Consider the following 71,818-nt stretch of genomic DNA (forward strand, 5'->3'; position numbering starts at 1 on the left):
AAAAATTGATATCAAGTTACCATTATCAATGATGAAGTTTACACATACAAGTAACGTAGATATTTAGATATTAATCTATAGTTGACAACTTCTCTAGTTTAGTTTCTAGATACCAATTAGTGAATCAACAAAAACTTATTCAAAAAAATTAAATTGTAAAAACTATTCAATTCAAAATTACTTATTCAAAAAATTTAAACAATAAAAGTATCCAATCGAAATATATATCAATAAAAATTTAAAAATCGAAATATATATCAATAAAAATATTGAAAGATAGAAAAAAAAAAAAAAAAATATATATATATATATATATAAAATCATTGATGCGTTTCGGGTACCAATTAGTAAAAAAAAATTTATTAAAAAAATTGAAAACTAAAAAAAGTGTCAAATGCAAAAAAAAAAAAAAAAAAAAAAAAATCAATACAAAATAGTAGAAAAATGAACAAAGATATTGGGTCTTATATACCAATTAGTAGAAGAAAAAAAATCATCTAAATAATTAATGTGCGTTAGTACTTATAGTGTTGTAGAACATATAAAATGCCTTTTGGTATCACATAGCAAAATATATCATTTATTAGTTAATTATATATAATAATATGATATCATGTAATTTTGGATTGCTCTAAGATATTTTTGTTATCACGTTGTAAAATAAACCATTCAATAGTTAATTATATATAATTATATGATATCATGTAGTTTTAAATTACATAGTATACACAATAACAATAAGATATCAATTAGTACATAATAAGATATCAATTAGTAAATAATTGCATATAATACCAATATATAAATATGAGATGGTAGGATATTGAGAATAAGGAGTAAAATATAGTTGCACACATTTTTAGATAATATAAGATAGTAAATAGTAATATGTATTATAAGATACATACTTATAGTATACTATATACTATCATATTTATTAATTATGTAGTGGTATACTATTACCAAAAGTGAGTGGCAGTAGAACAACAATAATTTTGATACCATTTGGTAGGAGATATAATTTTTTAGGGGCTAAAATAATAAATGATAAAAATATAAAAAAAAAGATACAAAATAGTATCCAAATAAATCAATAATTCTGCATATTAGAGTAAATATACAAATATTGTTTTTGGAGTTCTCAATAAAAATAAATTATTTAATTTTTAATTTATGTAACGAAAGTTTTCTTTTTGAATTATGGAATTGACAATTTCTCTATAAAATAGTGACTTTCACAAATAAAACCAATCTAAATAATGCAATAAAACAGGTTTAAATTGATTGTAAAAATGATATGTAAGAGAATTGCATTCTAAGTAAAACATAATAAGTATAACTAAATAGAAAATAAATTAATAATGTTTGTTATTTATGTTATATAATACTAACATTTTGGTATATTAAAATTTGTCTAACAAATTGATAATTATTTTCTAGATAATGTGTGTACGTGTAAATTTTTCTTTTTTTTATTCCTAAAATTTCTATAGTACAACTATGCACCAATAGGTTAGGATTACTAATTACTCGCATTTAAATAGTTGCAACGAAACAAAAAATAAAGACAAGAGCATGAGCATCATCGTTCTTAAGCTTAACTTCACATCTTTCAGTACTTAAATTACTGTTGTATCTAGTATTTTTTAGCTTGGCATTTTCACAAACATGTAACCTACATCCTGAAGAACATCCAACCTACAATGATGAATTCTGCAAAGATATCTTAAGTTTGCGATCAAGCAAAATGTATACGATGTGGAGCAATTCAACACACATTTCATGGTTTAATTCATTATGGATATATATATGATTGCACAAACAAATGTTTTGAACAGAAAAATGACGATTTTCTTTTAAAAACGACACTAAGTCACTATCAACTTATGTTGTTTTCTTATATTATAGTACTGTTGTTTTTTCCTAATTGTGTTGTTTTTTTTCCATTTGTCATATTTCATTATTGTCGTTTTTTGTTTTTGTTGTCACGTATGCCGTATTTTGCTTACTGCGTCGTGTATGTCGTTTTTGTTTCATTGTGCCATTTATGTCGTTTCCTTGTTGTGTCGTTTAAGTTGTTATTCTGATATTATTGTTGTTTTGTCTAATTGTGTATTTTTGTTAATTACGTCGTTATTTTTGTAGTTTTTAAATTGTATTGTTGCTTTTTGTTAGCTGTGTCATTTATGTTTTTTTTTCACTGATTGTGTTGTTTTTCATTAATTGTATTGTTTTTGTTAATTGTGTTGTTTATGTTGTTTTTCGTTGTTTGTGTTGTTTTTTGTCATTTGTGTCATTTTTTTTGTTATCTGTTTCGTTTATGTCCTATTTTGGTTTTGGTTATTTTTGTCGTTTTCTGGTTAGATATAATAGCATGTACTTTATCTCTTTTTTTTTTTTTTTGCTCAGGAATTAGTTCGTCTCTTTTATGGTTATGTATTTGTTCTTTTAAACAGGAGGCATGTGTGGGTGAATTTTTTGAGTGTCTCGTATTTTTTACTAGAACGAGAAGCAATTGTATGACAATGACAAACTTCAGGGTTTCTATACTCCAAACAATTCAAAGGTTTATCTTTTATAGTGTCATCTGTTTTCAAAGGGAAAATTTTGAAACATGTTTGACTATGTCTATGTAAAAAAAATATGTTTGTATGTTGAGTGAGTTAGTTGAATCTGTTAGAGTTGTTAGTGTAACTGCCCGAGATGTTTAGGGTGTTGTTAGAAAACAGTTGTACTCAACCCTTATATAATTTCTTCTATAAATAATACTCAACTCGTATCTCTGTTCACAATTTGAGAGAGAGCTTTCATTCAGCACATTTATTATATTCGAATTCGGTATTAGAGCTTTAGACGTCGACAATGGCTTCTCCTACTTCATCTTCTTCTACTCTGACTACTCTTATCGGTGGCTCTTCTGCTGCTACACTCCTGGTGAATTCTTCCTTCGCTTCATCTCTGAGCTATGTGATCTCGGTGAAGCTCAATCGAACTAACTACATTGTGTGGCAAACACAAGCAATTCCGGCGATCCGTGGCTATGATCTCAAAGGTTACGTCTTCGGCACCAAGACCACACCAGTCGAGATGGTGAAGATCACCGATGAGAAAGGCTAAACGCAGACAATCGAGAATCTTGTGTATTCTTTGTGGATCCGAGAAGACCAATTGTTGTTGAGTTGGCTCCTTTCATCCCTGTCGCCTCCGATCTTGTCGCAAGTGGTACGATGTCAATCGAGCAATACGATCTAGTTTGCGTTGGAGCAATTATTCTCGTCTTGATCCAAGATGCAGATAATGCAGCTAAAAACGCATCTTTAAACACTGAAAAAAGGTGTGATGACGATCTTGGAGTATGTTGCTCAACTGGAGAATGTCTCAGACACTCTTGCTCTTGCTGGCCACACGGTCTCTGAAGATGATCTCATCATGCATCTTCTCCAAGGCTTACCTGCAGAGTACGATGCTACCATATCTAGTACCCAAACCACTAGAGCTTTCAACCTTCAAGAGGTTCAGTCTCTCCTACTCAGTCAAGAAAATCGTTTGGAGATGTGGTCTACTGCTTAGACATTGCAGATCACTAACCCCTTAGCCAATTTTGCTCAGACAAATCAGCACTTCAAAGGAGGCAACACCAACAGAGGTCGTGGTTCTGGACGTGGCAATGGTGGTCGTTACAACAGCCGTGGTCGAGGTTCCAACTCAGGGTACTCAAAACCAATCTGTCAGACATGCTTCAAGGCAGTATACACCTCAGTTGTGTGTTGGTATCAGAACGAAGATGACAATCAGGAGGAGGCATCTTCGTCAGTTCATGCACCTCAGACCAAGGCTTCTTTCTTGGCCACTCCAGAGGTTGTGGCAGATCCAACTTAGTATGCTGATAGTGGAGCAACTAACCACATAACAACTAATGTACAGAATTTGAGGATCACCAATGACTACCAAGGACTTGACAAACTCATAGTTAGCAATGGTAAGCCAATTCCTATAACACACTGCTTCGACTACATTTAACTCTATAGTTAGCAGTAGGCCTTTACATTTAAGAAAAGTTTTGTGTACGTGTTCCTCATATAAAGAAGAATTTGATAAGTATTTCTAGACTCACCTCTAACAATATTGTTCTTGTGGAATTTCAATCCACAAACTGTTATGTGAAGGATCGAACAATCAAAGCTCTACTTCTGATATGAAGGCTTGAAGATGGAATGCAAACTACATCAACCAGTAACCTTCCAAAGTTCCTTGTTTCCAGGTTGTTCACATGTGTCAAACCAAAGCACAACCAATTGTAATAAAAGAAATTCACTGTGTCTTACATCTGTCAAAACCAATACTTGTATTTGGCATAGACGTTTAGGACATCCTACTGCTAAATTCTTAGGTCTATTGTCATCTCAGTTGTATGGATGTATCACAAATAAAATCAATAAAAGTGAATTTTGTCATTTTTGTCAATCAGGCAAAAGTCATTCGTTACCATTTCCTCTGTCACATACCAACAATACACAACCCTTACAGCCCATATGGGGGGTGAGTTTAGGCCCTTTGCATCTTTCTTAGCTGACCATGGTATTCAATTTAGAAAATCATGCCCTTATATTTGTTAGGAAAATATGTATTGCCTCAATGGAAATAGGTAAGATAATTACAACTCTAAACTAAATATTACAAATAAATATTATTGATTAAAAAGTGTTACAACTCTATGACAAAAATTACATGTAAATATAGAGAAAGAGGTAGAAGATGATAGAAATAAAAGATACAACTCTAAGACAAAAATATACAAATAAACTAGAAGTAGTAGAATGAAAGATATAGATGAGATTACAACTCTAAAACAAAAGATACATATAAAAGAGTAAATATAGAATAATAGAATAAATGAAAAGCAATAGAATAAAAGAACAAGAATAAGAACAATGAACTAAGAACTCTCACTCACACAGCCAAAGTGAAGAGTGTTGGGGATCACCAACTTGAACAAGGTTTGAAACCTTTGTTCAAAAGCTTATTTCCCCCTAACTCAAGCACTAAGGGATCTCTCACAGATATTGGAAATGCTTTTATGGAATAATCAAGCCTCAAGGTGAATCTAGCCAAGTGCTCTAATGGATAGAAATGTTGTGTCTTACAAGTAAGTTATAGGCTCCTATTTATAGAGTTTAGAGACACCCTTTGAATTTCAAATTTCACCAACCCCCATGGCTGTTACCAATGTTTAATTGTATTAATATGGAATTAAAAATGAGATTTGGGAGTTATTTGAGTTTTTTGAGCCGTTCAACAAAGATTGAAAAAATTGACAAATTGGTCAGTTATTGGCCTGTGGCCGCGGCCAGAGACATCAGTGGCTGCGGCCACTAGTCTCTGTTCCACAGGCCGCGGCCACCGACCAATTTCAGCACTTAAAAATGTGTTGCTTTTCCAAACGGTTCCAAACCCTCCCAAATGATTTTGTAACTCACAAAATACATTATTGGGGTTAAATTCTTATCTCTAACAGCCATTTCACATATGGCTTTATGAAATTCATCTCAATATAGTGTAACAACAAATTTACACAATAAAGGTTAATATTTGGAAGTTACAAATTTGTAACACCAAATATGTTATATTATTTGGATATATCTCAAATATCTAAATATTGTAACCTCTATTATATGTTACAATATGTAACACTCTTTGTCACATTTATTTAATCTAAAACATTATATTATAATATAATATTACATTATATTATATTATAAAATAATATAACATTCCTCCACTAGATTAAATAGTTATCTATTATAACACTTATTTAATCAATCATTATATTTTGAAATATAACATACCCCCCACTTGATTAAATAATAACTATCTCTTATAGGAGTCATTGCATTAATGCATAAAGCAAAATGTTTTTCAACTTGAACTTTAGTATAGTGTAATTATCACAAAATTTGTCGAAAATTTGGTTGCACTTTGGCATTGAACCATCTTTTCATGATAACAAATCGGTGATAACACACACACCTTTGCGATGTTCACTTGAGACCTCTATGTCTCGCTTTGCACCGTTAATGGTCATGTGCACTTTCCATTCATGGATGTTCTTGAGAATTCTCCCAATTCTCATGAGAGGCGGCACCACCCCTAGGTCCATATAGGTAGAATTCTTACAGTATTTTGTTACCAAAAATACTTGTCTTTATAAGACTGAATTCTATTAAAAAAACCTTTCGGTTTTAACCCTCCACTTGGTAACACACAAGTACTCAATATCTCAGATGGGACTTGTTTTGAGTACAACTAATATTCACTTGATTGACTTGTTGTTACCTATTGAACCTAACACTAGTTGAATAACTAGTGTTAAGATAGGTTACCATCAATCGTGAACCTCTTTAGGGAGTTTAAGTCCCAACCCTCGAGATGATGCAGCCACTAAATCCCTCGTTAGTGGCTTAGTGAAAGGATCTGCCAGATTTTCACTTGTTCTCACATAGGATATTGAGATGACTCATCTTTGAATCAATTTTCTTACATATCCATGTCTTAGAATAATGTGTCTAGACTTCCCATTATACACTCCGCTATATGCTCTAGCCAATGTTGCTTGGCTACCACAATGTATCAATATAGTAGATACATTATCTTTGATTAGGGGAATCTCTATCAACAGATCCCTTAACCATTCGGCCTCTTTGCCGCTAGCAGCTAGAGCTATGAACTCTGCTTCCATAGTGGAATGAGATATATAGGTTTGTTTCTTGGAACCCCAAGAAATTGCACCTCCACCAAGTGTAAATACCCAACCAGTTGTGGACAAGTTGTCCCCAAGATTGGATATCCAACTTGCATCTGTATATCCTTCTAAAATCGAAGGAAATTTGGAGTAGTGAAGGCTTAGTCATTTGGTTTTCTTGAGATAACCTAGGACTCTTCCAATTGCCTTCCAATGATCCACACTTGGATTACTTGTAAACCTACTAAGTTTACTTACCGCAAACCTATATTAGGTCTAGTACATTAGACTCCCTATAGCACTAGCGTACTCCAATTGAGCCACCGCTCTTCCTTCATTCTTCTCTAGTTTTACACTATGATCGAATGGAGTATTGACATTTTTAACCTTGAGATGGTTAAATTTGTTCAATACTTTCTCAACATAGTGGGTTTGCCCTAACACAAAACCCTCACTATGTTTCTTTACTTTGATACCAAGTATGGTGTCAATTTCTCCAAGATCTTTCATCTTGAAGGTTGATGATAGAAACATCTTCGTTTCTTCTATCCCTTTCATGCTATTACTTAGAATAAGCATGTCATCCACATATAAGCAAACGATGATCACATATCCCTTACAAGTTTTGGAATACAAACACTTGTCTCCATTATTATGTCTAAACCCATTAGACATGATGGCTTGATCAAATTTCTCATGCCATTGCTTAGGAGCTTGTTTCAATCCATATAAGGATTTTACAAGTCTACAAACTTTATGTTCATATTTTGGTAAGACAACCCTTCGGGTTGTTCCATATAGACCTCCTCATTGAGGTCACCATTAAGGAATGTCGTTTTGACATCCATTTGATGAACATACAAGTTGTGTATAGTAGCTAAAGCGAACAAAATTCTTATAGAAGTTGTTCTTGCAACAGGCGCATAAGTATCGAAATAATCGATGCCCTCTTTTTTGCCTAAACCATTTAGCTACTAATCTAGCTTTAAAGGTTTGGATAGTGCCGTCAGTGTGGTATTTTCTCCTAAATACCCACTTACACCCAATTGGCTTAGACCCCGGTGGGAGGTCTACCAATTCCCAAGTGTTATTGGAAATAATGGAATCCTTCTCATCATTGATGGCTTCTTTCCAAAATGCATTATCTCTCGATTGCATAGCTTCTCTATAAGTTTTAGGATCATCCTCAACGAGAAGTACAATAGGAATTTTCCTAATAACTTCCTCTCTATTTCCTTCTACCATGTAGAATGAAATTCGTTGAGAATCTATCTCATCCACTACTAGATTTTTATGATTTTTAAGCCTTTGACTTCTTCTAGGTTCAAAGGGTTGCTTTACATCCTTTTGAGAACTCTCCTCTTGAGAATCAACGTTGGATGTAGAAGCTTGAGAATTGTTCTCATATAACAAATTCTCCTTTAGAGATGTTGAAGCTTGAGAATTGTTGTCACATAACATATTCTCAAAGAATTCAACTTCTCTAAATTCAATCACAACATTAGACTCTAAGTATAATAGCCTATAAGCCTTACTATTGTTGGCATAACCAACAAAAACACACTTTATGGCTCTTGAACCTAACTTTGTTCTATTAGGTTTGTTTTTCTTGCAATATGCAAGACACCCCCACACTTTGAAGTACCATATGTTGGGTTTTCTCATTTCCATAACTCATATGGAGATATCTCATTTTTCTTCATCGGTATTCAATTAAGAATGTGACAAGCGGTTAAAAGCGCTTCACCCAATAAGTTGAAGTTCAACTTAGAAAACACCAACATAGAATTTATCATCTCTAGATAAGTCCTATTTTTCCTTTCGACAACACCATTGTATTGTGGTGTATAAGGTGCAGTGCACTTATGAATTATACAATTTTCTTCACAAAATGTATTGAATTCATTAGAGAAGTACTCTCCTCCTCTATCCCTTCTTAGCACCTTAATCTTTTTATTTAGTTGATTTTCAACTTCTAATTTATACAATTTAAAAGCATCAAAAGTTTCATCTTTATGCTTTAAAAGGAACACATAGGTATATCTACTGAAATCATCTATAAAAGTAAGAAAATACATTTTACCACCTCTAGTTAAAATATCATTTAATTCACAAAGATCACTATGGATTAAATCTAGTAAATTAGATGATCTTTCTACACTAGGAAATGGTTTCTTAATCATTTTTGCCTTAACACATGTTTCACATTTACCATAGTTTTTAATATTGCATGCAATCATACCACTTTTACTACTCTTTTCATGGTTGAAAAATCTATATGCGATAGTCTAAGATGCCACAAAAATAAAGAATCATACTCAACAATATAGGCGAAATTAGCATTTTTATTGATAACATTGAAAGTTACATCATTGGTGCACAATTTAACCATTCCCTCACAAGAGTACCCTTTTCTCAGAATACATTTGATTTGGTAAGTATAAGTTTACCGGACTCAAAAATGGCTTTAATGCCGAGCTTGCCAAGAAAATCACCACTTACCAAGTTTCTACTCATTTCGGGAACATAAAGTACATTCACTAATGTAACTTTCTTGCCAGAGGTGAAGTAGACTTCAATAGTACCTTTGCTAAGTACCTTGGATTTGCCCTCATTGCCCATTTGTATCTCATGGTTGCCCTTTGACTCTTCAAAGGTCTTGAACAATGATTTGTCATAGGTGACATGGACGGTGGTACATGTATCTGTTGGGGTTTTATGCCTTAATTAAAACTCAAATTCTTTGTAATCTCATTTTATTATCAATAAAAGAATAGAAATCATTTTTTGACTTGGTCAATCACTTTGCTCACATGTTTTATTTTCATGATTATTTGTTTAATATAAACTTCTATTAAATCCCGAGCATATAGCTAATCTTATTTATAGTGACGTAATCACAGTGGAATATAATATATGATTATATGTTCAAAAATAAGTTAGTCCTAAGATTAGTCAATGCACCAGATTTACACTGACTTGCCAATCTACGATATGATCTACTTACACATTACAGTGTTATGTTCTTTCCAGAACATTAGCAAAGTAGATAAGATCAGATGTATTTGTTACATCGGACAGGACCGATATTGACAGTTGATAAGATAAGTAAACATACCGTTTTTATCTATTCTAGTCATATCATATAGTTGACCATAGGTCAATTCAATCTCAATTCTGAGTGGTTAGTATTCTAACTGATTGTATTATTTGAGTTCTTTGACTTGTTCGTTACCAGCTTACCCTACGGACTAGCCCATACTTACATCTTGGGAACTCGGTAGTATAATTTAGTGGGAGTGTTAATCATAGATATGAACATCTATAGCTTCTGACGAAAAAGTGAAACGATGGTTTCCTTTTAGTTTGGTTCAAGGTGATAAATGATAGAGATCTCATTTCAGTAATTAAATTAGTTTACTGAAATATCATTTACAAGGAACTAAGTGTTTTAAGGATAAAATACAATGAGGGATAAAACAGTATTTTAGTCCTATCTCATTGTAGACCGTCTATAGATGATTGAGTGACAATTATGGTTGTAATAATGGATAATTAATAGCGTATCTATATTTGTTATAGAGCGTTCTATGAATTCAAGAGTGCAATTCCAAGTCTATAATGGAGTCACGAGGAATTAATAAGTTAGTAAATTTATTTGTTAGATTTATGATAACTTATTGGAGCTTGATTTCATAGGCCCATGGTCCCCATTGTATCTTGGATAAAATCATCTAGATAGTCTCAATTAATTGATTTAATTATCAATTAGAATTATCAAAGTTGACCAGGTCAATTTTGGATAGTTTCACAGAGTTGTGTAATTTTGAGAAGAAAAGAGAAATTATGGCAGATTTATTAATTAAGATAAATTGGTATCTAAATTAATAAATAAATTTAAATCAAGGTTCAAATTATAAATAATTAATTTGATAAAGGATTTAAATAATTATTTAATTAATTAAATCAATAGAAAATAATACAGGCATTGATTTTAAGTCCAATGGGCTTATAATCAAATGGGAAATTTCACGGGCCTATAGCCCATGATAATTTCGACCTAGGGCTTCAAAATGGCTGTTATTTTATTGATTTTTTAATTAAATTAAATGACCTAATTGAGTCTATAAAAGAAGTGCTTAGAGAGAAGATTTGAGAGACGACAGATAAGTCACAAGTCAGATTTTCTGATAGTTTTATATTCTCTCTAAATACATTGGAAGATCGTGAAGAAAATAGAAGATCGGTTCAATTTCTTGATAATACTCTGCGACAGAAAGGATACAAGAGTTAGAGAAACTGAATGAATGACTCTTAATTCCGCTACGTATACTGTAAGTATTATATTATTTATTTCTCTTTGAATTCAATTTTAGAAACATGTTTTAGGATATCTCGTATTAATTTGTTTAATATTAGATATACATGAAAATAAATAAAGATCTTGTATAAGCTTTTTCCAACAGTATCATACCACCACCCTTTCACCTCGCCTTGGACCGCATTCACCTCACTAAGGGTAGCAACTATGTTTTCCTCTTAAGTTGCGTTCACCTTAGGTCCTTGTTGGTCTTTTCTATGCCTACACTCTCTAGCATAGTGGCCCTTTTTCCCACACACAAAGCAAGGACCTTTCTCGCCCTTAAACTTGTTTGGGTTGGTTTTTGGACCCAAAGGTTTCTCGTTACCCTTTTTCCCTTTGTTTTTTGGGATGTTTTGGTTGTGACACCGCATTTGCTTTGGAAGTCTCTCCATTAGACCCATCCACAAGTTTATCCCTACATATCGATTCCTCTTCAATTCGAATATGCTTTTGGATCTCCTCCAAAGAATAATCCTCATTTTTATGAAGGTCTCTTTTCCTATAGCTCTTCCAGGTTGGTGGTAATTTAGCCACTATAGCACCAACTTGAAAGGCATCGGGAAGCTCAATCTTTAAAACTTTCAGTTTGTTAACAATTATTTGCAATTCATGAATTTAAGGAAGAATAGGTTTATCACAAAAAAATTTGAAATCGAAGTATTGAGATATCAAGAACTTTTTGGTACCTTCCTCTTCCGCCTTAAACTTTTTCTCAAGTGCATCCCATATCTCCTTGGCCGATTTGGTCTTGGTGTAGAGGTCATAGAGCCTATTGGATAGGGCGTTGAGGATATGACCCCTACAGAAGAGATTGTCCTCCTCCCTCTTCCTTCTTTTCTCCACCTCCTCGGGAGTGTCCTTGTCGGATGGCGTTGGGAGAGGTTCTAGAGTGGATTCTAGAATGTAGGCGATTTTGAGAGTGGTCAAAAGGAATCTCACCTTATCTTGCCACCTAGTGAAATTGGATCCATCAAACCTATCCAACCTCACTAGGTCTTGATTCATGATTTTGATGGTCTCACCTTCCATTGAAACAAACAAAGAAATAAGCTTTTGAATGTTAGGAAAATATGTATTGCCTCAATGGAAATAGGTAAGATAATTACAACTCTAAACTAAATATTACAAATAAATATTATTGATTAAAAAGTGTTACAACTCTATGACAAAAATTACATGTAAATATAGAGAAAGATGTAGAAGATGATAGATGATAGAAATAGAAGATACAACTCTAAGACAAAAATATACAAATAAACTAGAAGTAGTAGAATGAAAGATATAGATGAGATTACAACTCTAAAACAAAAGATACATATAAAAGAGTAAATATAGAATAATAGAATAAATGAAAAGCAATAGAATAAAAGAACAAGAATAAGAACAATGAACTAAGAACTCTCACTCACACAACCAAAGTGAAGAGTGTTGGGGATCACCAACTTGAACAAGGTTTGAAACCTTTGTCCAAAAGCTTATTTCCCCTTAACTCAAGCACTAAGGGATCTCTCACAGATATTGGAAATGCTTTCTGGAATAATCAAGCCTCAAGGTGTTTCTAGCCAAGTGCTCTAATGGATAAAAATGTTGTGTCTTACAAGTGAGCTATAGACTCTAATTTATAGAGTTTAGAGACACCCTTTGAATTTCAAATTCCACCAACCCCCATGGCTGTTACCAATATTTAATTGGATTAATATGGAATTAAAAATGAGATTTGAGAGTTATTTGGGTTTTTTGAGCCATTCAACAAAGATTGAAAAAATTGAAAAATTGGTCAGTTTTTGGCTTGTGGCTGCGGCCACTAGTCTCTGTCCCACAGGCCGCGGCCACCAACATTCAGTGGCCGCGGCCACCGACCAATTTCAGCACTTAAAAATGTGTTATTTTTCCAAACGGTTCCAAACCCTCCCAAATGATTTTGTAACTCCCAAAACACATTATTGGGGTTAAAATCATATCTCTAACAGCCATTTCACATACGACTTTATGAAATTCATCTCAATATTGTGTAACAACAAATTTACACAATAAAGGGTAATATTTGGAAGTTACAAATTTGTAACACCAAATATGTTACATTATTTAGATATATCTCATATATTTAAATATTGTAACGCTCTATTATATGTTACAATATGTGACACTCTTTGTCACATCTATTTAATCTAAAACATTATATTATAATATAATATAATATTACATTATATTATAAAATAATATAACAATATTCATCAACAAAATGGGAGATTGGAGAGAAAGAATAGGCATATTGTGGAGTCAGGCCTTTCAAACAACAGTCTATTTGATAAATAGACTACCCACTCCAGTTATCAATGGTCAGTGCCCATTTTATAGGTTGTTTAAGAAGCAACCAGACTATAGGTTTCTTACGCTGTTTGGCACACCATGTTATCCATGCCTAAGGCCATATAATTGATACAAACTTGAGTTTCGGTCATCCATGTGCTTGTTTTTGTTGGGTATAACAAAGATCATAAGAGCTATAGATGCTTGCATCCCTCTGGTCGGGTCTATATAACTAGAAATTGTGTCTTTGATGAACACACTTTTTCCTCCTAATCATACTCACACCAAAACAGACACCACAAATGCAAATCCCACCATTAAATTCACTCTGCCTACCACTCAACAAAAATGGTCAACTCCCACTTCTTCTACTAGTGTACAATCCATCTAGACTAGATTGGAAGTAACTCCACCATAACCAAGGACACCACCTGCTTCTCCCACACGCGGTGATGAGGAATCCTTGTGAGCTTCTACCAACACTATTCATGCTGATATAGCAGGCTTTGACACACCTTTGGAGGCTCAACAAGTCACCATTAGCAGCCCCGCTACTTTGATGCCCATTGCTATTGCTCGTATAGCGTGTCCTACACACTATCGACCTGCTGCTACCTCCACTGGTACCATGTAGACCAGAATACGAAAAGGTATTGTAAAACCAAAAGCTCTTGTGACTACAAAACATCCTTTGAGTGTAGAAGTTGGTCCCACTGAGCCCAACTCTGGTCAAGAAGCTCTTCGCAATCCAATATGGTTAGAGGCTATGCAAGTTAAGTATACCGCCCTCATGAAGAATCAGACTTGGTCCTTAGTGCCTCTTCCTCCTAATCAAGAAGCTTTGGTAATAAGTGGGTGTTCAAGACAAAGTTCAATCCGGATGGTACAATTCAAAAGTACAAGGCCCGTTTAGTGACCAAAGGGTTTCATCAGACCTCGGGTGTTAATTTTTATAAGACATATAGCCTAGTCATCAAGCCAACAACCATTTGTATTGTTCATACTGCTGCTATTCATTTTGGCTGGGATATCAAACAACTTGATGTGAATAACGCATTTCTGAATGGTTATTTGAAGGAAACAATCTTTATGGACCAACTTCAAGGTTTCGTTAGCAGGACAAATCCTCACTATGTTTGCAAGTTGAACAAAGCTCTCTACGAGCTTAAACAAGCTTCGTGAGCTTGGTTTGATAGGTTGCGGTCATCTTTGTTAGAGTGGGGTTTCAAAAATTCAAAATCTTATGTGTCTCTCTTTATATACAATCATCAATCTCAACTTTTGTTTCTTTTAGTCTATGTTGATGACTTACTGATCATAGGCACAACCTCAACATTAATTCAGCAGCTGGTTGATGATTTGAATGATACTTTTGCCTTGAAACAACTTGGTTCCATTCACTACTTCTTGGGGATTGAAGTCTATCGTGACTCTACTAGCTTGTATTTGTCTCAATCAAAGTATATTTCAGATCTTCTCACCCGAGTGAAGATGACTGGTGCAAAAGGATACTCAACTTCTGCTGCTCCTAGACACACCCTGTTTCGGAGTGAAGGGGAATTATTGGAGGAACCAGAACTATATCAAAGTACAATTGGAGCCCTGCAGTATTTGACCATCACTCGCCCAGATATAGCTTATATTGTGTCTAAGCTGAGTCAATTCTTGCAGACACCCACTGTGACTCATTGGCAGACGTGTAAGAGGGTTCTTAGGTATCTCAAACATACCATAACACATGGTATTAATTTCAAACCTAGTTCCACAAAGACACTCACGCTACAGGGCTTTACCGTTCCTGACTAGGCTAGCTGCCTAGATGATCGCAAGTCCACAGGAGGGTATTGCGTGTTTTTAGGCTCTTGCTTAGTTTCTTGGAGCTCGAAGAAGCAACATGTCATTGCACGGTCGAGCACTAAGTTAGAATACCGAGCCTTAGAAAATGCAGCAGCTGAAGTGCCCTGGCGTCGAGCTTTGTTGAAAGAGATGTACATACAAATTCAGCAGCCTCCTGTGATTTGGTGTGACAACATTGGTGTTGTCTCGTTAACTGCCAATCCTGTGTACCATGCCTGGACAAAGCACGTTGAAATAGATGTGCACTTTGTGAAGGATATGGTACTGTGTAAGGAATTGGGTGTTCGATATATGCCAACTCAAGATCAAGTTGATGATGTACTTACAAAGGGTCTGAGTGTTGACAGGTTCCTTAAGTTTAGGGACAAGCTCAAGGTTGTAAAGTCTCCCTTTTGCTTGAGGGGGAATGTTGAGTGAGTTAGTTGAATGTGTTAGGATTCTATTAGAGTTGTTAGTGTAACTACCAAGATGTTCAGGGCATTGTTAGAACACAGCTGTACTCGGCCCTTATATGACTTCTTCTATAAATAATACTCAGTCCTTCTCTCTGTTCACGATCTGAGAGAGAGCTTTCATTCATTCAGCTCAGTTTTTATATTCAAATTTTGTACATTAAAAGAGGAAGAAGCACCGTTTCTTTCATTGGCCTTAACTAGCGTGCTAACCTAATGATACTAGTGTTTAATGTTCTGTATATTTATTTGATATACCAAAACCAAAAATTTTGCGTCTGTCTTTGATATAATCAAGGTCTTTTACTCCAAAATCAAAAGCTTAATGACTCTAAATCATCATGATGATGTCCTTAGCTCATAGCTATCCAAGTAAAAAATGAAACCACAAAAAAAAAAGATGTAATGATGTTATTTACAGGTGAAAAAAGAGTAATAAAGTTGTCTTTATCTTTTTTATATAGACCATATTCATCTCCTCCAACTAAACACAACCACCAAATTCAAAGGATCCATCTCATCTACTAGGGACCTTCCATTGACTAAACTGCATAATGAAAACTTCGAAACCCCAAAAAGGATTTGGTTAAGTAAGTGCCCTTTGGAATTGAGCTTTGATTTTACCAAGTTAGAACCTCTACTACCAAAAGTGTACATCTCAAAACAGAGTAGTCCATATATTCTTTATATGAATTCTCTTTTATACAGTTCAAGACCTACACTACACATCAAATATTCTCTTCCATTGTCTGCTGCCTCAGTTTCATGCTCTCTTTATATTCTTTCAACTCCCTCCTGTATCTTTCTTTGTCTTTCAACCCAATATTCTGATAAACCTACACATCAACAACAAGCAGCAAAACAGTAAATAATAATAATAATAAGCTTTCTAAATGGTACAAACAAACATGTCATTACCGTCCTCTCTTCTGGGCTGAGATTGGTCCAAGACTCCCCAATCATCTTAGTGAACTCACGCTCTCTGTTTGGGTAGAGGGATTTGAGCTTGTAATGCTTTTCAGCGAAGAAGAAGTTGTATCCACTCCTATTGGGTTTTGGATAATTGGGGTCTCCTCTTCTTTTACTCTTCCTTCTACGACGAGAATGGCGAGGTTTCCCGGTGTAAGGTACTATGGCATTGTTTGGATCAGCAACTGGGCTAGCAGAGCCTTCTTCTTCTGGATGATACAGTACTCCAGTCAGTACCTCCGACCCCAGCTTCACAGTCACCAAATAACCACAGTCAAATTTTCCATCAATAGTTCCTATACCTGAAAAAACACAAGCCAATAATCTTACATTATTAATATCAGGCCTTTGGATATCTTAGTTTTTTACGTACTTAGATTTAGATGAGTGGACCCCTTAACTAGAACAGAACAGCAAACACAACAAAAAGTTGGATGATATCAAGCATGCTATGATGAAAATAACAACACTCACAAAAAGGCTTTTGACTAGACACTAGCATGGACCTATCTATATAAATACAAATGTGTATGTATGTTTTATGCATATATGAAGTGTTCTTTTACCTTCTATATCCTGGTTTAAGGGAAAATCGTTCATGGGTTTGGGAGAGTATTGCACTATAGCCAATTCTGATTTGCAGGGGCGGGTGCAGACGGGAAATGTAACTGCAAAGCAAGAATAATAATAAGAAGTAGAAAATGAAAGACTTTTTCTTTCTTTCTTTCTTTTTAATGAAAGGAGAGCAAGTTAAGAACAAACAATAGTGAAAATTTACCTGAAGGGCTGCACAGAGAACCTTGCATGTTAAAGAAGTGAACTTGTTCATAGTGATAAAGAAGACTTATGTAGTGTTTTCTTAACACAAAAGAAGCACTTGTTGTTGTTGGAGAGAACATGAATATAGTACCCACTTCCCTCCATTTCTTCTCTGCTACAACCTACATAAACAAAATTTTGTTTTTCTAATTTAGAACAGAGACTTAGTAGTATTCTTATTCTTACTATATTAGTTAAAAGTTGGGGAGCCATGACAAACCTTCTCAAAACCACCTCTTCTTGTTACCTCAACGTATAATATATGCAAATCCAGCTCTTTCCCTCCAATCACAGGAATCCTTCAAATAATTGCAAAAATTAATAAAGAAAGATATAACTTAACAACAGAACAGTAAAAAAAAAACCCAACATCACAAAAAAAAAAAAAGAATCTTTGTACCACACTATCTATGAAAAGTACCATCCTATACCATTTGAGAGTTCTAAGCTACATAGTATTATTAAAATAGTGGGAAAATCCCAAAAATAAAGATAGATTAGAAAAAGAAGGAAAAAGATGAAGCTTTTTCTCACATAAACTTGGTATTCATCAGAAAATGAAAACGCCTTAGAGTATCCCAAAACACAATAGGGTCGTTAGCAACATCCTCATGGGAAGCAAGTGGCGCGGGATAGTTCATATCCTGCACACCATTCCAGCCCTTGTTGGTATCCACCGGCGACATGGTTTTTTTTCCGGTGGCCGGAGATTACATTAAGAGAAAAACCAAACAAACCCAAAAGACTAAAAATGAAATATTAATAAAGTGTAATAATAATAACGAAAGGGAAGTACATGTATATGAATGTGAATATATGATATGGCCTAGTTCCAAAGATAGGACAGTAATTAAAGAAGAGGAGTAAATTTTAGTCTGACCAAAGCTGAGAACAAAAGAAATAGGGATTGGACGCGTGGGATGTAACGGTCAATACATAATTAACTTTTTCTGCAAAAACTTTTAAATCTATATACTGAGTACTGAAAATACTGACCCCCCTCAAAGCCAAGAAAGTCCTAATAATAATGCTTTATTAGCACAAGTCCTCCTCATAGTAATTAATTATACACCCCAACACAGTCTACACTCTTTTCCTTTGGCGTGTCACACTGACATTTTTCTTTTGTAATCTCTGAGTTTTGAGCTTGGTTCTCTACTATTACTAATAATAATAATAATAATAATAATATCACTTACTCACTCACTCTTGTCTCTTTCTTTCTATCCTTACTAAATGAAACTTTCTTCTTCTTCTTGTTCTTTTCTTATTTATGAGTCTCTAAAAAGTCTCTCTGAAACAAATCTTTAGCGTACATCTGCAAGTAGATATCTGATATTATAGGTCTTTTGGGACTTGGAATCCTGTGCATGCGAGTGTATGTTTTAGCGTTAGCTTAAACCTATCATCATTGACTATTCGAACCGTTGACTTGGTGAGACTTGTTTTGTCGTTTAGTGTGTTGATTGTGGTGCGGGGCCCTTCTTTTTATCCGATGAAAACTCCCATGACGTGTTTCGTCCTTCCATATGTAACCCTTACTTGGTGGTTTAAGATTGCTGACTTGGAATATCCTTTTTCTTTTTCCGATAAACCTAAATAAATAAAACTTTATTTTAAATCAAATTTTAGAGAATAGCTAAGGTGATGTCTAAACACTACAAGAGGGGTATATCGCTATTGTTAAAATTTAATATCGAGTTTTATATATTTTAATTTAATAATTATTATAAAGCACCGTTAACTAATTATAGGGTGTTACATCTTATGGTGTTAGACACATTAATACTCAAAATAACAACATTCTAAATTTTAGATGATAGCTTAAATGAAAATATAGGTATATCAACAATTCTATATATGTAGGCGAAATTGATATATAGATTGAACATATACAAAGAGAGGATCGAATATTATATACCTCCAGTCATTGCAATTGATAATCTCGATCTACTTTTAGATCTACAAAAGAAACAGAAACAAAAATTAGAACAAGTACACAAGCTTTCAAGCTCTCACTAACTCTTTTAGATGAATTTACTGAAAATCAGAAAATGAGCAGTGAGCTTAGGACTGATGCTCTATATTTATAGAGTGAGACCTACCATCAGAGTCTCTGTCACAGATTGAAATATTCTCTCAATCAGTTGAGATATGCAAAATCGGGTAACAAACAAAATCAGATACCAAATAATATTGACAATTAATTATAATATTTAGTCAATAAATAAAATATTAACTTTGATATATTAAATCAATTAGTTATAATAAATTAATTTTATATACCATATAAATAAACATTTAACATTAAGTTTATTTAAATATATTCCAGAGGTAGGAGATTAATATCATTTGGAGTTGAGTAATGAGATTTAACATCTTAACGTGACTATCAGTTTGCTCGGAATTTTAAGAAGAAAAGTGAGAAAAAAGAGTCCATGAGTTAACAGTACTATTTTTTTTACCAAAGTACAAAATATAAGATTATGTGAAAACGAAAGTACAAACTCGTATTAAAATTAAAAGAAGATGAACTACTTTGATTTAACATTTTCTCATAGAAAAAAAGATTGCTATCATAAAAATATATATTCCACTTATTTTTACATTCTCATAATTTATTATTTATTCATATATTTTATTAATAGGGTGTTGGACACCACAGGGTGACTTATAAAAATGCTCTTTTCTTAATATATTTTTATAAATATATGTGGGAGTAAAGGCTGCTATGATAATGAGTAAAATGAAAATTAATATTATGAGGTTGTCAATTTTTGCAATATATATCCTTATCTAGTTTAAAAAAACACTAAAAATATTTGCTTTGTTGATTATTTTCTACAAATTTTGTCCTTGCACTCCAAATAATGAATTTGATTGTAAACTTGTTTGAGATGTTTCTTCCAAATTTAAAGCAAAATCAAAATTTTAACCTATCAACAAAAAAATAATAATAATAATAATAATACTAATTAAATCCAAAATAGTTATTAGTAACCAATGATGTTGTGTTGAGTTGGTACGTTTCAACCCATATTGACAAACTTGAATAAACGAATGGACATAGTTTCTTTGTTCCATATACATATATTTATATTTAAAATTTATGTGTTATTTTATTTAATGAATTAATGTAAAACAACGTCGTTTCAAATTACTAATTGTTTGGTGCCAATGAAAAGAATCATCACAAATTTAAGCTCTAAATATATAATAAGCTCAGCAACAAAAGCTTCTAGCTTGAGCTAAAACTCTTCATTACTCATGGTTTTTCCTAGGAACAACTAGTCAAAATAATTATTCCAAGTGGTCAATTGATAAAAATCTTAAACGGTCGAGAAAAATTTATTGGTAATTTTAAAAAATTCAACAAAATTGTTGTAAAATTGTAAACTTAAGAAAACATTGTTAGAATTGAATATTTAGCTCCCATATTAACGAGCCCAAAATGGGCTAGATATACCAAGCCCAAGAAGGAATTAAAGTGGGCCATTGCTACGTCAAAAGTCCATACAAAGTGTACATTTTCCCGCGTCGATGCTATTACTTTACCAAAAGAAGCATCGAACATGGTCGAGTTCTCTCACCATTGATGGAAGAACATGGTTATGTATTATCAGAGTCGGTAAGTGTGTACTCCCTACTTCGTATTTGACTTCAAAGCTCTGGATGGTTCTTTTAGCTAACTCAAAACGAACAAGGTATTCTCAAAATTGTTTGGATTGGTCTTTCAATGATGGGAAATTATGACTCTACCTTCTTCATCATGCCAGTTAATCCCTTTCTCCTATTTGTGCGTCAAAACCAAGACTTTCATACGTTTCCAATGCCGTCAATACCCAGTATTTTCAGCTCCTTACAAATTCTTTTCCATGAAAAGATTTCACAGTGCCTTTATCCAACAGTCTTCTCTTCAATGCAACCCACGGTCAAGTCCGGAAACTATCGTCTCAGCTCTGATTCTTGCTGTAAACTCCTGTTATTCCGTCTCCTATTGTCATTCCATTCATGCCCATGTTATCAAATCTGTTGACTATAGTGATGGGTTTATTGGTGATCGACTGGTGTCTTGTTATACGAAATTGGGATGTGCTGATAATGCGCAACAGTTGTTTGATGAAATGCCCAACAAGGATTTGGTCTCCTGGAACAATTTGATTACTGGGTTTGCAAGAAAAGGTCTGGTTGATAAGTGCACAACTGCATTTTTCAGAATGAAGTTTGAATTGGATATGGAACCCAATGAGGTTACGCTTATTGCCTTTATCTCAGCTTGTATTGATTATGGTGCTGTTGATGTGGGAAAGTACATTCATGGGATTGCGCTTAAATTGGGTTTGTTATTGGAAGTGAAAGTTGTTAATTCTCTTATTAACATGTACGGAAAGTTTGGTTCTCCAGACGTTGCTTGTCAATTGTTTGAGGCAATGCCGGTACAGAATTTTGTGTCATGGAATTTGATGGTTTCAGTTCCTTCGCAAAATGGTTTTCCAGAGGTTGGAATTGGTAACTTTAATATGATGCGAAGGACTGGACTTAGGCCTGATGATGGCACTATGGTAGCGTTGCTTCAAGCTTGTGGAAATTTAGGGGTAGGAAAACTAGCAGAGGCAGTTCATGGTTTAATCGTTAACTGTGGCCTCAATGCAAATGTAACTGTTGCAACTTCACTTTTGGATTTGTATGCAAAGCTAGGGAGGTTAAAGGATTCACGTAAGGCTTTTGGAGAGCTAATTGATCCTGATAGAGTTTCTTGGACTGCCATGCTGGCAGGCTATGCTGTGCATGGCCATGGAAAAGAAGCTGTGGAGTTATTTGAGTGCATGCTTATGAAAGGCATGGAGCCTGATCATGTTACGTTTGTTCATTTGCTGAATGCTTGTAGCCATTCAGGGCTTGTCAATGAAGGGAAAAACTACTTCAAGATTATGTCTCAAGTATACGGAATTCAGCCCAGATTGGATCACTATTCATGCATGGTTGATCTTCTTGGTCGCTCTGGACTTCTAAATGATGCTTATGAGCTTATTACAAGTATGTCAATGGAGCCAAATTCTGGTGTTTGGGGGGCTTTATTTGGAGCTTGTAGAGTCTATGGTAACATTGAACTTGGGAAAGAAGTTGCCGAGCGGTTGTTTGATTTGGAGCCCTCAGATTCCAGAAACTATATAATGTTATCGAATATGTACTCTGCAGCTGGCTTATGGAAGGATGCTTCAAAGGTCAGGGCTTTGATGAAGGATAGAGGTCTCATCAGAAACCCCAAACCAGGGTGCAGTTATATAGAACATGAAAACAAAATTTATAGCTTCGTGGCAGATGATCAATCTCACCCCGAATCAGAGAAGATACATAAGAAATTGGAAGAATTGATTCAAAAGATCAGGAAGGCTGGATTTGTGTCTAAAACAGAGTATGTTCTACATGATGTTGAAGAGGAAGTGAAAGAAGAGATGATCAGCAAGCACAGTGAAAAGTTAGCCATTGCCTTTGGGATTTTGGTAACTCATGTTGGCATGCCAATAATCATAACAAAGAACCTTAGAATTTGCGGTGACTGTCATGGCACTGCCAAGTTCATATCACTCGTCGAAAAGAGAGCCATTATAATTAGAGATGCTAAGCGGTTTCACCACTTTGCTGATGGATCGTGTTCTTGTGGAGATTTTTGGTAATCATGTGGATCCATTCAATTATATTCATGTTTCAGGATATTTTTTTATACGGTTGTTATGTAGAAAATGGATATTTTCACATGAAATCAGGGGAGCATCAATCTATGGTTAGTCTTTATAAATATCTATTATTAGTCCTCACTCATAAGGAGACATGAGAAACAATACAAAAATTTCTTTATATATTTTATTGTTTATTCTCTCAAAAACTTAATAGTTTTATTTAAACGTACCTTATTGATCAATGTGGGCATTTGGTCTAGTGGTATGATTCTCGCTTTGGGTGCGAGAGGTCCCGAGTTCGATTCTCGGAATGCCCCTTTCTCAATCTCCTTAGTTTTGGCTCATTAAACTTCTCAATTTCTTTATTAAAGTGTATTTCCTACATAAATATTATCCTTTAATCATGTCCATAGGATAAGAGTACCTAGGTAGAGTTTCTTAATATTAATCACCCATATGAGATATTTGGAACGAGTTAAACACAAACGTCTTAGCCATAAAATTAAATTTATAGCTAGATTTAACATTTTCACCAAACCAAACACTATCAAGTATTCTTAATGTGATGTCTATTATTAGGAAAAAAAATATTTAGAACCAATTCAAACAAACATTAAAAATATTTTTTTTTTTATAAAGTATTGCCACGTAAGACATTATTGATAAGTATTGGAAAAATTTTCTTTTACTCAACCCAATAAATCTCATATTTTTGTGTCTGTTTATCAAGAACTTAATGTTGCTTGTTTGTATGTATATAATTATAATTGGAAGTTTATAAAGCGTAAAAGCAAACCACTTTGGATAGGGCATTGACATTTATGTGGCTCTCTTGGACAGCCGTTGTAAATATATACATTAATATCGGTTACTTAAATCAATTATATAGATATAGGTAGATAGATAATATCTGGTGAACGGTTGAACCTCCTCAACATCTAGAGTTATCTCTACAATATTCAATATAAGCTTTCTCTCACTCTTATTCTTTTTTACAACAATATATGCATATTCCTCTTAGTATATGGTCCCCACTCACCATCACAGTACAGTACAGCATTAAATTTGTTTGGATTTCTTGATAACAAGCTAAATAAATGTGAAGATGAAAGACAATCATGTATATCTAATTTTTTCCCTTTAATAAATGTGAGATGAAAGATTAGTGAATAAATTCAACCACAAGACCAATTATCTTGCCTTCTATGTTTTTATTATTTGAAGGGAAAATATTAATTTGGTCCATGTGTTTTTCCTGAATACACGATCAACTATTGTGTTTTGTTAAATAACAATTCAGGCCATATGCGTTTACAAAATTGATCAAAATAATACCTTACACTCAATTTTAGTTAAAATAATTTCAATTTTAAGATCAATTTTCAGGTCGTTAGTGATGTGATGGATTCAGAGAAGCAGAGAAAGTTGTCGAGGAGCTGAGAATGAATAATTATATTTGAATTTTTTTTACCAAAATTGGATATAAGGTATCATTTTGATCCATTTTGTAAAACACAGGGTTCAAATTGTCATTTAACAAAACATAAGGGCCGATCGCATATTTAGAAAAAACACAGAGATCAAACTGGTATTTTCCTTTATTTTAACTTTCTGCGTATTATATTCTTTTTTTGTACGATCTCCTATGTTTGGTAGAAGAAAAAATGAAAGGGAAATTTTTTTAAAGAGAAGAAAAAAAAGTTGTTAGGTTGGGAAGAAAAGTTAATGGAAAAGAAAAAAATAATTATACAAAAAAATATATATTAGTAGGTCCTAACAACATTTTTCTCTCTCAAATTGGATAAAAGAGCATAAAAAAGAATGCAAAAGAGAATTTTAAAAACTTAAGTTTTTGTCATTCAAGCATTTAAATATCTAAGATTTTTTTTGACAAAAATAATACCTAACTTCAACAATGCCATACTCTGAAAGTACCTGACGTTAACTTTTTCGTTAATTGATAATGTGATATTGATGGCTAAAATACCTAAATTTTTGTCAATGAAGCACTTAAATAATTAATTTTTTTACGGAAAAAATATATAACTTCAACAATTTCGTAAGCGGTAAGTACATGACGTTAAATTTTCTATTAAATTTAGCACATGCACCATGTTAGCATAGTATTGGTTAAAATTAATAAATTTTTATTTATTATTTAAAAATTAATTAAACACTTAAAGAAAGTATAAATAAAAAAATACTAATTTTAATCGAAATAATATAAATAAAAGCTTAATATATATATATATATATATAAATTCAAATTTGAGTTGGCTAAGATGATGAACAATGGTGGTAATGGTGTTAGTAAAAAATAACATTGTTGAGGAAGATGAACTGTGGTTGTCTATAAAGATGAACAGTGGTTGGTGTGGTGTTATTTAATTTTTGTTAACTTTGTATTAAATTTCAATAAATTATCTATTAAGCTTTTATTTATATTATTTTAATTAAAATTAGGGTTTTTAATTTTGTATATTTTAAATTAAATTTTGTTCAAGCTTTTTTTCAAGTGTTTTTTACATTAAAAAAAAACTTAAGTATTTAAAAGCTTGAATGACAACAACTTAAGTATTTTAGACGTGAATATCTCATTTAATTACTATCGCATCAATAATTAACAGAAAATTTAACGTCAAGTGTTTACGAAATACGAAATTGTTAAAGTTGGATATTTTTTTCATAAAAAAAATTAGATGTTTAAGTGCTTAAATGAATGTAACTTCTCCTTTGATTTAATTATTTTAGCTGACAATATCTCTAATATCTATGTACTGAAAAACATTTTTGCTTAGTTTATTGTTGATGGAAAAACACAATTAACAAATACTATCTCACTGCTGGCAGCAATGTCAAGAGCTTAGCAATGAAACCTTACCTTATTATTGCAACAATGAATAATTCATTGATAAAAATTATAGTGTAATACATCATGAATAAAAGGATGGTACTTTTCTATCTAAGCAAGTTCATCGTGTGTGTGCGGCTAATTCATGAGCATGTTTATCAGTCAAACGACATATATGGATAGATTAAGAACACTCTAAAAAACTAGATAACAAACTTGCAATGTCATCTAATAAAAAACAGGGGTCATTAAAAAATTTGGTACACTTAGAGAAAACAGATACTAATAACAAACAATCTAACTCTATAACAGATAAAGAAAGACTGTAATGCCCAATCCAAAGCAGTCTCATACTTTTATAGGTGAGAAATTGAAATTGAAGAAATTTGCATAACGTTTTCTAACATATTTTTTGTGTGTGTAATACTTAGCTTAGCATATTTATTTTGTTGAGAGGATCAGAATGTGTATCATCCTGTACAGCCTAGTGCTGAGTCAATCTCATCTCAGCTCAATCTACAAAGAAAGATTCTTCAGGCCCAACCCCCAATCACCACCCTGCAACCATGGTCTACCTAACTAGAAAATTTTAAAAACAATTCAATTTCAAACAAATAATGCTTTGCCTTTTTTCTTTCTTTTTAGTTTTAACAAATAAGGAAATTGTTAAGGGGCACCCCTGTTAATAAGTGTAATTTAATATCAGTGAAATTTAATATCTATTATGATATATCACAATCGTCCATAATGTAACATTTCATATGATAATGGATAAATTAAAATAAGAACAAACAACATCAACATCAACAGATAATGACATGTAATATCATAGTTGGTTTTTGCACTATGTAATATTTCAATATATTGTCCCACCTGACCTGACCATTTACAATCTTTTATTTTCTCGTTTTAAACCCATTTTTAATAAATAGAAAAATAAATAAATAAAATAATTATTTACGTGTTATAAATATACTAATTCCTGTAGAGAAAGCATCTACACATTGTTCAATCCAAAGCTTTGAGTCTAGAAAACCATGAATTCCTCTCCTTCTTCTTCTCTAGAAGATCAGCTCAACCTCATCGAGAAACTTCTAGTGTTCGAGATCCAGGGCCGTGACAAACATGGCCACAAGATTCTTCGAATCATCGGAAAGTTCTTCCCTGGTAATAAACTCATCTTTCTTCTTTTTCTTCTCTCTTCTCTCTTCTAACGATTGTATGTTTTAGTGTCTGATTTTGGTTGTGGTGTTTATTTTATCATCAGCTCGACTTGTGAGCAGTGATGCTCTGAACAAGTATCTAGAAGACAGAGTTTTCCCAAACTTAGATGATGAGAAACCATTCTCAATGGTCTACATCCACACGGATGTTAACCGGACCGAAAACTTTCCCGGAATCTCAACTCTCCGATCGATCTACGAGGCTATTCCGGCTAAAGTTAAGGATAACCTAGAATCGGTTTATTTCGTTCATCCAGGGATACAGTCCAGGCTTTTCTTAGCCACCTTTGGTCGGTTCCTTTTCAGCGGAGGGTAAGATAATCGATTTATGAGAATTGATTCATTACAAAATTTTATGAAAAAAAAAAAAAAAAACTTACTAATACTTTGGATTTTTTTTTTCATTACAGTTTGTACCAGAAGCTAAACTACGTGATCAGGTTGGAGTTTCTTTGGGATTATATGAAGAGGAGTGAGATTGAAGTGCCCGAATTCGTGTGCGAACACGACGAGGAGCTCGAGTACCGTCCGATGATGGATTATGGGATCGAGAGTGATCACCCCACTGCCATCACCATGGTTGATTCTCCTATCTCCATGTACTCCATGCGCTGCATCGCTTAGAAAATGGCTTAAACAAGATATTTATATATATATGTGTATATTTCTGTTTTCTGATGATGGTTTATGGTGTTTTTTAGTATCAGTTTGTGATTAATTCTATCTGTAATATATTATATTATTCTTCTAGGAAGATAAAACAGAGCCCTTGATCTGTCTTGAGGACCGTTTATCTAGTGTTGTTTAATGAATTTTCCTTTTTATCTATGATCTGAGTCGATTTCCATCACAGCAAAAGGATTTTGTTAACAACACATAAAATAGCTAGCACTCAGTCCAAGTACTAAAAATAATTGCCAACACTTGAAATAAAGGGTAAATAGCACATGGATGCCTTATTCTTTTACCGATTGTATCACTTAGGTCACTTAGGTCTCAAATCGATTGTATCACTTAGGTCTCATCGTTTATTTTGTAGCAATTAAACACCGAACTGTTGCTATATAGCTCACATAAGTTCCTAAAGTGATATTTTATTAAATAATAAGTCTTATAATTTATAAGGATAAAAAAATAACAACTATTTTTTTCTCTTTAAACCTTTCTTTATTACCAAATATTTTACTTTTTATTTTGTAATTGATCTAGATATTCTATTGAAATATTATGAAATAATATAAAAAATATGTTTTATCATACCTCTAAAATATTTAATATATTACTTATATATTAATTAGTTTAATATTATTAATACAAACATTTATATACTTTAAATTTTACAAAATAATATGAAATTTATTAAAAGTGTCTTTATCTATATTTTAATTTTTTCTTGCCACATACATTTCTATTTAAATTCCTCATATATTGTTCAAAATTATTTCCGCCTTTATAATTTATTGCATAATTTTTTTTATATGTGTGGAAAGAATTTTGTTAATTTTCTTTTAAAGTGTGGATATAATTTTTAACAATTTATAAGGAATTTAAATATGTATTTAATGAGAAAAAAATAATGTTATAGATAAAAACACCTTTAATAAATTTCATGCTTCTAAATTTAAAGTATATAATTTTTTTATATTAAAAATGATAAACTAATTAATATATTATATATTTTAGAGGTATAACAGAATATATATTTTTTTTATTAGTATTTCTTAATATTCCAAAATAATATTTAGTTCAATTACCAAAAGTAATATAGTTTATAATAACTAATTAATAAAGAAGGGTTTGAAGAGAAAAAGAATAGGTTTTTTTGTTAAAATCTTATTTTATCCTTATAAATTAAGATTTATTTAATAAAATATAATTTTGGGGACCTAACTGAGTCAAAAAGTAAAGATTGAGGATCCAATTGTTATAAAATAAAAATTAAGGACCTAAGTGATACAACTAGTAAAGTTTAGAGACCCCAATTACTATTTACCATAAAATAAAACTTGAAGAATGTAAAAACATTGAAAATTATAATTATTTCAATTATTGAGATAGTTGTTACAAATGTTGAATTGACTAGCTAATAAATAAACTTGTCACAATATTAGTGGTAAAATCTATATAAAGTTTTATTAATGTATAAAGCGTTTTGAATTGAATAATTGTTTAACATAGTGGCATTATCATGCGTTTATTGCTTGCTAAATTAAGCATATTGCAAAACTCTAAGAAGATAACGTAATTGATATAGCAAACACACTCCCTTGAGATTAAAGAGGTTGTTCTTGCAAGTTGAATATCTTTAAACATCTTAGGAATCCAAATTTTGAATTGCACTATGTTGTTCTCACTAGTTGAGATAAAAAAAATACCTCATAAAAGTAAGAAAATTAAGATTATTAGTACAATACTATTTTATAAAAGTGACTAAGGGTGCGTTTGGAAAGCCACCCTATAATTAGAATTTAGTGTAATTCAGAGTAATTACTCAATTTGGCATGTTTGTCTGACCATGTAATTATACAGTAACTATGTAAGGGTCCCATAGCCGCATGATAAATATGTAACGTCTCAAATTCCCTAATATGGCTTAGTGCCTAGATTATGGGATCAGAATGGTCATAATTGATTTAATGTGTTATTATGTGATTATATGCATGATTGTGTGGTTGTATTATTATATGGCTATATTTGTGCATGTATGTGATATATGGATGAGACCACATTATTATGTTGATATATTTGAGTTATTTGGCATGAGATCATCTTAGGAAGCAAGTTAGTGGTTTAGTCATAACGATGTTAATTACTGGGCTCGGGGTGAGTCTAGGGGTAATTTGGTGCTTAGTACATTACCGGGAATGAGCGGGTAATGAGAAATGATTTGGTAATTATTTGAGGATATTGGGAATGACGAGAATTGTGAGATTTTAATTATGATTAACGGGGTAGGTGGAAATGAAAAATTGCCCTTAGGTGGCTTTGAGGGATTAGATTGGCCCTAGGGGCATTTTAGTCATTTTAGGCTTTAGATAGGCTTGTCCAAGGGAAGGTTGGCTGTAGAATGAGCCAAGGAAAAACAAGGGCTTTCTCTCTCTTCTCTCTCGATCATACTCTCTGTAACGCCCTACTACCTTAGAGCCGTTACTAAGTGAGTTTAAATCGTACAATTAACTCGCTAATCGAGGTTTTAAGACAAAAGTGTAATTAAACTATAATCAGAGTCATAAACTTTGAAAATAAACCTTTTACTGAAAATCATAAAGCGTTTAACATTTGGGATCCCAAAATTCTGTTTAAAAATATTTACAACTCAAAAGTATAATCAGAGTCGGCTAAACGACAAAATAGAATTTGGTACAAAGCATCTCCCAAAAATATCCCTGGCCGTGGCAGCCAGACAGACCAGACATGTACGCGTCGCTCATCACGCTCTCCATACTCAAGGTTGATCGACTTTTCCCTTGCCCTTACTTGCACCATAGAGCACTCGTGAGCCGAAGCCCAGCAAGAAAACCCTCACAATCAGATAACATATGTATATTAAACACTTAACATATAAACAAGCCACCACCAGGCTAAACGCTTACGGCCATGCCATCCCAGACGCTTTACCAGGCCCTAGGTACGCGGTCCACACCATAAGGATATCCCAGGTATCCTTTAGGGTCTCGCTCTGGCAACTCGCACTCTGCGTGCTAAACGTTGCCCCCGGTCCCTTGTTGTTCTCGGTCTTCGCCGTTCCCGGCCCTCGCCGTTCAATCATTTATATGTACACATAATATAACTAAACAGATACTTAAACACATATAAACTTAATCAAAGGGCTATGCCCTGCAACACAGTCAGATAGGGCTGAGCCCTGCAACACAATTATATAGGATCGTGCCCTGCAACACAAGCTCTATGGGAACAGTAGTTTTCTTACCTGTGTCCCGAGCTTTCCAAGCACCAATGTCTCGAGCACAGTCCCCTAGTCTGAGCCTCGTCGAAACCCTAGTCACAACGCATTAACGATATCCACCCATCAAGTTCTAATCCATTAAATAGCTTTGGGTCATAATTCTAGTCTCCAGGACCTTGAATTCTATCAATCCGAGTGATAAAATCCGTCCCGAGCCTTAACAAGTAAGTTCCCAAGTCAAAACCCACAAGACACCCTGCCTCTTGAACTAGGGTCGCGGCCCAATCCCTTAAGGGTCGTTTCTTGCCTCAAAACAGAGGCCAAGCACCTCCCTGGAAAAACACACGGGCCGCGGCATGCTTGGCCAAGCGCCGCGGCGCGCCTCGAGTTCAATGGCCTCCCCAGGTCTCGCGTGCACACGGGCTGCGGCATGTCCCTCCTAGGGTCGCGGCTCTACCTGCAAGCCCAGAAAAACCCAGCCTTTCCTTCAAGTTTTCCCCGAGCTTAACCCCACATATCTCATCCAAAATTACCCCCAACCTCAGGATTAAGCCCAGAATTCATACTCATGTAACCTAAACATACCAACAAACTCAAGAACTAATTCCTACATCCATCAAGCAATCAAAACCAATCCTAGAAACCAAACCATGCATGTCTAAGCCCTAACACCCAACATCAGCAGAATTCAGCTTGTTTAACAAGTTTAACACTTACCTTTGAGCTTGATTAGATCCCTGAGTTAGTCCTCCAAAGCCCAGCTTTAAGTTCCTCTTTTGCTTCCAAGAATATCAGCTTTCTTTCTCCTCTTCTTCTCTTGGCTCTTGCTTTCCTCTAGAGCTCCCAAGAAAATTCCAGCATAAACCAAAGTGAAGGAAACGTGAAGCACTTTACCCTTGCCAATTCTAACTTATCCCTTAAGCCAATTTCCCTTTTTTCCCTTAAATCTATCATTAACCCTCAAGTAATCCCAAGGGCAATTTGTTCATTTCCCAAATCCCGTTAAGTCCCCGAGGCGAAATAATAAATTTTCCCCAATGTTCCCTCCTAGACATTCTATCCTCAAATATATCTCCAAATATTTATTTCCACAACCCGATAACCCCATAAAACGTCTAATACCCGAATTACCCCTCGACTCGCCCCGAGTCGAATTTTCGACCTCGTTGTGACTTTCAAGCTAACCGCTCCCTAGGACTGTCTTGGATCGTGCAACACAGATAAATCACAATTATTACAATTATCACATCTATGCCCTCAACGGGCTTAAATTACAAACATGCCCTTAATAATCAAATAGGGCCCACATGCATATTTAATTCACCTAAACATGCATCACTAATCACATATTCACACAAATTCACATATTATAACAATAATTCACTTATTGCCCTCCAGACACGCTAATCAAGGCCCTAAGCCTTATTAGCAAATTTGGGTCATTACAACTATCCCCTCCTTACAGAAATTTCGTCCTCGAAATTACCTAAACAACTCGGGATACTGCTCCCGCATCTCTGTTCCCAGTTCCCACGTCGCCTCCTCAACCTTGTTGTTCCTCCACAACACTTTCACCAAGGCGATGGTCTTGCTCCGCAAGACTTTATCTTTCCGGTCAAGAATCTGAACCGGCTTCTCCTCATAAGACAAATCCTTATCCAACTCCAAATTCTCATAACTCAGAACATGCGTTGAATTAGACACATACTTCCGAAGCATGGACATGTGAAACACATCATGAACCCCTGATAAGGTTGGAGACATCGCCAACCTGTAAGCTCCCTCTCTAACCTGTTCCAGAATCTCGAAGGGGCCAACAAATCTAGGGCTCAGCTTGCCCCGAACACCAAATCGTTTCACTCTCCTCAAAGGTGAAACCCTAAGGAACACATGGTCACCAACCTGAAATTCCACGCTCTTGCGTTTCAAGTCCGAGTAACTCTTCTGGCGACTCTGGGAGGCGAGCATTCGAGCTCTAATCTTCTCAACTGCCTCATTGGTCCTCTGAACCATCTCAGGACCTAAGTGCCTCCTCTCACCGGTCTCATCCCAGTGGATAGGTGATCTGCACTTTCTCCCATAAAGCATCTCATATGGAGCCACCCCGATAGTCGCCTGATAATTTTTGTTGTACGAGAAGTCAATCAAAGGAAGATACTTACTCCAAGATCACCCAAAATCAAGCACACAAGCTCGTAACATGTCCTCCAGTATCTGAATCGTCCTCTCAGTTTGACTATCTGTCTGAGGATGATAAGCGGTACTAAACCGTAACTGTGTGCCCATAGCCTTCTGCAGACTCTCCCAAAACTTGGAGGTGAAGGTGGGGTCCCTGTCGGATACTATCAACCTTGGAGCCCCATGAAGTCGAACAATTTCCTTCACATATAACTCGGCATACTGCTCCACAGTATAAGTTGTCCTAACAGGTAAAAAGTGGGCGGACTTGGTATACCTATCCACAATCACCCACATTGAATCATGTTGTCCCACGGTCTTCGGCAAACCAACCATGAAGTCCATCGCGATATCTTCCCACTTCCACTCCGGAATTCCTAGAGGCTGCAGCAACCCTGCCGGCCTCTGATGTTCAGCCTTGACCTGCTAGCAGGTTAAGCACTTGGCCACATAATCCACCACATCCCTCTTCATGCTCGACCATCAATACAAAGCTCTCAGATCCTGGTACATCTTCGTCGTACCTGGATGTAAGGAATAGGGAGTGGTATGCAGTTCATCTAAGATTTCCGGTCGGATATGAGAATCTATCATAACACAGATCCGACCCTTGTACTTCAGTAACCCCATCTCTGAGATAGAGAAGTCCTTAGCCGCTCCGGCTAAGACATTCTCCCTGTGACCCTTCAACTAGGAATCATTCCCCTGTGCCTCCTTGATCCTCTCAAGGAGCGTAGACTGAAGAGTGATGCTGGCTAACCGGCCAACCACCAACTCTATACCCGCTCTAGTCATCTCCTCTGCTAGCTTATCGGATATCTGTCTCGAACCGAACAACTGTCATGGGCCCTTCCGACTCAATTCATCAGCCACTACATTAGCTTTCCGAGGATGGTATAGGATATCACAATCATAATCCTTAACCAACTCTAACCACCGTCTCTGGTGCATATTCAGATCTTTCTGAGTAAAGAAGTACTTCAAACTCTTCTAGTCGGTGTATATCTCGCACTTCTCACCATATAGATAATGCATCCAAATCTTAAGTGCGAATACCACCGCTGCCAATTCTAGATCATGTGTGGGATATCTCTGCTCATACTCCTTGAACTGTATCGATGCATAGGCTATCACCTTCTCAGCTTGCATTAGCACACACCCTAAACCCTGTCTGGAAGCATCACAATAAACCACGAACTTTTCATTATCTGTCAGCAAACTCAACACTGGTGCGGTAACCAGTCACCGCTTCAACTCTTTGAAGTTGTTCTCACATATGTCTGTCCAAACATACTTTGTCTTCTTCTTTGTCAATTCTGTCAATGGCGTAGCTATCCTGGAGAACCCCTCAACAAACCGCCGATAATACCCTGCCAATCCCAGAAAACTCCTCACTTCAGGAACACTGCTCGGTCTAGGCCATTCTCTCACTGCCTCAATCTTACTTGGGTCAACTAGAATCCCCTCCTTACTGACGATATGGCCCAGAAATGTAACTTGCGGTAACCAAAACTCACACTTGCTGAAATTAGCATATAACCTATGCTCCCTCAACTGCTGCAACACCAAACGTAGATGTTGCTCATGTTCAATCTCTGACTGAGAGTACACCAGAATGTCATCGATGAACACAATCACGAACTTGTCTAAATATTCCTTGAAACCCTATTCATCATATCCATAAAAGCTGCTGGGGCATTGGTTAATCAAAAGGACATAACCAGGAATTCATAGTGTCCATACCTTGTGCGGAAAGCAGTCTTCGGTATGTCCTCCTCTTTAATCCTTAGCTGATGGTAACCTGACCGGAGATCTATCTTAGAAAACACTGTCCTTCCCTGCAGCTGGTCAAACAAATCATCAATCCTAGGCAGTGGATACTTATTCTTAATGGTCAACTTGTTCAGTTCCCTGTAGTCAATACACATCCTAAGAAATCCATCATTCTTCCTTACAAACAACATTGGAGCACCCCATGGCGAGAAACTCGGTCTGATAAACCCCAAATCCAGTAACTCTTGCAACTGAATCTTCAACTCCTTCAACTTTGTCGGAGCCATTCTGTAAGGTGTCCTAGATACTGGCTCCGCCCTTGGTACCAACTCTATAACAAAATCAATCTCCCGCTGTGGCGGCAGCCCTGACAGATCTGCTAGAAATAAATCTGGGAACTCACATACCAATCTGGTCTCCCTCGGTCCAATCGACACAACCCTAGAGGCATCCACAACATTCGCTAGGAATCCTATGCAACCTCCCTATATCAGGTCTCTAGCCTTCAGTGCTGAGATCATAGGTACTCGCGGTCCACTAGCTGTTCCCACAATACAAAGGGTATCTCCCCTTCTGGTTCAAAAGTCATCATCATACGCTTGCAATCAATCGTCGCCCCATACTTCGATAGCCAATCCATCCCTAGGATCATGTCGAAGTCATCCATCGAAAGCTCAATCAGATCAGCGAACAACTCCCTACCATCTACCTCTACTGGTAAAGCTCTAATCCACCTCCTAGAGACTACCAGTTCCCCAGTCGTCAACAAAGTCTGAAAACCCCTAGCATACAGAACACTAGGTCTACATAGCTGATCTATCACTCTAGCAGACACAAATGAATGAGTAGCTCCTGAATCAAACAATACAGTATAAGAAGAACCAACACTAGAAATCTGACATGTCACAACCAAGGGGCTAGCCTCTACCTCAGTCTGGGTCAAAGTGAACACTCTGGCAGGAGCGAGACTGTCGCCCTTCTTCGGCTCCTCCTTCCTGACTTGTGGGCAGTCCTTCTTCAGATGATTGGCACTCCCACAGACAAAACAGGCCCTAATCCTGCACTCACCCTGATGTCGTCGTCTGCACCGAGGACACACTAAAAAACTCCTCCAGTTGTCACTTCCGCCCTGACGGCCACTAGAACCACCCCATGCCCTCCTAACTGAACTAGGAGGAACAAAGGAATCTGGGGCCTTCCTCTTCTGCTCACTGGAGCCACTACCTCGAATGGATCCAATAAAAGGAGGCACCATCCTCCTGGCATCGCGCCTAACAGCGCTCTCTCTCCAAATCTAGTCCTTGGGTCTACAACTTGAGCATAGGTAGTAGTCTCTGGGTCTAAAGTGATCTTCACATCACGGGCGATCATAACGTTCAATCCCCGTACAAATTTGTCTCTTCTTGCCGCATTTGTCGGCACTAAATCTGGCGCAAACTTCGCCAATCAGTCAAATTTCAGAGCATACTCTGTCACGGTCAACCAGTTCTGGGTCAGGTTGATAAACTCATCAACCTTCGTCGCTCGGACTGCAACACTATAATACTTCTCATTGAAAATGTTCCTAAACTCTTTCCAGGTCATAGCTGTCACATTTCTCCTCTGAACTACTACATCCTACCAGATGCGGGCATCCTCTCTGAACATGTAGCTTGCACAAGCTACCTTCTCATTCCCCTCAACCCTCATAAAATCTATAATAGAGGAAATCATGTTCATCCACTACTCTGCCCGCAGTGGGTCTGGTCCACCCTCAAAGGCGGGAGGATGCTGCTTTCTGAACCTCTCATATAAAGGTTCCCACATGTTCTCCACAATAGGTTGAACTGGCCCTGTCACCATAATCTGCTGAATTGGCAACCCAGGGACCTGTGGAGGGGCTTGTTGCCTCAACTGTCGAAGCTCTTCCTCTGTTCGCTGCAGTCTTGCTTCCATTTCGGCAAACATCTGTTGCCAATTCTGTGGGGTAGGTGGAGGGTCCTGACTCTGGTTGTCATCCTCGGCCCTACTGCCGCGGAGTCTCGATGATTGTCGAGGCATCTCAACAAATATTCCCGCAATCAATGACGTCGCTCATCAGGCATGATAACAACATCCAAAACCACCTCACAATCACATCAATCAACCACAAACAACAATCCACATTACATATAGATAGCATATAACAAACAACGGGTCATGCCCTGACATCATGCATACGTTAAATCATTCATTATGCTCTAAATATAATAAGCAGGCAAATAGGGCGTTTAAGCACATAATCAAACATACAATTCAATTATTACCAACCAACCCTGAGTCGAGCTTGTCACTGACAACGAGCGTACATGTTCGATCATTCTCTAGAAACCATAAACATTGGCTCGCTCTAATACCAAGTTGTAACGCCCTCCTACCTTAGAGTCGTTACTAAGTGAGTTTAAATCGTGCAATTAACTCGCTAATCGAGGTTTTAAGACAAAAGTGTAATTAAACTATAATCAGAGTCATAAACTTGGAAAATAAACCTTTTACTGAAAATCATAAAGTGTTTAACATTTGGGATCCCGAAATTTTATTTAGAAATATTTACAACTCAAAAGTATAATCAGAGCTAAACGTCAAAATAGAATTTGGTACAAAGCATCTCCCAAACATATCCCTAGCTGTGGCAGCCAAACAGACCAGACATGTACGCGTCGCTCGTCACGCTCTCCATACTCAAGGTTGATCGACTTTTCCCTTGCCCTTACCTGCACCATAGAGCACTCGTGAGCCGAAGCCCAGCAAGAAAACCCTCACAATCAGATAACATATGTATATTAAACACTTAACATATAAACAAGCCACCACCATGCTAAATGCCTACACCCATGCCGTCCCAGGCACTTTACCAGGCCCTGGGTTTGCGGTCCACATCGTAAGGATATCCCAGGTATCCTTTAGGGTCTCGCCCGGGCAACTTGCACTCCGCATGCTAAACGTTGCCCCCGGCCCCTTGCCGTTCTCGGCCTTCGCCGTTCCCGGCCATCGACGTTCCCAGCCCTCGCCGTTCCCAGCCCTCGCCGTTCCCGGCTCTAGCCGTTCAATCATTTATATGTACACATAATATAATTAAATAGATACTTAAACACAAATAAACTCAATCAAAGGGCTACGCCCTGCAGCACAGCCAGATAGGGCCGAGCCCTGCAACACAATCATATAGGGTTGTGCCCTGCAACACAAGCTCTATGGGAACAGTAGTTTTCTTACCTATGTCTCGAGCTTTCCAAGCACCGATGTCCTGAGCATAGTCCCCTAGTTCGAGCCTCGCTGAAACCCTTGTCACAATGCATTAACGATATCCACCCATCAAGTTCTAATCTATTAAATAGATTTAAGTCATAATTCTAGTCTCTAGGACCTTGAATTCTATCAATCCGAGTGATAAAATCCATCCTGAGCCTTAACAATTAAGTTCCCAAGTCAAAACCCACAAGACACCCTGCCTCTTGAACTAGGGTCGCGGCCCAACCCCTTAAGGGTCGTGGGTTGCCTCAAAACAGAGGCCAAGCACCTCCCTGGAAAAACACACGGGCCGCGGCATGCTTGGCCAAGCGTCGCAGCGCGCCTCGAGATCAATGGCCTCCCCAGGCCTCGCGTGCACACGGGTCGCGACATGCCCCTCCTAGGGCCGCGGCTCTACCTGCAAGCCCAGAAAAACCCAGCCTTTCCTTCAAGTTTTCCCCGAGCTTAACCCCACATATCTCATCCAAAGTTACCCCCAACCTCAGGATTAAGCCCAGAATTCATACTCATGCAACCTAAACATACCAACAAACTCAAGAACTAATTCCTACACCCATCAAGCAATCAAAACCAATCCTAGAAACCAAACCATGCATGTCTAAGTCCTAACGCCCAACATCAGCAGAATTCAGCTTGTTTAACAAGTTTAACACTTACCTTTGAGCTTGATTAGATCCCTGAGTTAGTCCTCCAAAGCCCAGCTTTAAGTTCCTCTTTTGCTTCCAAGAATATCAGCTTTCTTTCTCCTCTTCTTCTCTTGGCTCTTGCTTTCCTCTAGAGCTCCCAAGAAAATTCCAGCATAAACCAAAGTGAAGGAAACGTGAAGCACTTTACCCTTGCCAATTCTAACTTATCCCTTAAGCCAATTTCCCTTTTTGCCCTTAAATCTATCATTAACCCTCAAGTAATCCCAAGGGCAATTTGTTCATTTCCCAAATCCCGTTAAGTCCCCGAGGCGAAATAATAAATTTTCCCCAATGTTCCCTCCTAGACATTCTATCCTCAAATATATCTCCAAATATTTATTTCCACAACCCGATAACCCCATAAAACGTCTAATACCCGAATTACCCCCGACTCGCCCCGAGTCGAATTTTCGACCCCGTTGTGACTTTCAAGCTAATCGCTCCCTAGGACTGTCTCGGATCATGCAACACAGATATATCACAATTATTACAATTATCACATTTATGCCCTCAACGGGCTAAAATTACAAACATGTCCCTAATAATCAAATGGGGCCCACATGCATATTTAATTCACCTAAACATGCATGAGTAATCACATATTCACACAAATTCACATATTATAACAATAATTCACTTATTGCATTCCAGACACGCTAATCAAAGCCCTAAAGCCTTATTAGCAAATTTGGGTCATTACACACTCTCTCTCTCTTTCTCAGGTTGATTTTGAAGCTTGGAGTTTAGGAGAATTGAAGCTAATTTGAGCTAGGTTCTTGATTGGGTGAAGCTTAGGGATAATTATGTGATTGAGGTAATGATTCTAAGCTTGAACTTCGTAGTTTTTCCTCTATTTTTGGTTGGTTTTAGTTATGTTTATAAGCTTGGAAGTTTGATTGTGGAATTGAGTATTTGATGGTGTTTTGAGTGTTTCTAAGTTTGGGCTTTATTGCTGGATTGGTGATGTTGTGGTTTTGAGGTTTGATTTTGATATTGGGATTGTTTGGTAGTGTTTTTGGTTGAGTTGGGATTGAAGGAAATGCAGGGGAGCTGGGTTCGCAGGGTCAAGTCACGGCTGATTTCTTGGGAGCCGCAACCTGAGCGAACCTCAGAGCCTTTTGGGGGCTCTGTCCGCTAGGCGCTCCGCGACCCTCAAGGGCAAGTCGCGGCCTGCCCCTGACATCCAAACAGGGGGCTATCTGTCTGGGAGGCACACTGCGACCCTTGGGGGCAGGTCACAACCCGCTTGTCTGTTTTTGGCCGGGCTTGGTTTTACTTGGTTTTAAGGGCGGATTTTTGAACCTTAAGGCTCGGGATCAAACCTACTACCCGGTTTAGTAGAGTTCGAGGTCCCGAGGGCTAGGACTTGGTCCGGGAATCTTTTATTACTCATTTTATTGATGGGATTTTATATTTGGTTATGATTAGGTTACTGCTAAGGGCCTAAGGTCAGGATCGTGCTCAAGGGTCGTTCTTAACTTATTTTACACTCGAACATAAGGTAGGAAAACTGCACCCACTATGTGGCATATATGATTATTGATGAGGCATGTTGAGTGCTCTGTATATGGACATTTTTTGCATGGTGAATGCCTCGTTGCATTGCTTACTTGTGAGTGGCACTGACTTATCAGTCAGAAACGACAATAGTGCTAGGTGTTGGTCGTGAAGCTCTGACTTATCAGTCAGGATCAGCAATAGTACTGAGCGTTGGTCGTATGGTATTGACTTATGAGTCAAGAGCAGCAATAGCACATTGAACGTTGGTCGACATGATTAAATCTAATCAACAGAGCATTATACGCTCAACCGACCCTAAGGTCGAAGAAAACTAAAGCACTTGGCTAGTTACTCAGATCTAGGACTATAAAGGCCCAGGTGACTTGATGGTCATATGGCTTAGGGCACAGGTCCCCGGGATGACTTAATAGTCATCGATTCAAGGCACAGGACCCCAGAATGACTTAATAGTCATTGATTCAGGGCACAGGACCCCAGGATGACTTAATAGTCATCTATTCAGGGCACAAGACTCCAGGATGACTTAGCAGTCATCATCTGACTAGGGTTGCAAGCCCTAGAATGATTTCATAATCATTTATTAATACTTGTATACATGCATTAATAAGTTTTCTTGTTGAGCTTTGGCTCACGGGTGCTACGTGGTGTAGGTAAAGGGAAAGAAAAGCTTACCCAGCCTTGAGTGGAGAGCTTAGGTGGTGATGTGTACATATGCGACTGCTTGATCACCATGGCCAAGGTGTTTTAGGGGAACTAGGGTTTAACCCTATTTTTTTCGCTTAGGTCGACAGATTGTAACTTTTGAGTTGTAATGATCATTTTGGATTGTAAACAACTTTGTAAACACTTTTATGGGATCCCATGCACAACTTAACGTTTTTAATAAAATATCCATTCCTTTTGACTGAAATTTTAACCCAGGGCATTAATAACACTTAGATGCATATTTATGGCCTAATGACTCGTTTAGCGAGTTAAGCACTATTTAAAATACACAGTGTGACGGTCTTGATTATCCAGGGCGTTACAAAATGGGTGTAATAACACTATGTAATTATTGTTGGGAAAACTTATACAGGATCTTGTTTATTTTCATATAGATCTTATGTTAAACAAATTAATATAAGAAAACCTAGAATATGTTTCTAAAATTGAATTCAAACAAAAATAATGATAAAAACACTTACATTATTGTGCAGCGGAATGATTGAGCCCTTCCTTCAGGATCTCTAACCCTTGTATCCTTTCTATCGTAAGGTATCACCAAGAATCTGAACTGTTCTTCAATTTTCTTCACAGCCTTCCAAAGTATCATTAGAATTACCTAGATTAGAGTGGGCAATTCTCAACACATGAGATAGATACAGAGAGAAGAAGAGAAAATAATATTGAGGCTTAGAAAATGACTTATGCTGTAGAGAGAATCTAAAACCTACTAGATCTTCTCAGAAACCTTGTATTGTCATCTCTCACTTAGCATTCATTTTATATGCTCAATTAAGTCATTTATTTAATTAAAAAATCAATAAAATAATAGTCAATAATCAGCCCTAGGTCGAAATTATCATGGGCTTTAGGCCCATGAAATTTCTCATTTAATTATAAGCCATTTGGACTTAAAATCAAGACTTGTATTATTTTCTATTGATTAATTAATTAAATAATTATTTAAATCCTTTATGAAATTAATTATACATAATTTGAACCTTGATTTAAACTTATTTATTAATTTAAACACCAATTTATCTTAATTAATAAATCTGCCCTAATTTTTCTTTTCTTTTCTAAATTATATAACTCTGTGAAACTATCCAAGATTGACCTGATCAACTTTGATAATTCTAATTGATAATTAAATCAATTAATTGAGACTATCTAGATGATTTTATCCAAGGTATAGTAGGGACCATGGGCCTATGAAATCAAGCTCCAATAAGCTATCATAAATTTAACAAATAAATTTACTAACTTATTAATTCCTCGTGACTCCACTAAAGACTCAGAATTACACTCTTGAATTCATAGAACGCTCTATAACAAATATAAATGCGTTATTAATTATCCATTGTTACAACTATAATTGTCACACAATCCTTTATAGACGGTCTACAATGAGATGGGACTAAAATACCATTTTACGTATTTTATCCTTAAAACATTTAGTTCCTTATAAATGATATTTCAGTAAACTAATATTAATTACTGAAATGAGATCTCTATCATTTAGTACATTGAACCAAACTAAATGGAAACCATCGTTTCACTTTTTCATCAGAAGCTATAGATGTTCATATCTATGATTAACACTCACACTTAATTATACTACCGAGTTCTCAAGATGTAAGTATAAGCTAGTCTGTAGGGTAAGCTGGTAACGAACAAGTCAAAGAACTCACATAATACAATCAATTAGAATACTAACCACTCAGAATTGAAATTGAATTGACATATGGTCAAATATATGATATGACTAGAATAGATAATAGCGGTATGTTTACTTATCCTGTCTACTGTCAATATCGGTCCAGTTCGATCTAATAAATACATCCAATCTTATCTACTTTGCTAATGTTCTGGAAAGAACATAACATTGCGATGTGTAAGTAGATCATATCGTAGATTAGCAAGTCAGTGTAAATCTTGTGCACTGACTAATCTTAGGACTAACTTATTTTGAACATATAATCATATTTATATTCCACTGTGATTACGTCACTATAAATATGATTAGCTATATGTTTGGAATTTGATAGAAGTTTATATTAAACAAATAATCATGAAAATAAAAAAATGTGAGCAAAGTGATTGACCAAGTCAAATAAGGATTTCTATTATTTTATTGATAATAAAATGAGATTACAAAGAAATTGAGTTTTAATTAGGGTATAAAACCCCAACAATTACTAATTACTATCAATTTTAAATAGTATTTGTTACATAATATTATGTTTTTGTATAATTACTAACGGTTTCGTCAAACATGACAATAACAATTTATAAGTAATTGTCATTTGACATCCAAACACACATTGTATTTTATACTGTAATTACTTACTCAGATATGTAATTAGTATCCTAATAATTATCCGACCTAATAATTACACAACCGTTTTCAAAATTTATTACCGAATTCACTTTTTAAAAAAAAAATTACAAAACATTTATCAAACTCACATAAACTGTCTTAAAGATGTTCAAGTTACCTTAAATTTTCACTGAAATCAATTGGTACAAACACGAACAACTTCCAATCATCGAATTTCATAGCTCATTCTCACACATAGGATTGAAGTGTTGTTAAATATGGTAATAATAATTGGGGTTGATTTATTAGCCAAATTTTGGAAAGAAAAAAAAAATTACTTGGCGCCGATTATTAAGTTTAAATTGAAATAGTTATAAAATGTTATTTTCTCAAATTACACCAAATACAACAGCACAAATCTTCATTGTACAAAATTATAGACAAGAACAATCATAAAAACAAAAAACTTGCAGCTTAATAAGGATTTGGCGAAACCCAAATGGGAGTAGGCCAATAATCAGTACAATGGGAGTTCCATTTCCCTTCAATGGTTCCATCACATAAACGAAAAATACCAGAATCACATTCCCCAAACACACTCTCGTAGTTGAGCTCAGAGTAATCGTCTGTGAAATATATGCAATTTCCAACACAGCCTGGAAAACCAGAAGCCGATAAAGACAACGACGAGTTTTGCCCAATAAACAACATTTGATCTCCCAAGTCGGTAACTTTCTCCCACTTGGGTTCTTCACTCCAATCCAATCTGAAAACGTCGAATCCCACCGTTCGATAAAGTTCCTCCGAGTTATCATGATCAAGTTCCAAGTACCGAGAAACCAAAACCAAACCATCCTTGGAACTCACCAAATACTGCATATCGGCGCCGAGTTGTCTCGGCGTTTCGATGATCGAAACGCTGGGTGACGACCCACCAACGTCGCATACCGCAACGACGCCGTATTTGTTCACCGCGTAAAACGAGCCGTTATAGTGTATGACATCCTCACTGTAAGAGGATGCACCCTCGATGAAAGTCCATGCTTGGTCACCGTCTTTACAGAATGCCAAATCCCCTGTTTGGTTGAGTATGGCTAAAGCGACGAAACCGTTTGATTTTTTAGGGCTGGATGAGAGGACTACTTTCTTGACGAAGGAGTCTCGGATTTGCCTCAGATTTAGGGTGTAGGACTCGCCGGTGGGGGATCGAAGGGCGTATTCTCGGCCGATTTCGGAGTAAGCGAAGCGGACGACGTTGGGGAAGGTGGAGATTGGAGGGAGGTGGAATTTCGATCGGGTTAGGGGGTTGAGGAGGAGGACGGAGGGGGTTTCGTCGAGAATTACGAGCCAGCCGTGGGAAGAGCCGCAGCAGCGCTTGCCGTGAGATGAAGCTTCAGGAAGGTTGAGGAGATAGACTTTGTTGCTTGAGAGGTTGAAGAAGGCGGTGCGGTGGGGTCGGCGGTGGCGGGATTTGGGTAGCATCAGCCATGGAAGTTGTGGAGGTAGATGGTTTGGGGTATTGGGGACGGAGGATCGCCAGCTCCGACAGACGACTCGGAATCGGATGCAATCGGCATAGATTGTGAGGTTGTTGGAGATCGATTCTACGAGTTCTGGCGGGAGTTGGGTCCAGTCCACGGCCATTTTCGCGGGTACGATCAATATTCTCCTCTATTTCCTATATTTTCAGGCAATATAGATATTTTATTAGCAAATTAAATTAGAAAAAAAAAAAGAAGGGAAATTTCTATTTGTGTTTCAATGATTGAGCAATGAATAGTGACCAATAAGCTAGAGCTAATTCTGAATTTTGAGGATATGAGATAACTAGATTAACTGTCGATATCAGCTTTCGTAGACAAAAGTAAAGACTTTTTTGCTTTTGGATATTTGACTGTATTTGACCCTCAATTATACAGTTTAAAGTTTCAATTTCCACAATTAATTCTCTTAATTTTTTATATTTTAAAAAATAAATCTATTTTTACTAAAAGAGAAGTAAAATTTACAGAACAAATTACAAAAAATAGCAGAAAAAAAATTAGAAAAAATAACAGATTGACAGATGAAAAACACGTGTTTTTTCTATAAAGTTTTCAACTTTGGTTACTATATAATTGCTCAAATTATAATTTTGGGAACCAAATTATAATTAGTACAATTTAGAGTCTAATGGTGTCAAATACTTTTTCTTTTCAATGGAAAAAGGTAAACAAGTTACAAAATAGTATAATGCCTAAGAAGAAATAATCGGGTTATAAAAATAATTATAGATAGATTGTGCTTTCCATAAGAAAAAATGAGGCTGCTGAGTAAAATCATCCATGAAATATGCATAATCCTTCTATGGGTCTAACATATGACCTTACTAAATCAGAATGTTAGATTAGTTTTTCATTAAAGAACTAAAAGCAAAGAAGACTAAAGTAGCACCAATTGACCATCACGATCGTACGGTGCATGAATTATTTGTTCATAACATAACACATTAAAGATATGAAGAGTTCTATAGCAAAATAATCAGTAGGAAGGAGCTGGAAAAAAGATGACATACATCAAAGGACGAACCAATGTAGAGAACTGATGCCTCGCAAGACATTTCACTCAACCTTGGTCTCTTCATCAGTACTAATCTTGTTAGTTGCGTTTTCATTATTAACAACTTGTAAATCTGGATAGTTTCGATGGTTTAGAGAGTGCAACCATAGAGCCACCACACCTTCTTTCTGCTCCGTCAATGCAATATGAGGGTATATATGCTTCATTTTGAAGTCTTCTGCCTCTTTTTCATACTCTTTCATCGATAGCTCTTCATGACTGTCTTTCCACTTTTGGTTATATGATGTAAAGAAACACTCATCCAAGTACAACCCAACTTCAGGGGCCGTTGGCACATTCATGTTAACATCCCTAGGAATTGACATACAAAATTATCAGTGAAAATCACAAGTAGGATCTTAGACAAAAATATCACAATTCTTTTAAGCACTTGCAACTAGAATCGTGGGGTATAAGTTGTTAATTCTTTAGTCCAGACTGCTTCACTAGTTTGACGACCGATATAAGTTGGTCCAATAACAGCCACACACGTTATTAGCTAATTGGCATATAAAACTTGATTATGTTAGTTATATCCCATGAATTGTATAAATACCTGTGTTATAAAGCTGAGCATTGAGAGAAAAGAATTCAAGAGAAAAGGAGTGAGAACAGAGAAAAAAGCTTGAGTGTAGAAAGCTGAGAAGTGTTGTTCATTCTTGTAAGGTCGAGTTCAGTAATGTGTTGATTGGGATTGGCTGCTCTCGGAGGATGTATTGGTCGAAACTCGTATTCTTATGTGCTCTTTTTTTTTTTTTCAGTTACTGCTGTGATCTAAAGGTGTTTGTGTGTGTGTTGTAGCTGGTATTTTCTCATCAATGACCATGGTTACAATTAAAATGAAAGAAATAAAACCATAATCAAAATGAGCTTACTTTTGTAGGGCCTTCTCTATCAATGACTCAGGGGCACAGTTCCTCATCACCGCCACAGCAAGCCCAATCAACTTCCTGATCTGATGAAGCATGAAGCTCTGTCCCACCACTTCACACTTGACAAATTCCATGCCTTCAACAGTAACTATGGTGTTAGCATTAAACGAAATGATGAAGCGCCATGCTGCAGGGTCCGCTGCTTTTGTTCTGGTGGTAAAGTTATGGAAGTTATGAGTCCCCACGTAATAATTCAGAATTCTATTAAATCTTTTTTTCTCATTCTCACCATAAGAGAAATCACTTCTCTTTACAGTCTTCTCCTCTCCACTAATCTCTTCTACTTCGCCAGTAGTGTCCTTCGCAGCATTACCCTCGTTCGAGTCCAAAATTCCATCTTGAACCTTGTTGCTTCCAGCATCCCCATTTTCGGATTTAATTTCCTTTAAGGACTCCGAATTTGGATCACTGGCATCACCATTTATTAAAGAAATGCCAATTTCGCCGCTAAGTGCAGCGTCTACCTTAGCATTCTCATTGTTCGACGATATGTCCAGCTCAAAACTCGAACCTCTTAATTCATAATTACGCTTGCCCATTAACCCAGCAACCTTGCGCCCCCTCTCAGAGCATTCATAGCACTTAAAGAGCTCATTCCCAGATCCCAAACTGGCCATTACGCTCTCCCTGTTAGGATGCGAATTTGGATCAAGAGCGAGCACCGGAATAAGATACACATACCTTCTCCGATCACAGAACTTTTTGGCATTAAACGAACCCGTCACACGCTTGTACCCGAATATCCGAATCTGCGGGGAAAGGTTCGCATTCAGGCGGTCGATAAAGCCGGGTGGATCCACGTAGAATCTCCCCGAGACTACTTGCCCCACAGCGCTGACGCCCTTATCAGTACGGGCCGACCGAGCCCAATCATATCGTTTGGGGTTGTTTCGATCATGATCCGGAACGGCGCCGGCATGATAGAGTCCTTCCTCAAGATCACCCTCGATGGTTTTCGCGCCTGGGTTTTTCTGCATACCTTGGTATCCGACACCGCAATAAGCAAAGAAAATTGCAACCTTTCGGCGCTTGTATCTTGGTTTCTTTGTGTCGTCGGCGTTGGCGGAAGCGGTAGTAGCGGTAGTGGTGTCTTCGTCATCTGAGGTGGTCGTCGTGGACATCTTAAGCTTCTTGGAGTCTGGTTCTTGTTCCGGCGGTGGTGGAGCTGTATCCAGGTTTTCCATTTTCAGCAATGTAAGAAGAGCTTGTAGAGTGGATACTCCATTAATGGTCTGAACTCTGACGCGAAATCTTTGTTGCTTGTACCCTCATAAAACCCTAAAACGAAAGGTTAAGGGTACCAGACTCTGTAGTCGTCCATGGCGTTTACATGCCAAACGAGCCACGTTGGCCCAATAAAGGCAGGCATATTGGTCCATCAATTAGCTACCTGGATTGGCCCAACTAAAATTTAGGCACGCTTCTTCTACACCAGAGAAGATAAGTGAGAACTTAAAAATTAACTAAACTTTCAGTATGGACAAAAAAGTAATTAAGCTAAATATAACAATACAAGTTTAAAACAAAATATAAAATATGGAATTCCATAAACTAAGAAATCAGATTCCCATAACATCTCTAAATTTCTGATTCCAAGAAACTAAGTCGCCGATCATCCTCAATTCATGCTCCATTTTTTCCGATCATATTCCCGATTCCAAGAAACCAAGTCGCCGATCATCCTCAATTCATCCTCCATTTTTTCCGATCGTAATATCATCTTCTCCGGCAACAACAGACTTCTTCTCCGATCAAGCAATAAAATTCTCGATCGCCTCTCGGAAGTGTTGCTTCAAATCTACCTCGCAAATCGAATACTTTCGCAGTCTTTCTCTCTGACCTTCTACAGTCATCAAATTAAACATAAAATTCAATTTTTGATCAATTGCTCTTCTTCTCCGACAACTAAAACAGAATTTCAATTCTTGTCCAACAATCAAATCTCCTTCACAGACAAACAATCTGATTTTAGCTTCATTTCTACGATTACTCAACAGGTAACAATTTAACTAAACAAAATCTTGTTTGAAATGTACGACATGCAAAATAATAACACAAAGAAATAGAGAATTACTTTTTTAATTATTCACATGAAACCAGTTACATCACAAAACTTGAGCATTTACATAATTCAAATATTACAAAATAATATAAAATGAAACGACAAAATAAATACAGTAACCAGTTACACACGAAAAAAATAATATTAACATTCTGCATAATAATTTATCATGAAATATGGAAAAATAGATATTGATTTACGTTTATGAAACCGGTTACATAATATTTCTTTAACTTTGCATATTTGACATATATAAAAAAAAAGACAACACATTCACTAAAGTAACCAGTTACACACGCAAAACCAAACAGAATGCAAAATAATTAATTATAGAACCTGGAAAATAGTTCTTGATTCACTAAAAGAAACCAGTTACTTAAATATTTTCAACATATGTTAATATTCATTCACTAACGTAACCAGATACTATTGAAACAACACTAAAAATTATGTTGTGTTATATTGCAGATATGGAATCCATAATGACATTGATTCGTTTTGGAGGAAAATGGACAGATAGATATCAGTATGATGACTACAATATGACTGGACTGATAATACTAACAAATTGTTCTCTAAACAATTTGATTCATTTAGTGAAAATTGAGATAAAATGCAATATTCAAAATATTGAGCTGAGTTACCAGTTATCACCAGGTATGCCACCAATGAAATTACTCATTGACAATTCAGTCATATTCTACATTGAGCTAAAAAAGATGCAAAATGAAGTAACTGAGCTACCACTATGCATCACCACTTTTGATCAAACAATAGCTGGAACTATTCAACACAATACATATGAAGAAGAAACACAAAAACAGAACATAGATTTATAAAAGCTAGTTCTTCAACTAAACAACCAGCAATTAGCTACAGATTTACAATATGACGAAGCAACCTTCATGACAAATAACCAGGTACAAATCTTCCCAAATATTACAGACATAGCTAATAATGTAGCATATTTTATCATAGAGAGAACTGAAGAAAACAAAAGAAAAGGAGAAGAAGATACATAAATTATAACTGATCATAAAATTTTCAAAGTTGAAGAAGGCCAGATTTATAAGGACAAAAAACTCTTGAAATCTGCTCTATGTTATTATGCTATGATCCACAACATCCAATTCAAGATAAAAAGATCTGAACTGAGAGAGTACATGGTAACTTGTGTGGATGACAATTGTAACTGGTTACTTAGAGCTTCAAAGTTCAGGAAAACAGAAACATTTAAAATCAGAAAGTATGTAAAAACTCATACCTGCTCCTTGGATATCATTATGGAAGACCACAGTCAGGCAAATTGCAATATCATTGGAGAACTAATAAAAACAAAATACATGTCAATAAAGAGAGTACACACGCCAAATGACATAATCAGCGACATGCTAGATGATTATGGTGTTTCAATGGAGTACCAAAAAGCCTGGAGAGCAAGAGAAAAAACTTTAGAATTGGCAAGGGGAAACCAAGATAATTCATACCAAAAACTTCCCATCTACCTTCACATGCTAAAAGTCTCGAACCTAGGTACAATAACGCACCTGGTTATAGACAATAAAGATCACTTCAAATATATGTACCTAGCATTTGCAAATTCCATCAAAGAATGGAAGCATTGTAGGACAATCATTGTGATAGATGGAACTTACTTGAAGACATCATTTGGGGGAACTTTATTCACTGCTTCAACAATGGATGCTAACAACAACATATTTCCATTAGCCTTTGGAATAGGAGACTCTGAAAATGATTCATCATGGTTATGGTTTTTCACAAAGCTAAATGAGACATATGGAGAAAGAGAAGGTACTGTTTTCTTTTTTATATTCTTATTCAAACAAACTAAACACATAAAATAAACTGTTTAATAATAATCCAGCAATATAATGGTAAAAACAGTGTAAAAAAATAACAGTCATATAAATTAATGAAACTAGTTACTTAATTTGGACACAATAACCAGTTAATTCATTGTGATTTTGCAAACAGGTATAACAATCATTTCAGACAGGCACAAAAGCATAGAAAATGTTGTAGACAATGTATACCCAAAAACTTTCCATGGAGCATGCATATTTCACCTACTAAACAACATCAAAGTCAATTTCGGTGTCCATGGGGAGGACATAAACATAAACTTTGTCAAAGCAGCAAAGGCATACAGGGTACAATCATTTGAGCACTACATGCATGAAATAGACAATATTGACACTCGCATAAGACCGTATTCACAAAAAAATTGGATATTGCACTTGGTCTAGATGCCATGCTCCAACAAGAAGATATACAATGATGACATCAAATATAGCCGAATCGATAAATGCTGTATTGAAAGCTGCAAGAACGCTGCCAATCACTACAATGATGGAAGGCCTTCGACGTTTAGTTCAAAAATGGGTATGGAAAAATGGTAATGAAGAAAACGGAACATTCACACAAGTAACAACAGATACTGAAATTGTGCTTAGAGAAAACTTTATTCGAGCCATTAAATTTCAGGTAACTAACATATATTGTGCACTGAATATTATTTACTAATACTTTCAGTAACCAGTTACTAATAATTACCACAGTATCCAGTTTCTAACATGTATTCCTCTACTAAAATAAACAGGTCTTCCCAGTAAACACTATACTGTACCAAGTTGTGGTTGAAGACAAAAGAAATTTTCTGGTCAACGTAATGGAGAAAACATGTGAATGCAAAAGGTTCCAACGAGATGAAATACCATGTGCATATGCAATAGCAGTATTCGCCAAAACACGACTGAAAACATATGATTATGTTGCTAATTACTACAAAACTACAACTATGAAAGTAACATATGAGTCAACTGTTCATCCATTTCCAAATGAAAACGAATGGACACTGCCAGAGACTTTAAACAAAATTTTCCTACCACCAAAATCAAGAAAACCACCAGGCCGCCCTAGAAGGAAAAGAATCAGATCTAGAGGAGAACCTAAAGTGCAGATAAAATGTGGAAGATGCGCGCAACCAGGACATAATAGAAAAACATGCAGGTGAACCAATCTCAAAGTAGCAAAACCCAACAAAGTCAAAGAAATTAGACAAATAATTTTCTAAAGTGTAGCTATACTACAATTTCAATTAATTCAATTGATATAATAAAATTGTATCCTAATGTTTTCTACTTCAATAAAAGTACATACTTTTTAAGCATTTTACATTTTATAAACTTGATACTCAACTTCCTGGTTCCAACACAAGATATTCAAAATCTGAAGACTCAAGTACCTGGTTACAACACATATTATAGAAAAAAAAAACAGTTACTATAAGTAAATTTAAAAAACGACTATATACACATGTAACCAACGACTTAAAAACCTAGTTATATAATCACAAATCTTTCACACACAAAAAAAAACATAAATATATAAAAAAAAAAAATTTTAAAAAAAAACTAAAGAAACAGTAACAAGTTACCTGAAACATATGACTTTCACTATAAAAAACAGAAGTAACCGGTTACACCATCCTCATACTTACAAAAAAATTAACATTTACAAACCAGTTACATAATGAAGAATCTCTTTAAAATACTTTGACAATTCATGAATAAAAAATTATTATAATTTAACAAAAAATAAAAATAAAAAAAAATAAAAAAAAATTGCACCCAGTTACCTGTAACGTAAAACTAATCTTTTCAAACTATACAATAATCAGTTATCCATTAGCACACAAACTTCTCCAAAAATAATTGAAACCTATATGAAAAAAAACATGTACATAACAATATCTTCAAACTTTTAAAAAAAATCACCAACTCTATTGAAAAAAAAAACATACACATTAAAATAAAATACAAATTAAAAAAACTTTATATTAAGCCAAAATGTGAAACCAGTTCTTTACATTGACCAAAAAAAAAAAGTATCCAGAAACAAGTACAGTACTAAACCAGCATCTAGGTACAAACCACAACTTCACTATTAAACAAAGAAGAAAAAAAACATGGACATTTATACAACTAAAAAAAACTACAAAAATCTCTACTTATAATTCCTCCTCCTCTTTGATTTCTTTGATGCAGCATCATCTTCTGTCTTGTACCCACCAATCTGCTTCTTTTTCGCATGACTATACAAGTTAATGGCAAGATAATCGCGATAGGTAGCAACTTTGGCAGCCATGTTCTTTGGGATGTCATCAATCTTACCATGGATAAACAAATCGGCATACTTGATAACAAATACTCCACAATCACTGCAAAACAAACAAAAAACAACAAATGAAATTATTTAAAACAAACATAATAGAAAAATAAACAACAATATACAAAAACCAGTTACTTACTTGTCCTCTTGAGAAGGCAAGTCTTTGACAAAGTTAAAATCAATTGGATCCTTCTTCCCAACAGAATATGGACCAACATTCAAGTTCAAATCTTTCCTAGAACCATAAAAATCAAGAAAATCTAGAAAATATGGTAAAACAACATAATAAGCCTTCACATATGTGTTGGATTAGCTTATACAGGATCTTTATTTATTTTCATGTATATCTAATATTAAACAAATTAATGCGAGATAGCCTAAAACATGTTTCTAAAATTGAATTCAAAGAGAAACAAAGAATATAATACTTATAGTATACGCAGCGAAATTAAAGAGTCATTCCTTCAGTTTCTCTAACTCTTGTATCCTCTCTGTCACAGAGTATTATCAAGAAACTGAACTGATCTTCTATTTTCTTCACAATCTTCCAATGCATCCTTAGAACCACCTAGACTAGTGTAGGAAATTCTCAACACATGAGATAGATATAGAGAGAAGAAGAGAAAATAACAAAGAGGCTTAGAAAAGGACTTGTGTTTAGAGAGAATCTAAAACTATCAGAAAATCTGACTTATGAATTATCAAACTTATGTTTTGACTTCTCTCTAAGCACTCCTTTTATAGACTCAATTAGGTCATTTAATTTAATTAAAAAATCAATAAAATAATAGTCATTTTGAAGCCCTAGGTCGAAATTATCATGGGCTATAGGCCCGTGAAATTTCCCATTTGATTATAAGCCCATTGGACTTAAAATCAATGCCTGTATTATTTTCTATTGATTTAATTAATTAAATAATTATTTAAATCCTTTATCAAATTAATTATTTATAATTTGAACCTTGATTTAAATTTATTTATTAATTTAGATACCAATTTATCTTAATTAATAAATCTGCCATGATTTCTCTTTTCTTCTCAAAATTACACAACTCTGTGAAACTATCCAAAATTGACCTAGTCAACTTTGATAATTCTAATTGATGATTAAATCAATTAATTGAGACTATCTAGATGATTTTATCCAAGGTACAATGGGGACCATGGGCCTATGAAATCAAGCTCCAATAAGTTATCATAAATCTAACAAATAAATCTACTAACTTATTAATTCCTCGTGACTCCACTATAGACTTGGAATTACACTCTTGAATTCATAGAACGCTCTATAACAAATATAGATACGCTATTAATTATCCATTGTTCAACCATAATTGTCACTCAATCCTCTATAGACGGTCTACAATGAGATAGGACTAAAATACCGTTTTATCTCTCATTGTATTTTATCCTTAAAACACTAAGTTCATTGTAAATGATATTTCAGTAAACTAATTTAATTACTGAAATGAGATCTCTATCATTTAACACCTTGAACCAAACTAAAAGGAAACCATCATTTCACTTCTTCATCAGAAGCTATAGATGTTCATATCTATGATTAACACTCCCACTCAATTATATTACCGAGTTCCCAAGATGTAAGTATGGGCTAGTCCGTAGGGTAAGCTAGTAACGAACAAGTCAAATAACTCAAATAATACAATCAGTTAGAATACTAACCACTCAGAATTGAGATTGAATTGACCTATGGTCAACTATATGATATGACTAGAATAGATAATAACGGTATGTTTACTTATCTTATCAACTGTCAATATCGATCCTGTCCGATGTAACAAATACATCCGATCTTTATATACTTTGCTAATGTTCTGGAAAGAACATAACACTGTAATGTGTAAGTAGATCTGTTTACCGAGTTTTTCGGAAACGAATACGAACGGAATAATAAAAAGACAAGAGCTATAGAAATGCAGAAATATAGATAAACAAACAGTGTTTTTACGTGGTTCAGGCGTTAACGAGCCCTAGTCCACGAGTCGATGTTATTATACTGGTAGAGAATAACAGTCAAATAGCTGGTGTATAAGGAATTCACAACCTCACAGTGTTTCTCTCGGGTTCTCTTGGAGAAGATGAAGCTAGAGAGATTTTTGTAGAGTTCTTGCTATGTGATCTGTTCGCCCTCCCCTCTATTGTAAAATGAGGGGGTCTTTATAGCTAGGGTTTTGGATTAGGGTTTTTCTCTACGTACATGAGTCTTAATTACACCAGCCATAAATAGGGGATACAATTACTGTAGTAGCATGGCTACAAGACTCTATGTGGGTATATTTACGTGAAAGTATGGGGAATACACAAAGTCAGCCGTCTTTTCCAAGTTGTCAGCGGAACAGTAGGCGAAAAGGTACCCTTAGGCGTGCTGGGATGTGTGCGGCTTTGACCTGTCGGGTGTGTCAGGCGGGATCCTGTGTCAGGTGGATATCATTCCAAATATGCCTCCTCCATGACTCGACCGCTTGGTTTTGTTCCGTGCGAGGCACGGAACTGTTTCCGCGAAGACCACTTGAAGAGCTTCTCCTGGAAGGAGCTTCCCCGAAGGATACCCCTTCGGGAGTCCGGGAGAGTTGACGAGTTTCCGTGTCGTGTTTGCTTGAAAGAGTAATCCAGACACTAACCGGGAGAGGCGAAGCCTTTCTGTCCATCCGCGAGCTCTGGTCACCTACCGTGAAAGACATTGGTAATTCTACTTCCCCGAGGATATCCATCTAAACGCTATCCGGAAATCTGGATAACATTTACCCCCCAAGGTCACGGAGCTTTGAGAGATCCGGGAGCTTGTACAGTCCTCCGGGTATTCCGGTTTCTTAGATTAGGCGAGGGGCCACCTTCTGTGTTCCCGGAAGGGTTCCTTTTTCCCGCCTGAGTGTTAGTATGAAAAAGAAAGGGAATTTCTTCTGTTTGAACTCAAGTACTCAAGTGCGGCAAGGGCCACGCGTCATGCCGAGAATGGTTCTGCGATCAAGACGTGTGCGTGAGGCGACTGGTTGAGTATGCGTGCGTCAGTCATCTGAGTAATGATTTGACGGTTTTTAACGGTACTCCGGGCCCGAGGTGGTATAATGATGGGAAATAAATACTTTATTCCCATCCGAGGAGTCATAAATAGGATCGTCGCTTCATCTCCAGCCGTTGGATCTGATGCACACGGAATGGGAAGATCGGGACCGTCCATTTGAGGAATTCGAAACGACTTCTTCCCTGCTATAAAAACGAGGGAACGGACCTTTCTTCCTCTTTACGCTTTCAAATTCTCTATCTTTCGGATTTTCAGATTCCTAAACCTTCGAACTCTCAGGCTTCCAAGCTTCCATTCCTTCGACCTTGCCACTTCTTTTGGTAAGGGATCTAGAAACTTTTCTTTTGATTTGGCAGTGGGTTTATTCGCCGAAGTTCAGGGTTTGAATCGCCGTTCGTCTTTGCAGCTTTTACTTCTCGCGATCGTGCTGTGCAGTGATCCGGTTACTCCTTCAACCTTCAACTACCCGAATACCAGTAAGTATTTCTACTTTGCTCTTTCCTCCCAAACCTTAGGTTGTTGGTAGTTGTTAGAGTTGAGTTTTCTGCCATTATCGCCTATGTGCATGCGTGAATAGGGCTTTGATAGGCATGTGATTGATGTGAGTCGATAAGTAGTCTCTTTTGCATGCTTTGACGATTTGCGTTTGGAAAGTCGTTCCTTGTCTTGCTTGCGTTGTTCTGGTTTGCTGTTTTAGGGCATAAGCATGAACGCCTTTAGGGTGTCTTTCTCTGGAAAAACACTTCTTTTGGTGGGCTTAGGCTCGGAGTCTGAGTCTGGTTCCTTGCTGCCCTTCGAGTGGCATGGTGCCAACCCCTCGGCAAGCTTGGTGGGAGCCTCTCCAAGCAGTTTTCGGGGAGGGTCTCCCCGACGCCTTTGATACCACTAGGGTATGACAAGGGTGCTGACTGCTTAGAGTGTTTTCTTCTTTGTTTCTTTTGCTTAGTGACGAACATCTCAAAGGAACAACTCCCCGCTGTGGTGGAGGCTGATTCTGCCCAGGAGAAGGGTTCCCCTGTCGCTGGCGCAAAGGGGAAAGGAAAGGCAAAAGTGGTCGCGGCTAGCCCACCGACTTCCAATAGTTCAATCTGGGAGATGGACCAGAAGCCGAACCTGTTCAGGAATTACGGCATGCTGGAGCTGTACTCCTCCGAGGCAGGCCTGAAGAACATCCCAGGTCTGATGTGGCACCGTCTGTCGGTGCTGGGCGAGTCGGCTAGCCAGAGTCACGAGGGCTTTGGTGCCTGGAGCTGGGCACACATAGTGTGTGGGGCGCACTTGCCCCTAAGAAGTTACTTTGCCAATTTCTGTGTGAAGGCGGGGATTGCCCCCTTCCAGTTGATTCCCCCCAGCTACAAGCTCCTAGCGGGGTGGTTCATCTTTTGCAAGTCCCGGAAACTGGAAGCTCCTACCCCGGAGGAGGTGCTGTACTTCTACGGGTTGAAGTCTCAGCCCATGAGGGGTCATTCAGACAAGGTGGGATTTTACAGGCTGGAGAGGCACCCGGACGTGATATGTCCCACCTGTCATACCGCGAGGGTTCCAGACCTCCGGGAGTACTGGTTCCTGACGACTGGCTTCCCACTGAAGAGGGTGCCAGCCCTATCTTTGGACTTCAAAATCCCTGGTAAGTGCTCCTTCCTCTCCTTTTCAACTTTGTTTCTTTGCGTTTGATTTGCCTTTCGGGAGGATCTCTAATGCTTGTATTTGAATTTTGCAGAAGTCGTTCCGCGGACACCTCGTTGTGCGGAGATGATAAGGAGGTCCGAGTTCTACGAAGGGCTTTCGGAGGAAGAGTTGAAAGTGGAGGGACTTGTGACCTCCGAATCTTTGAGGGAGTATGGGCTACTCGCCTCTTTCCAAAACATTGAGCCAGTGAGTGGCAGGGGGCAAAGTCAGGTGTCAGCTGACATCCGGGAGCAGATTGCCCTGGAGCTGTCCGAGGTGATCAACCAAGCTGCCCGGGACGAGAATACTTTATCTCCTAGCTGGGCGGAGAGGTTCCCCGACCCCCAGCCGGAGGAAGAGGAGATCGAGGCCCGCCACGCCGCGGCTTACCCTAACGAAGGGGCTCCGGGGGCTAGTACCTCCGGGAGAGGTAAGACTAGTTTTCGATTGATCCACACCCCCAGCCTGTCTGAGGTTTCCCGGACCTCTCAGATGGGGTTCGATCCTCGCTTCCTTAGGCTAGATCCGCGTAGGATACCCTTTGACAGATATTGCGATAGGGTAGATGAGCTCCTCGGGTGTCTGAGTGACGGTAGTCTGCCAGAAGGTGTCATCATGGTTGACCCTTCTTCCCTCAGCATGTCATTCCCGGACTTCAAGGAGTACGGGAGCTTCCTGGAGCAGGAGGCGGTGTTTTGTTTTGCTCGGGGAAGGCCATCCACGTTTCTCGTGCATGGTCGTCCCTTTCAAACTTTTCTTTTTCTTGTTTCTTGTTCCCTGCTGGCGGACTTGCTTGTGCTTTTATGTTGTTGATTGTCTTGTCTTCTGCTTATCTTCTTTCTCATTGCCTGTTGGTTCGTTAACCTTGCTTCGTATGTTTCTTGCAGAGTATCCAGAAGCCAAGATGTTGGGGAGAGTTACTTTGCTCATTAAGAAGGCTGCCACCAGCCAAGACCCGTCCAAGGGGAAAGGACGGAAGGCCAAGGCTGGTAGGGGAGGTAAAGCTGCCACCCCCAAGAAGACAAGTGGCGAGGCGCAAGCGTCTCCGGGGGTAGAGAAGTCTCCTGCCGACGGGCCTTCCGAGACTATGATGGTCTCGAGTAGCAGCAGTGACGGGGAAGGGCTTGTGTTCCCCGTAAAGACGACTGGGGTGAGCAAGCGTCCCGGAGGGGATGCTGAGGGCACCGAGAAGAAACGCCTTAGACACTCTTCTCCCGGTCGAAGGCAACAACAACAGCAACGACAGCAACCACAACTACAACAACAGCAACAACAAGAACAACAGAGACAATCACCAACGCCACAGCGGCAGCAACAACCACATCCAAACCAGCAGCAACAACAAGGGCAATTACTTCCGCTGCCGCAGCAGCAAAAGCAACAACAACAACAAAGGCAGTCACCTCCGCCACCGCAGCAGCAAAAACAACAGACCGGGGCCTTAATACCCCGTCTGCCTCCTCCTCCAGCCCAAAGGGAGTCCACCCTTCCGGGGTCTCCTTCTTCTCAGCAAACAAACCTTCCTCTGCCTGGCCTGAAGTTCCACTTCCCGCAGAAACCAACCCGTTTCCCCGCTGCCCTCCTGGAGAGTGTAAGACGGGCCGATAATTTTTTGAAGAGACGGTTGGAGGCTGAGAAGGCCATTACTCAGGGAAGGGCAGACAACTTGTCTGCCGTGAAGAGAGCTGAGTTGGCCGAGGGGGTGAGGTCTCTTCACCCGGCTGGAGCGGTTTTGGATGGCCCAGCCTTGGAGAAGAGGCTGGTGCCTAGGCTTGGACGTGCATTGGCGCCGTTCGGAGCGGAGATGATGGAGGACATGGCCCTGAGCTTGTGCGAGCTCAATTATGAGAAATGGGCCATCAGTAGCAGTAAGGATCCGCTGTTGCTGACACATGCCGTGAAGCAGCAATTGTCCGGGGTAAGCCGTCAGTTGTTGTGTTTTGGGATCATCTGTCTTTTGGTCCGGCTTAACTCATTCTGTTGTCTTTCCTTGCAGGCCTCTATGATCGCGGAACGCTCGTTCCGGGAGGTGGGTGCAGTTCTGGTTCAGCTGGAGGAGAGCCAGCTGGCTCGCCAGGCCTTGGAGGCGGAGAAGCAGAAACTGACCCAACAGGCCTTGGAGGCTTCGGAGAAGATTGATCAGGCCCGGCGCACGGCTGCGGAAGAGGCGGACAAGAAATATCTTGCCAAATATCGAGAGTACCGGGCCAACGCAGAGAATGAGTTCAGACAGCGGTCGGATGAGATGAAGGCCGAAAACTCCCAGCTCCGGGAAGAGCTGTCCCAAGCCAGGGTGGAGAAGGATACCTTGGAAGCCCGCTTGCAATCAAAAAATGATCTCCTCCTTAAGCAGCAAGAGGAATATTCCACTCTTCAGAGTAAGCTGCACGAGGAGGAGCAATTTCATAAGAGGAGCAAGGATCTCGTGTCTATGCTGGAGTTGGGGCTCGCCGAGAAGGATAAAGAGATCGGAGCCTTGCAATTCACTGCCAGGGGGCATGTGACCGAGAAGCAATCCGTGCTGAGCCAAAATAGGGAGCAGCGCAAGGAGATTGATTCTCTTAAGGGAGAGCGGGATGCCTCCAAGGCCGAGATGGAAAAACTAAGGGCTCAATTAGCTGTCGCGGAGGCACAGCTGGCAACCTCCGAGGCAAAGTGCTTGAAGGAGAGGGAGGATGCCGAGGTGGTTCTGAACAGGACGATTAATATATCGCACGTGGCCCTCATGCATCAACTCTGGAAAATGAACCCGGAGGTACTAGGCTATCTGGGAGAGGATGCTGACGCCATGAGGGAGAAGTTACAGGTGTGGGATCAAGGCCCAGAGGTGTACGTCCAAACTTACAACGTTGGCGAGCGTGCTGGAGCCCCTGAAGCAGGAGATCCCGGAGAGGCGGGGACCTCTGAACCTGCATGTGATGAAGTTCCACCTCCCAATGAGCCGACTCCACCTGCCCCAGTTGGAACTGCCGACCTCGAGGCCTTGGACGCGGACACTACTGCCACCCCCAATGCTTGAAGGGGCCTTATCTTTAATAATTTTTCATTTGAGTTTTTCTTTGGGGCGAAGCTCCTTGTACTCTTTTCTCATTGCAGACATATTTGCCATAATTATAGCATTCTCCTTTCTTTTCTGCCGAGTTCTTTATTTATCTTTGCGTTTAGGGTAGACTTTTATACGGTAGAAACTGTTGTAGGGGCGCATGAGGTTTTGGTTCCAACGACCAGAACCTATGCACTTCCCACTTGAAGCTCTAACGGCTGATGTCTTTTCCCACGTAGTTTCTAGGTTACGAAGGTTTCCTGGTTCCAACGGCCAGACTCCTTTCACCGTATTTTAGCTTTCCTAAGGCAAATAGCCAATCCCGGGACTTGTAGTTATACTGTTCGCTGGGATTGCTAAGGTGAGCCGTTCCATGGCTCGGAACGGGAGTTCTTTTGGTGAGCGTCGCTAGACTTAAGGTTAGATCTTTGCGAAGCAAAACTAACTGTCGTTGCGAACCTCATGGTGGTTGACTTCAGGGACCTGGCATGGAGCCCTGCGAGGCAAGGCTCGTTGCTGTCGGGGAAATTGCCACGCCCACCAGGTGTGATCCCGGAGCAGGGGCTTTGCGAAGCAAGGCCTGCTGTGAGTGGGGGATCGACCATGTCTGCTCCTGGAGCTGAAACTTGCAGTGGTCGAGGAGTTCGCCATGCATTATTTTGTGAGATCTGGAGCTGAAGCCTGCGAAGCAAGGCTTACAACGGTCGCAGATCTTGCCATCTTTCGCCTTGCGGGACCCGGAGCTGGAGCTTGCGAAGCAAAGCTCTACAGCGGTCGCGGAGTATTCTGCAAAGGACTTGTCAGAGAGTTGGGGGTGTTTCGGCGTAGCTCTCTGAATGTGCCCCAACCCCCAGTCCTGTTCATCGCTGGGCTACAGGAGATAATTTTCATGATGCATAGTGGCAGGCATTTCAATGGCAATTTTCACAAAAACACGTAATGCGCACATGACACGCAATGCAAGTATGTTTATGGCAAAAACACATAATGCGCACATGACACGTAATGCGAGTATGTTTATGGCAAAAACACATAATGCGCACATGACACGTAATGCAAGTATATTTATGGCAAAAACACATAATGCGCACATGACACGTAATGCAAGTATGTTTATGGCAATAACAAATTAACCTAAGCTTAACAATTTAAAAAATGCTAGCATACGAGTGGTGTTCTGCGTATATTTTGTTCAAGGGGCGTATGGCTATGCCTTAGCCATGTATACCCCCCCCAAGTGAGCGTGGGGTCCGGACGTCTCCGGACCGCGTGGTCACTTGTTGAAACGCAGCCTTGAACACAGGGATAAAAAATGCAGTAAAAGCGGAGTGAACCTCTCCGTGTTTCATTAAATTAGCCTGAGGCATGCGTTTTACAGCGGGGAGGATTATCTCCACATTTTATACTTTTGCTACGTCCACCAAGGACCTTCGACTAGATAGATAGTCCGGGGCCTACTGATAGTAACGGGGGAGGTGCTCCGCGTTCCAGGCGCGCGGGACTTTAGATCCGTCGAGTCTCTTTAAGTGATACGTCCCATGGCCCACTTTTTCTTGGACTTCATAGGGGCCTTCCCAGTTGGGTCCGAGGACTCCCACTCCCGGGTCCTGCGTAGCAGGAAATACTCTCCGTAGGACAAGATCCCCAACTTCGAATGTACGGCTCTTGACTCTCGTGTTAAAGTGTCGGGCTATCTTGCCTTGTTACATTTTTAGTTGGACCTGCGACTGCTCCCGGAGCTCTTCGATCATGTCCAGGGACTCCTGGAGAAGGGCGTGGTTCCGGGTAGGGTCGTAGGTATCCTGCCTGTGAGAGGGGATCATAGTTTCTACCGGGATGACGGCCTCGCATCCGAAGGTCATGGAATAAGGGGTGTGCCCCGTCGAAGTCCTCTCTGTCATGCGATAGGCCCAAAGTACTCGCGGAAGCTCTTCCGGCCAGTGAGCCTTGCATGCTTGGAGTTTTTTCTTCAACGTGGTCTTTAAGATTTTGTTTACTGCTTCCACTTGCCCATTAGCTTGAGGTCTGGCGACTGCGGAAAAGCTTTTGATGATTCCATGCGAAGCACAGAAGTTCGTGAAATGTTCACTATCAAATTGCTTCCCGTTGTCGGACACAATTTTTCGTGGAAGCCCAAAACGACACACTATATTCCTGATGACAAAGTCCAGTGCTTTTTTAGATGTGACCGTGTTCATAGGTTCAGCTTCAGCCCATTTGGTGAAGTAGTTTACCGCGACTATGGCATACTTCACTCCACCCTTTCCAGTTGGAAGGGAACTTACTAGGTCAATGCCCTAAACGGCGAACGGCCAGGGGCTGGTCATTAAGGTAATTTCTGTAGGCGGCGCTCGCGGAACCTTGGCGTACCTCTGGCACTGCTCACATTTTCTGACATAATCCACACAATCCTTTTTCATGGTGGGCCAGAAGTATCCTTGACGAAGGATCTTTTTGGAGAGGCTCAGCCCGGAGGTATGGTCGCCACAGAAGCCTCCGTGAATCTCATGGATGATGGTGCTGATTTCGGTTCCGGCAACACACCTAAGGAAAGGTATGGACAACCCCCTTCGGTAAAGCTTTCCATCCATAACCACGTATCGGGGAGCTTGATATTGGAGCTTTCTTGCGTCAGCCTTATCAGTGGGGAGCTCTCCGGTGGTGAGAAATCTGAGGATGGGTCCTATCCAGGAGTGGGAATGGTCGATGATGGCGTTTATCCTTCGTGTCTCAGTACTGGGGGCTTCTAAGTGCCCGATGGGGACTAGGCCATATTGTTCAATCTCCGGGTCTGTTGCAAGCTTGGCCAGCGTGTCCGCGAGTGAATTCTGATCCCGGGGGACCTGGCGGATTTGGTAGCCTTTGAAATGCTGCAGGAGGCCGCGGGAGAGAGACACGTAGGCAGCCATTTTTTCGCCTTTCGTCTGGTATTCCCCGGATATTTGGTTTACCACAAGTAGGGAGTCCCTGTATACTTCGATTTTTTGGGCTCCGACTTCTCTGGCCAGTTGCAATCCAGCTAGCATGGCTTCGTGTTCTGCTTCGTTGTTGGATGCTAGGAACGCGAAACGGATAGCGCTCTGGAGCTGATGCCCTTGGGGAGATACTAGGATGACCCCTGCTCCAGATCTTTTTTCATTTGAGGCTCCGTCTACATAGACCTTCCATGTGGGAAGTTCCGGGACAGGATCTTCCGGGAGGTCATTCATTCCCGAGCATTCCACAATAAAGTCCGCGAGAGCTTGTCCTTTTATGGAAACACGTGGCTGGTAGTGGATGTCGAACTGGCTCAGTTCCATGGCCCACTTAAGCAATCTGCCAGAAGACTCGGGCTTCTGCAAGACTTGTCGGAGAGGGTGGTTGGTAAGTACTCTGATGGTGTGCGCCTGGAAATAGGGCCTTAGCTTCCGCGAAGCGATTAGCAAGCAGAGGGAGAGTTTCTCGATCATTGAATATCTGGACTCGGCGTCCAGTAACCTCTTGCTTACGTAATACACAGGGAGCTGGATACGGCCGTCTTCCCGGACGAGAGCGGCACTTATGGCGTGCTTTGTCACTGCTAAATACAAGAACAACACCTCTCCTTCGACAGGTTTGGACAGAATGGGAGCTCGAGTTAGATGCTCCTTGAGGTGTTGGAAGGCTGCTTCGCATTCAGGGGTCCATTCGAACTTCTTGTTTCCTCGCAACACATTTGTCAGTGGCCTTAGATACGAAGCGGCTGAGAGCAGCTATCCTTCCGGTAACGCTTTGAACATCCTTATGCTTCCAGGGAGAAGGCATATCTATGAAAGCCCTAATTTTTTCAGGGTTGGCTTCCACTCCGCGAGAGCTGACAATGAAACCGAGGAACTTCCCAGACGAGACCCCGAAAGTACATTTCTTCGGATTCAGTTTCATCCCGTACTTTCGGATCACGGCGAAAGCTTCCTCAAGGTCATCACTGTGGTCTCCGGAGGTCTTGGATTTTACCAACATGTCGTCTACGTACACCTCCATGTTCCTCCCCAGCTGGTCTTTGAACATCTTGTTTACTAGACGCTGGTACGTCGCCCCGGCATTCTTCAAACCGAAAGGCATGAACACATAACAGTAGACACCCTTGTCCGTGAGGAAGCTGGTGTGTTCCTGGTCTGCGACATGCATCTTTATCTGGTTGTACCCGGAGTACGCATCCATGAAGGATAAGAGTTCATACCCGGAAGTAGCGTCTACCATCTGATCGATTCGCGGAAGAGGGAAACAATCTTTTGGGCAGGCCTTGTTTAGGTCCGTGAAGTCAATGCACATTCTCCAGGACCCATTGGGTTTCGGGACCAGAACTGGGTTGGCCAACCACACGGGATAGTGTGACTCCTGGAGAAAACCTATGGACATCAGCTTGTCCACTTCGGCTTTGACTGCTTCAGCTCTTACTGGGTCTAACGGCCTCCTCTTTTGGCGAACCGGAGTCGCAGATGGGTCTATGTTGAGTGCGTGGCACGCAACATTAGGATTAATCCCTGTCATATCAGCGTGGCACCATGCCAGGATATCCTGATTATTCTTTACAGTGGCCACAATCTTTTCTCGAACGGCCGACGGGAGGTTTTTCCCCACCTGAATGACTTTGGTGGGATCTCCTGGGTTGAGGACCACCTCTTCGACTTCCTCCATCGGTTCTATCACTCTCTCGACCCCCACTCTAGGGTCGAGTTCGTCAAAGCATGCCCCTTGAGCACCCCCAGTTTCTGGTAACTCTTCTGTCAAAGGAATGGCAGCAACCGTCTCCTGGACCGTGTAAACGGATCGGACGGAGACGTTATAACAGCTTCGTGCACTTCGTTGGTCTCCTCGGAGGGTGCCAATACGCCCATCGTCGCACGGAAACTTCAAGCATAAGTGGCGTATCGAGGTTATGGCCCCACAATCTATTAGGACCGGTCGACCTAGGATGGCATTATACGCCGTGGGGCAGTCGACCACCACGAATGTGCAGTGCTTGAAGGCACAGGCGTCACTTTCTCCTCTGAGGGTGACTGGAAGTTGAATCTTGCCTAATGGCATGAGTGCATCCCCATTGAACCCTTGAAGCTGGATGGGGCATGGGGTCAGGTCTGTCTCGGTTAATCCGATCGCGTGGAAGACAGCTTTGAAGAGGATGTTTACGGAGCTTCCGTTATCGATCAAGATCCGCGAGACCTTCTTATTGGCAATCTGGGCTTCCACCACGAGGGGATCGTTGTGGGGGAAGTGCACATGTCGTGCGTCGTCTTCTGTGAAGGTGATGGGAAGGTCCATCATTCGGGGGCGTTGTGCAGGTGATTGAACCAAGGCGCACATTTCCCCAGTGTGTTCTAACTCCCTCAAGTACCTTTTCTGGGAGTTGCGCGTGCTTCCGGCAAGGTGTGGTCCTCCGGAGATGGTGGCTACGTGTCCGTCAACAGGTGGCGGAGCAAGGCCGGACGGATATGGGTTGCCAGGCCCTGGAGCCAACAAGGCAATGGGTGCCGGAGAGGTTGGAGCAGGAAGCGCTGGGAACTGAGACCCAGGAGCTTGGGGGTGATCGGCTCTAGGAGCGCTAGCGGTCCCCCTTTGTCCCTGGGAGTATGCAGCTCCGTGAACTACTCCCTGTCCGGGATAAATTATGGGTATCCTCACCCATTGACCGAGGTGTCCCGCTCTTGCCAGGGACTCGATCTCGTCCTTCAGCTGAAGGCATTCGTTTGTGGTGTGCCCCACGTCTCCGTGGAACTCACACCTCTTATTGGAGTCTCGCGGACGCCTTCCTCCGTGAGACACTTTTGGGGGCTTCCTGTAGTTGACCATGTTACAGGTCGCCCGATAGACGTTTTCTCGTGATTCTATCAAACTGGTGTACTCCGTGAACTTGGGTTCATAGTTCTTCCGGGGTTTCTTTGAATGGTCCCCTCGGTTGGAGTTTCTTCCGCCTCGTTTATTCCGCGATTGGCTCGGATTTTGATCTGGGCCTTCCGCTTGTGGTTGCGGCGGTCCGGGAGCGATACTACATCCGGTTTGTACAGCTCCGTACCCAGAGAGATGGGTTTGGCTTGGCGTCTGAGCAGACGCGGAAGGCCCATACACGCTTGGAGTGAACTGGGCTCCTGGAAGCGTGAGAGCTGGCGCGGGAGCTTGCGAAGCAAAGCTCGGTGTAGTCACGGAAGGCGTCGGAGCTGGAGGAACTCCAAAGGCCTGTTGGTAGGCATCCTCAAGGTTGATGATTCCCTGAGCTTTTGACATGAATTCGGATAGGGTTTCTGCCCGTCTCCGTTGCATTTCCCCCCACAGTAGGGAGCCGACGGTAAGCCCTGATTGAAGGGCGATCAGCTTCATATCGTCGCTGACCTTGGTCTTAGAAGCAGCTTCCATCATTCTTTGAATGAAAGCTTTGAGGTTCTCATTGGGTTGCTGCTTGATGTTGGTTAAGGAACCAACCTCCATGTCGTGGTCGCGGGCAGCAATGAACTGCCTCCTGAATGCGGACTGTAGCTCCTTCCAACTGTGGATTGATCCAGGAGCTAATCTTTTCCACCAATCCTCCGTGGACTTGGTAAGGGTGAGTGAGAAGCACATGCATTTGGCGTCCTCACTGACGCGTGCCACTTGCATCATTTTGTTGTATTTAGCTAGGTGGGTACGCGGGTCTGTCCTCCCCTCATATAATTCTATGTGAGGCATTTTGAAGTTATCCGGGAGGGACGTTTCCGCGATCCTCCGAATACCTCCTCAGAGTCTGACAGGGCCCCACTTTGCTTCCGGACCAGCTTGGTCAAGGCAGCAATCTGTTCCTCGAGCCTCTTTGTATCACTCTCCGGGAGGTCACGTCCCCGGAGCTTGTCATTAATATGATTTCGGAGGTCATCTCCGCGAGGCCGGGCCTTTTCTCCTTTGGCCTTTTCATACTTGGCCTCCAACCTTCTTCTTAGATCCACCGTGGACCAGCTATCTTCGGAGTGCGAGTTCGCAGCCCGACCGTCCTGGTTGACGGAATCACTGGGGCGGTTGTTCCTTCCCCTAGGCCTGGGTGCCTTAGCACCGGGCCCTTTAGGCACGGAGTGCCCCCTTGGGGCTGAAGGACGTCTGGGCTTAGGAGCGCCAGAGACCTTCTGCGCACGGGGGGGGGGGGGGCAGTCGGCCTGGTGATTCACGCCTTTAGGAGGTGCAGGGGCGTCAGCGCACACAGGCTCTCCAACTTTTTCTTTGCCCTTGTTAGGGGCGGCTTTGGATGGTCCAGCAGCGGCTGGATCCGGCATAGCGGCATCAGCACCACCTAAAACAGAGGCGTCCTCGTCCGAGTCGCCTAGGTCTCCGAACTTGCTTTGGAGGCGCTCCATCATGCGCTGCATTTTTTCGGAGACGCGCTCCTGCTCAACAAGCTTGGCTTTGGTGACCGCCAGTTCTTCGGCTACTTGGACCAGTTCTGGATCCTTCTCATAGTAGCAGCCGTCCTTGTAATAACCGTCTTGGACATACTCTTCTTCGTCTTCTAAGTATGTCGTATCTTCAGTACTGACCCGATCCTGGCGGGATGTCGGATCTTCACCTTGGTAGTCCAAGGGTTCGTTTTGTACCGCATCTTCCATCATAGTATCGGGGTTGACCCTAGCATTTTTGTCAACTGCGGATTTTCTCGTAGTCACCATCTTTTTAGCACGAAGTGAATACAAAAAACGTACACAGAAAAAGAGCTGACTAACAACTTCCTACAGCTCTCAATGAAAGCACCAAAATGTTTACCGAGTTTTTCGGAAACGAATACGAACGGAATAATAAAAAGACAAGAGCTATAGAAATGCAGAAATATAAATAAACAAACAGTGTTTTTACGTGGTTCAGGCGTTAACGAGCCCTAGTCCACGAGTCGATGTTATTATACTGGTAGAGAATAACAGTCAAATAGCTGGTGTATAAGGAATTCACAACCTCACAGTGTTTCTCTCGGGTTCTCTTGGAGAAGATGAAGCTAGAGAGATTTTTGTAGAGTTCTTGCTATGTGATCTGTTCGCCCTCCCCTCTATTGTAAAATGAGAGGGTCTTTATAGTTAGGGTTTTGGATTAGGGTTTTTCTCTACGTACATGAGTCTTAATTACACCAGCCATAAATAGGGGATACAATTACTGTAGTAGCATGGCTACAAGACTCTATGTGGGTATATTTACGTGAAAGTATGGGGAATACACAAAGTCAGCCATCTTTTCCAAGTTGTCAGCGGAACAGTAGGCGAAAAGGTACCCTTAGGCGTGCTGGGATGTGTGCGGCTTTGACCTGTCGGGTGTGTCAGGCGGGATCCTGTGTCAGGTGGATATCATTCCAAATATGCCTCCTCCATGACTCGACCGCTTGGTTTTGTTCCGTGCGAGGCACGGAACTGTTTTCGCGAAGACCACTTGAAGAGCTTCTCCTGGAAGGAGCTTCCCCGAAGGATACCCCTTCGGGAGTCCGGGAGAGTTGACGAGTTTCCGTGTCGTGTTTGCTTGAAAGAGTAATCCGGACACTAAACGGGAGAGGCGAAGCCTTTCTGTCCATCCGCGAGCTCTGGTCACCTACCCTGAAAGACATTGGTAATTCTGCTTCCCCGAGGATATCCATCTAAACGCTATCCGGAAATCTGGATAACAAGATCATATTGTAGATTGGCAAGTCAGTGTAAATCTGGTGCATTGACTAATCTTAGGACTAACTTATTTTGAACATATAATCATATTTATATTCCACTGTGATTACGTCACTATAAATAAGATTAGCTATATGCTCGGGATTTAATAGAAGTTTATATTAAACAAATAATCATGAAAATAAAACATGTGAGCAAAGTGATTGACCAAGTCAAAAAATGATTTCTATTCTTTTATTGATAATAAAATGAGATTACAAAGAATTTGAGTTTTAATTAGGGCATAAAACCCCAACAAACTCCCACTTGCACTAATTGAAACTAATGCCTTAATTCTACTAATCCCATCTCCTTGATATGCTTATCAAATGTAGCTTCTGGTAGTGTCTTTGTAAACGGATCTGCAAGATTGTCTTCAGTTGCAATCTTCATAACCTTCACATCTCCCCTGCCCACATATTCTCGAATAATGTGATACTTCCTTTCTATATGCTTACTCCTCTTGTGACTTCGAGGTTCTTTCGAGTTGGCTATCGCTCCTGTATTGTCACAAAACAACACAAGCGGTTTATCCATTTCTGGAATAACACCAAGATCCAAATAGAACTTCTTTAGCCAGACTATTTCCTTAGCTGCTTCCGACGCAGCTATGTACTCAGCCTCCATGGTGGAACCTGAGATTGCAGACTGCTTTACGCTTCTCCAAATCACAACTCCACCCCCAAGAGTAAACACCATTCCAGAAGTAGACTTTCTGTCATCGACATTAGTCTGAAAATCTGAATCAGTGTAGCCTACAGGGTTCAGAACACCACCCTTATAGACTAACATATAATCCCTAGTCCGTCTCAAATACTTCAGGATATGTTTAACTGCTATCCAATGTTCCGGTCCTGGGTTTGAATGATACCTGCTCACTACTCCCACTGCATAGCAGATATCTGGTCTAGAACACAACATGGCATACATCAGACTTCCAACTGCAGATGCGTAAGGAACTTTTCTCATTGCATCTTCCTCTTCAGGAGTCTGGGGAGACTGGTTCTTTGAAAGATGAATTCCATGGCAGGACGGTAGACGCCCTTTCTTAGAATTTGTCATTGAGAAACGTTCAAGCCCTTTATCAATGTAAGCTGCTTGAGATAGAGCTAAAAGTTTGTTCTTTCTATCCCTGATGTTCTGGATACCTAGAACATAACTTGCTTCACTCAAATCCTTCATCTGGAATTGAGTGCTCAGCCAATTCTTCACATTTGATAATTTCTTAACATTGTTTCCAATGAGTAAGATATCATCTACATAAAGAACCAGGAATACCACTATTTGATTTGCCTTCAGTTGGTAAACACAGGGCTCATCAATATTTTGTTCAAAGCCATAGGTTTTGATTATTTCATCAAACCTAAGATTCCAGGAACGAGAAGCTTGCTTAAGTCCATAGATGGACCTATTCAACTTGCAAACTTTTCCTTCTTGTCCAGATACTCTAAATCCTTCTGGCTGATCCATATAAATGACTTCGTCAAGCTTTCCATTAAGAAAAGCTGTCTTGACGTCCATTTGCCAGATCTCATAGTCAAGAGCGACTGCTATGGATAGGAGGATGTGAATGGATTTGAGCATGGCTACCGGACTAAAAGTTTCCTCATAGTCCATGCCTTCTCTTTGGGTATAACCCTTTGCCACTAATCGAGCTTTATAAGTCTCGATATTTCCATCAACACCTCGTTTCTTCTTGTAGATCCACTTGCACCCAATGGCCCTAAAGTCACTAGGTGCTTCCACAAGATCCCAGACGGAATTTGAGTACATGGACTCTATTTCCTGTTTCATGGCTCGAGCCATAGTTCCTTTTCAGGGCTAGCCATTGCCTGTTTGAAAGACAACGGATCATCATCACTAGTGTCACCAACAACCATATTGGTTTCACCATCCAAACCATAGCAAATTGGGTTCCTAGAAACCCTCCCACTACGACAAGGCTTCGTGACTGTTTGCTCAGGAACAGTGGTACTTTCTTCATTTAAATCGACTTGCGTCGG

The 71,818-nt window shown here is 38.9% G+C and overlaps 6 protein-coding genes and 1 non-coding gene across 8 annotated transcripts; 4 read left to right on the forward strand and 3 right to left on the reverse strand.

Annotated features, from left to right (window-relative positions):
- Nucleotides 1–16,113: 16,113 nt before the first annotated feature.
- On the reverse strand, nt 16,114–18,704 carry LOC133804514 (high mobility group B protein 9). Its single transcript, XM_062242668.1, has 6 exons — nt 18,044–18,704; nt 17,730–17,808; nt 17,469–17,631; nt 17,257–17,358; nt 16,640–16,992; nt 16,114–16,557 (listed from the first exon to the last, which is right to left on the reverse strand). The coding sequence occupies exons 1-6, from the start codon at nt 18,193–18,195 to the stop codon at nt 16,450–16,452; spliced, it is 957 nt and encodes a 318-aa protein (XP_062098652.1). The 5' UTR covers nt 18,196–18,704; the 3' UTR covers nt 16,114–16,449.
- A 2,342-nt stretch (nt 18,705–21,046) lies between these two features.
- LOC133804637 (pentatricopeptide repeat-containing protein At5g40410, mitochondrial) lies at nt 21,047–23,504 on the forward strand. Its single transcript, XM_062242781.1, has one exon. It carries the CDS (start codon nt 21,259–21,261, stop codon nt 23,185–23,187), a length of 1,929 nt encoding a protein of 642 aa, XP_062098765.1. The 5' UTR covers nt 21,047–21,258; the 3' UTR covers nt 23,188–23,504.
- Nucleotides 23,436–23,507, forward strand: TRNAP-UGG (transfer RNA proline (anticodon UGG)). The gene has a single exon. It is a non-coding gene; the product is annotated as a tRNA-Pro (tRNA).
- A 3,470-nt stretch (nt 23,508–26,977) lies between these two features.
- Nucleotides 26,978–28,092, forward strand: LOC133803260 (uncharacterized). Its single transcript, XM_062241230.1, has 3 exons — nt 26,978–27,208; nt 27,309–27,576; nt 27,675–28,092. Exons 1-3 carry the CDS (start codon nt 27,079–27,081, stop codon nt 27,886–27,888), a joined length of 612 nt encoding a protein of 203 aa, XP_062097214.1. The 5' UTR covers nt 26,978–27,078; the 3' UTR covers nt 27,889–28,092.
- A 16,006-nt stretch (nt 28,093–44,098) lies between these two features.
- Nucleotides 44,099–45,106, reverse strand: LOC133806718 (F-box protein SKIP23-like). Its single transcript, XM_062244810.1, has one exon. It carries the CDS (start codon nt 45,104–45,106, stop codon nt 44,099–44,101), a length of 1,008 nt encoding a protein of 335 aa, XP_062100794.1.
- A 4-nt stretch (nt 45,107–45,110) lies between these two features.
- On the reverse strand, nt 45,111–48,427 carry LOC133806992 (uncharacterized). 2 transcript variants are annotated; one of them, XM_062245094.1, is made up of 3 exons: nt 47,098–48,427; nt 46,179–46,534; nt 45,111–45,302 (listed from the first exon to the last, which is right to left on the reverse strand). In XM_062245094.1, the coding sequence occupies exons 1-2, from the start codon at nt 48,336–48,338 to the stop codon at nt 46,225–46,227; spliced, it is 1,551 nt and encodes a 516-aa protein (XP_062101078.1). In that variant the 5' UTR covers nt 48,339–48,427; the 3' UTR covers nt 45,111–45,302; nt 46,179–46,224. The 2 variants fall into 2 exon arrangements, with proteins under 2 accessions (XP_062101078.1, XP_062101077.1); XM_062245093.1 differs by lacking the exon at nt 45,111–45,302 and having other exon boundaries at nt 46,031–46,534.
- A 3,087-nt stretch (nt 48,428–51,514) lies between these two features.
- Nucleotides 51,515–52,250, forward strand: LOC133806719 (uncharacterized). Its single transcript, XM_062244811.1, has 2 exons — nt 51,515–51,721; nt 51,837–52,250. The coding sequence occupies exons 1-2, from the start codon at nt 51,515–51,517 to the stop codon at nt 52,248–52,250; spliced, it is 621 nt and encodes a 206-aa protein (XP_062100795.1).
- The last annotated feature ends 19,568 nt before the right edge of the window (nt 52,251–71,818 follow it).

The sequence above is a fragment of the Humulus lupulus genome, chromosome X, assembly GCF_963169125.1.
Source record: "Humulus lupulus chromosome X, drHumLupu1.1, whole genome shotgun sequence".
NCBI classification, from domain to species: domain Eukaryota; kingdom Viridiplantae; phylum Streptophyta; class Magnoliopsida; order Rosales; family Cannabaceae; genus Humulus; species Humulus lupulus.

What these genes read in the sequence shown, in the direction of transcription:
- LOC133806992 (XM_062245094.1), bottom strand. Translation starts at nt 48,338, where the DNA reads ATGGAAAACCTGGATACAGCTCCACCACCGCCGGAACAAGAACCAGAC. An exon ending in ATAGAGAAGGCCCTACAAAA is followed by an intron (nt 46,535 to 47,097) that starts GTAAGCTCATTT and finishes GTCAATTCCTAG; the next exon opens with GGATGTTAACATGAATGTGC.
- LOC133803260 (XM_062241230.1), top strand. Translation starts at nt 27,079, where the DNA reads ATGAATTCCTCTCCTTCTTCTTCTCTAGAAGATCAGCTCAACCTCATC. An exon ending in CATCGGAAAGTTCTTCCCTG is followed by an intron (nt 27,209 to 27,308) that starts GTAATAAACTCA and finishes TTTTATCATCAG; the next exon opens with CTCGACTTGTGAGCAGTGAT. An exon ending in CGGTTCCTTTTCAGCGGAGG is followed by an intron (nt 27,577 to 27,674) that starts GTAAGATAATCG and finishes TTTTCATTACAG; the next exon opens with TTTGTACCAGAAGCTAAACT.
- LOC133806718 (XM_062244810.1), bottom strand. Translation starts at nt 45,106, where the DNA reads ATGCTACCCAAATCCCGCCACCGCCGACCCCACCGCACCGCCTTCTTC.
- LOC133804514 (XM_062242668.1), bottom strand. Translation starts at nt 18,195, where the DNA reads ATGTCGCCGGTGGATACCAACAAGGGCTGGAATGGTGTGCAGGATATG. An exon ending in TTCTCTGTGCAGCCCTTCAG is followed by an intron (nt 17,359 to 17,468) that starts GTAAATTTTCAC and finishes CTTGCTTTGCAG; the next exon opens with TTACATTTCCCGTCTGCACC. An exon ending in TCAGCCCAGAAGAGAGGACG is followed by an intron (nt 16,558 to 16,639) that starts GTAATGACATGT and finishes GTTGATGTGTAG; the next exon opens with GTTTATCAGAATATTGGGTT.
- LOC133804637 (XM_062242781.1), top strand. Translation starts at nt 21,259, where the DNA reads ATGACTCTACCTTCTTCATCATGCCAGTTAATCCCTTTCTCCTATTTG.
- LOC133806719 (XM_062244811.1), top strand. Translation starts at nt 51,515, where the DNA reads ATGACATCAAATATAGCCGAATCGATAAATGCTGTATTGAAAGCTGCA. An exon ending in TTCGAGCCATTAAATTTCAG is followed by an intron (nt 51,722 to 51,836) that starts GTAACTAACATA and finishes TAAAATAAACAG; the next exon opens with GTCTTCCCAGTAAACACTAT.